Source organism: Zingiber officinale, chromosome 1B (assembly GCF_018446385.1).
Source record: "Zingiber officinale cultivar Zhangliang chromosome 1B, Zo_v1.1, whole genome shotgun sequence".
In the NCBI taxonomy this organism is placed as follows: Eukaryota; Viridiplantae; Streptophyta; class Magnoliopsida; order Zingiberales; family Zingiberaceae; genus Zingiber; species Zingiber officinale.
In genome coordinates this window covers 77,438,625-77,510,713 of record NC_055986.1, presented here as the reverse complement: position 1 = coordinate 77,510,713, position 72,089 = coordinate 77,438,625, and the positions used below count along the sequence as shown (strand labels likewise).

General features: G+C 37.3%; 1 protein-coding gene across 1 annotated transcript; it reads right to left on the bottom strand.

Annotated features, from left to right (window-relative positions):
• Positions 1-32,856: 32,856 nt before the first annotated feature.
• LOC121968039 (protein SUPPRESSOR OF GENE SILENCING 3 homolog) lies at positions 32,857-67,871 on the bottom strand. The gene is made up of 6 exons (XM_042518563.1): positions 67,525-67,871; positions 63,612-64,676; positions 46,943-47,240; positions 33,864-34,108; positions 33,530-33,687; positions 32,857-33,222 (listed from the first exon to the last, which is right to left on the bottom strand). Exons 2-6 carry the CDS (start codon positions 64,668-64,670, stop codon positions 32,997-32,999), a joined length of 1,986 nt encoding a protein of 661 aa, XP_042374497.1. The 5' UTR covers positions 64,671-64,676; positions 67,525-67,871; the 3' UTR covers positions 32,857-32,996.
• Between the last annotated feature and the right edge of the window lie 4,218 nt (positions 67,872-72,089).

Below are 72,089 nucleotides of genomic sequence, written 5' to 3'. Positions count from 1 at the left end.
AGAAGCCTATCTGATCCAGTGGCAGAGAGTCAAGCCCGAGAACTTCTCAGGCACCAGTGAACCATGGGATGCTCAAGCCTGGTTCAAAACACTGGAGAGTACGATGGAGCTTCTGGACTGGCCAGAGCATGAAAAGGTGAAGTGCGCCTCCTTCTGCTTGACAGGAGATGCACGTATGTGGTGGGAGAGAATTAGAGTGAAGCGCCCAGTGAACCAGATGACATGGGCTGACTTCGAGAAAGAATTCTTCGAAGAGTTCTTTCACATGCGGGTCACAAACTGCCACTACGACGAGTTCACTGAGTTTCGTCAGGGCAACCTATCAGTTGAGGAATCCGTGAAGAAATTCAATAGACTGGCTCGTCTATGCCCCAAACTAGTCAGCACAGAAAAGGAACGAGTCCGATTGATGCTCAAGATGCTGAGGCCAGAAATAGCAATGAACGTGGCTGGCGGCGTTCATAGGCCGCAAACCACTAAAGAACTAGTCAGCAGTGCTCTGACCACCGAGCACTACCAGAACCATATCAAGCAGCAGAAGCAAGTTCTCCCAGAGTCCAAAGGGCAAGGAGGCTCAGGTACTCAGAAACAACAGGGTCACAAGCGCAAACCAGGGAGTTACCCAAAGGGAGGACCAGCCAGCAAACAGCCTAGTTATCCCAAATGTGCTACTTGTGGGAAATTTCACCCAGGAGCTTATCGCAAGGGCACACGAGGATGCTTTGAATGTGGACAGGAAGGGAATATGGCTAAGCAATGCCCGAACAAGACAAGTCTTCCTCAACCACAGCCAATACAGTATGGAGGACAGCCAGCACAACTACATCAGATGCAGGCCGTGTTAGATGGTCCACACATCAGCCAGGGCAGACTAGAAGCCCCTCCATCTATGACGAATGCAAGGATCTACTCCTTAACCAAAGAAGACGTAGCGAATGCCTCGACAGTTGTTACAGGTCAGATTAGTATTTTACAGCAAAGTACAACTGTCTTATTCGATACTGGGGCAACCCATTCTTATGTATCTAGGGCATTTTCTAAAAAGCTAGCAATACCTCCAAAGGTATTCAGTGGTCAGTTTTTAACCACCCTACCTTCAGGAGAAATTATGGCATCCATGCACTGGCTCAGAGCAGTGCCAGACATCATAGCAGACAGAGAACTCTTTTGTGATCTGATAGTGCTAGATATGACTGATTATGATGTCATCCTTGGAATGAACTACCTGATCAGATACGGTGCCTCTATAGAGTGTCGTAAACAGAAAGTCGTATTCCAACCTGAAACAGAAGGGCAATTCGAGTACATCGGAGAACCAAAGAGAAAAGCGAAGAAATTTCTCTCAGCTTTGAAGGCACAGAAATTGTTAGATTCAGGATGTACGGGATTTTTAGCGCATGTAGTCAATGCCAATCAGGACAAGGACAAACAGCTAGTAGAGGTCCGAGTCGTATGTGACTACCCAGCAGTCTTTCCTGAAGAGTTACTAGGCCTAGCACCAGACAGGGAGATTGAATTCGAGATAGAGCTCATTCCCGGTACAAATCCTATCTCCAAAGCACCTTATCGCATGGCTCCAGCAGAACTGAAGGAACTTCAGGAGCAATTATAGGAGCTGCTTGACAAAGGTTTCATACGCCCTAGTCACTCACCATGGGGAGCGCCTGTATTGTTCGTGAAGAAGAAGGATGGGAGCATGCGCCTGTGCATAGACTACCGGACACTGAACCAAGTCACCATCAAGAACAGGTATCCTCTTCCCAGAATAGATGACCTATTCGATCAGCTAAAGGGAGCAGCAGTGTTCTCTAAGATAGACCTCAGATCAGGTTATCATCAGGTGAAAGTTAAAGAAGGGGATATACCCAAGACAGCATTCAGGACTAGATACGGACACTACGAGTTCGTAGTCATGCCCTTTGGCGTGACAAATGCTCCAGCTACTTTCATGGACCTCATGAACAGAGTATTCAGGGACTACCTAGATAGATTCGTTATCGTGTTTATCGATGACATTCTTATCTATTCAGGAACTCAGGAAGAACACGCAGAACACTTGAGAATAGTATTGCAGACCCTTCAGCGGAACCAGCTGTACGCCAAGTTCACGAAATGTGAATTTTGGTTAGATCAGGTGTCCTTCCTGGGTCACATCATCTCAAAGGATGGTATCATGGTATACCCCAGTAAAATAAAAGCTGTGAGTAACTGGAAAAGACCCAAGAATGTCAGTGAGATCAGGAGCTTTTTGGGACTAGCAGGTTATTACAGAAAGTTTGTAGAGGACTTCTCCAGAATAGCCTCCCCACTGACAGCTCTTACCAGAAAGAACAGAAAATTTCAGTGGACAGAGGACTGTGAGAATAGCTTCAGCGAGTTAAAGAGGAGATTGATCAGTGCTCCCATTTTGACTCTACCAGCCAACACTGACAGCTTTGATATCTATAGTGACGCCTCTAAGTTGGGACTAGGAGCAGTACTGATGCAAGAAGGTAAGGTGATCGCCTATGCCTCCAAACAACTCAAGAAATATGAGAAGAATTACCCTACTCATGACCTTGAGCTTGCAGCAGTAGTGTTCGCTCTCAAAATTTGGAGACATTACTTGTATGGAGCTCAGTGCAGAGTGTATACAGATCATCAGAGTCTGAAGTATTTCTTCACTCAGAAGGATCTGAATATGCGACAGCGTAGATGGCTAGAGTTGGTCAAAGACTACGACATAGACATCCTCTAGCACCCAGGAAAAGCCAATAAGGTGGCAGACGCACTTAGCAGAAAGTCCGATACTACCTTACTATCCCTAGCAGCCATGTCACCGCCCCTATAGAAAGAGATCACAGATTTTGGTCTCGAACTTATAGTGGGACAGCTCTCTACTATGACATTAGCATCTAACCTGCTTGGTGACATTCAGACAGCTCAGGAACAGGATCCTGAAATTCAGAAAACCAAGCAAGGGTTAGCAGAATCAGAAAGTAGAGAATTCAGAGTGTCTGATAGTGGGGTATTATACTTCGGTGACAGACTCTGTGTTCCCGATCAGGAGGAACTAAAGAGGAAGATTTTAGATGAGGCTCACAGGACTCCTTATGCAATGCATCCAGGTTCCACCAAGATGTACCAAGATCTAAAGAAACGTTTTTGGTGGCCCGGGATGAAAAGAGACATCGCTGGATATGTTAGCACCTGTCTGACCTGTCTGACCTGTCAGAGGGTCAAGGCAGAACATCAGAGACCAGGAGGAGTTTTGCAGCCTATCCAGATTCCAGAATGGAAGTGGGAAGACATTTCTATGGATTTTATAGTGGGACTACCCAGAACCACGAATGGTTTTGATACCATCTGGGTAATAGTTGACAGGTTAACTAAATCAGCCCACTTCTTAGCTATCAGGATATCCTACTCCATGGAGCAGCTAGCTCAGTTGTATCTCAAGGAGATCGTTAGACTGCATGGAGTCCCACGAACCATCATTTCAGACAGAGATAGTAGGTTCACCTCTCACTTCTGGGAGTGTGTACAGTCAGCATTGGGCACTAAGTTGAAATTTAGCACAGCTTTCCATCCTCAGACAGATGGTCAGACGGAGCGAGTAAATCAGGTACTCGAAGATATGCTCCGCGCATGTGCCCTAGACTTCAAGGGAAGTTGGTGCAAATATCTGAGTTTAGCAGAATTTGCATACAACAATAGCTATCAGGCCACCATCAGCATGGCACCTTACGAGGCTCTCTATGGGCAGAGGTGTAGATCTCCAATCTGCTGGTATGAGAGTGGTGAATAGAAAGAACTAGAACTTCAGACAGATCTAGTAGCAGATACCACAGCAGCTATACAGCAGATCCGCCAGAGGATAGAGACAGCTCAGAGCCGCCAAAAAAGCTATGCTGATACACGGCGCAGACCATTAGAGTTTTCAGTTGGGGATTCAGTATTCCTCAGAGTGGCTCCCATGAAGGGAGTAATGCATTTTGGGAAGAAGGGCAAACTAAGTCCCAGATATATGGGACCATACCTTATCACTAGAAGAGTTGGCAAAGTAGCATATGAGCTAGAGCTACCACAGGAGATGTCAGCCATCCATAATGTATTTCATGTCTCTATGCTGAAGAAGTATATCCCAGATGCCACCCAGGTGATTGAGCCCCAGTCGGTACCAGTCCGCGAAGACCTCATCTATGATAGTCGGCCTATTCAGATAATAGACCAAGCAGTTAAGAAATTACGGAACAAGGAGGTACCATTAGTAAAAGTTATTTGGCAAAATCACACCACAGAAGAGGCAACGTGGGAGACAGAAGCTAGTATGAGACAGAAGTACCCAGAATTATTCTAAGTTTGAGGACAAACTTTTTATAAGGTATGGGGGATTGTAACACCCGAAAATTCTCAAAATAATTATTAGAAATATCCTAGTATTTTTTTGGAATTTTAGGATATTTTTACAGAATTTTTAGAGTAGCAGAAGTAGAAAAAAATAAATAGAATCGTAGAATAGCCTACGCGGGAATCGAACCCGAGACCTAGGAGGCCCTATGTCTTATAGATAGCTTTAGTAACCAATTGAACCCAGCAGGGCCGTGCTGAAAAGAAAGGGAATCAGTTATATTTATATTTGAGTTGGACCGGAATTACCCACTTAATATAAATAGGGAATTAAGGGAGGAGTTTTAATTTTATCGTGCCTTACCTCTTCTCCTCACCCTTACACGCCGCCCCCTTCTCCTCTCCTTTCTCTCGGCGCACCAAGCCCTAAGGGCTAGGGTTCCGTCCCAAGGGTTCCAAGAGCACCTTCCGGCGACAACTCCGGCACGAGGACGCGCCCCTCCGCGAGAAGACCACGTAGACGCGAGGAGATCGACGAAGGGATCTTTTCCACCGGAAATCTAACGATCAGATCGTAAGGAAATCTAGCGCAGGATGTGAGAAACCCCTCACCTGCAGTATAAGTAGCTTTCGTATGATTTTGTGTTTTAGTTTAGTAGTATATGGATTTTTGGGCACATAGGATGAGCAATAGCGCACACCAAGTGCTCGATAGTAGGTGCAGCTCATTTAAAATGCAACTTAGGCATTGTAATAGCTCAGTAAATGCAATAGAAGTATTTTTTATAGCATGTCCAGTTTTATTACAGTTTTTATGGGACTACGGTCCAATGGGTGGGCTCCCATAGTCGCCTCTAGGTTCAGATAACCTAGCTCTAGGTTCAGATAACCTAGAAATAGCAATATAAGAAGAACTCAGCTATAATCAGTATTTTATTTTAGCAGTGGCACTGTACTGGATTAGATATCCATTGGGTTGGGCTCCCACAGTCGTCCCTAGGTTTAGATAACCTAGTAAACCCTACTAAATTCGGGACTTGCAAACCCGAGTCTAGTTAGGGATGTGCGCATAGCACGTACAGTTGCCGGGCCCATCAGCAGCATGATTACTACTTTAATCTACTTATGAATATAGTTTTCAAAACTTCACAACATAGTTATGTGAACTCAGTACAGCTTTAGCATCAGTTTAGTATTAGCTTAGCTCAGCTTTTGTATCAGGTTAGTTTCTATTGATACAACATGATATTTTATGATTAGCACTTATTGCCATGATCAGTTTCTCATTTCTATGTTTTGTCTGTCATGCCATGCTTTAGCATATTCAGCATATATTTCCAATCGCATGTTTTAAAAGCATAAATTGCATCGCATGCATGTTTTGTGAGGTAGATGGTTTCTTACTAAGCGAAAGCTTACAGATACTTCTTTTCCTTATACTGCAGATAAAGGTAAAGGAAAGATGGATTAGCGGAGGCTGGAGGTTAATGCGATGAAGATGTGTGTGGAAGGAACCTGGAATAAAGATCGTGGAGAAATTAGCAAACTAAGACTTTAGTTTTTATAATGTTATTTTCCGCATTTCTAGTTATTTTAATGCCTTGAATCATGAAAGACTTGCTTAGATTGTTAGTACTTATGCTCATAATCCTAGTTATGTGTTATTAGTATGTTTCCAGCTGTTATAGAACTCTTGTAGTTGAGTTTGGCACGAAACAGTGCTGAAATCAGAGTTTTGCTGCGAAATCAGAAACCCCAATCGATGAGTGGATCGATTGGGGACCCTCAATCGATCAGCGGATCGATTGGGAGTCTGGTTCCGCGAACAGTAAGCTTCTGGATCGATCAGTCGATCAATCCAATCGCATTCTGTCGCAAACAAAAAGTTCAGGGATCGATCGTTCGATCGATTGGGAAATCGCTCCCGCGAACAGAGAGCGTTGGAATCGATCACTGGATCGATTGGCCAGTCTGGATCGATCAGCCGATCGATCCAGAGTATTACCGGAGCACAGTAGCGATCTGAATTGATCCATGGATCGATCCAACGGCTTGCAATCGATCGAGTTCAATCTGGATCGATTGGGGAAGTTGGGTTTCGACCAAGAGACCTAGTAATTCAGCTTCCTGACCATAGGGGATGTAGGATATGCCATGTATACCTTAGATTGCATCCCTTAGCACATGTAGGACCAAGAACCTGTATTAGCTTAGCAAGGTTTTAAATTGGTATAGTTTTTCCGCACCTAGACTTAGTAATGGTCATGGATATAGCTTAGCATAGCATAATGTGACGGTCCGGCCTTATAGCCTAGTCAGTAGAAGGCGGGTCGTTACAGTGCCTTATCGTATTGGGAGGGTTGTCAAGCAACCTAAAAGATTCATGTTTTGGGAGAGTCTTTGGACTTGATCCCAAATGAACATGAGCCTGATCCCGAACATATGATAAAGCAATCCAAGATAAAGATGCAGCATCTTGGCAAAGAGCAATGAATACAGAATTAGAATATATGTATTCTAATAAAATCTGGAAGCTTGTAGAACCATTAGATGGTGTAAAAGCCATTAGGTGTAAAAAGGTCTACAATAGGAAAAGAAGGATAGACAGGAAGGTGTGAACTTCCAAAGCAAGGCTTGTTGAAAAGGGTAACCTTTTACCGGTAGTCATGTTTTAGTCTATCCGGATTCTTTTATCTATTGCTGCTCATATGGACTATGAGATTTGGCAAATGGATGACAAGACAGCTTTCCTTAATGGAAGTCTTGAAGGAAACATCCATATAAAGCAACCAGAGGGATTCATTGTAAAGGCCAAAAGAGCATTTTGTTTGTAAGCTCAATTAGTCTATGGACTGAAGCAAGCTTCAAGGTCTTGGAACATCTGGTTGTAATCCAGTCTTATGGATTTAATTATTGGATAAGTCTTGTGAATACAAGAAGTGTGATGGAAACGTGGTGGTATTTCTTGTACTATACATAGATTACATTTTTGATAGTTGGAATCAATATCAAGGTGTTATCGGAAGTAAGGGTATGGTTGTCCAAGCAATTCGTTATAAAGAACTTAGGAGAATGAGCACATATTCTTGGGAACAAGGTTCGCAAGAAAAGAATGTTGTGCTTATCCTAAGCTTTATATAACGAGCTCATTTTAGCATGCAAGACTCCAAGAAAGGTTTTCTACCTTTTAAGCATGGAGTGTCTTTATCTAAAGAGATGTCTCCGATGACATCAAAGGAGATTGAGAACATGTAGGCAGTTCTTTATGCTTCGACAGTTGGACAGCCTAATGTATGTTATGCACGAGATCGTATATCTGTTTTGCCTAGTGAATAGTTAAGCAGATATCAAAGTAACCCTAAACAAGAACATTGGACTGCAGTAAAGCATATATTGAAGTACCTTAGAGGCACTTGAGATTATATGCTAGTCTATAAGGCAGTTAATTTGGTCCCTGTGGGTTGCACGGATTTTGACTTCCAATCGAATAGGGACAATAGTAAGTTGACCTCAGGGTTTTGTGTTTACTTTAGGAGGTGAAGTCATAACTATGGAAGAGTGATAAGCAAAGGTGCTTTTTCGGACTCTACCATAAGAAGATGAGTAAGTGACAGTCTCTGAGGCAGTCATAGAAGCTGTATGGCTCAGATACTTCAAGATAGACTTAGATATGATTTCTAGTTTTTCCAAAGATTATTACAATTTATTGTAATAATAATGGTGCAGTAGCAAACTCGAAGAAACCATAAGTCCATAAGGCAAGTAAACATAAAAGAGCACAAGTACCACCCAATACGAGACATCGTATAAACGAGGAGAAATTGTTGCCGCCTAGATTACATCAAGTGATGACCTGTAGATCCTTTCACTAAGGTCCTTAAGGCAAGAGCTTTTGATGGACATGTTGAAGGGATGGGAATCAGATGTATGGTAGCATTTATGGCAGCATAGTCTTTTAGTATAAGTGGGAGATTATTAGAGTGTATACTAAAAGCCTAGCTTTTGTATAAACTTTTATAAGAATCACATTGGTCAAGTGTTTACATTTATATATACCAAATGTAGATGTTCAATTAATTTATATTGTAGATAACATAGTGTGTGGCGTCACACACAGAAGATCGTGTTATCGGTTCTTTATAAATTATAAACAGTAGCTCACGACTAAGATGGAAAGGAACAAACCATTGAAGTGGTCGTAGTGTAATTAGGTATTAGTTTATCTTGACTAATAGATTACACTAGTACACTCTAAGTATATTGAGTAGGACCATTTAAGGTAAGTTCTTTTTATACTGATTTAATAAAAGAACTAGACCTTAGTTATTATGGAAGTGTGTGCTCTTAATCCTAATATAATAACAAGCACATGTATTTAATATTTATTTCTTTGACTTATCAAAGGGTGAGATTTAGTTCGATAAATCAAAATGCCCTATAAGTTGGGAAATGGTGTTACTTATAGTGTGTGTTGTTCATTATAGAAGGAATCTGTGTCCTAGTTATCTAGGTTGAGAATGTCCCCAAGAGGAGCTCATAAGGATTGTCATGTTAAACCCTGCAGGTAGACTTAGTCCGACATGACGATAAGGTTGAGTGGTACTACTCTTGGACTAAGATATTAATTAAATGAGTTGTCAGTAACTCACTTAATTAGTGGACATTTGACGTCTTAAACACAGGGAGACTAACACACTCATAATAAGAATGAGCCCAAAATGTAATTTGGGATTGGTGCGGTAGTTCAATAATAGTTCTTTAGTGGAATGAATTATTATTGATGGAATTAAGTTGTGTGTTCAGGGCGAACACAGGAAGCTTAATTTCATCGGGAGACCAAAACCAATTCCTCCTCTCAGTCCCTATCGTAGCCTCTTGTATATAGAGATTTATACCCACCACATATCCACCTTCTTACCCAACCTATAGGGGCCGGCCAAGCCAAGCTTGAAGCTCAAGCTTAGGGTCAGCCAAGCCTAAAGGTTGAGCCTTAAGGTGGCCGGCCAATAGCTTGGAGCCCAAGCTTAGGTGGCCGGCCACATCATATTAAAAAGGTTTTTTATTAAAATTATTTCTTATGTGGATATCATGGTTTTAAAAGAGAGTTTGAAATTTAAATCTTTCCTTTTATAGCTTTCTACAAAAGATTAAAAAAAGATTTGAAATCTTTCCTTATTTGTAGATTGAAAGGAGATTTGAATTTTGAGAAAATATTCCTTTTTTAACCATGTTCATAATTTAAAAGAGAGTTTAAAAATTAAATATCTCTTTTATAAGTTTCTACAAAAGATTAAGAAAAGATTTGATATCTTTCCTTATTTGTAGATTGAAATGAGATTTTAATTTTTAGAGATAACTTTCCTTTTGAAAATTATCCACATGTTTAAAAGAAAGATTTTAATTTATAAAATTTCCTTTTTATAATCCACCATGAAGGGAAAATTTATTGGAGAAATTTTTATAAATTTTCGGAAGCAAATAAGGAAGTTTTAATTTGTGTTTAAAATTTTATTTGCTTGGAGATTTTAATGTGAATGGCCATTGAAATTGAGAAAAGAAATTTGATTTTAATTAATTAAATTTTTCCTTTTCATGGCAAAAGAATTAAGGAAGTTATTATTTAAATTTCCTTATTTGCCAAGATCAAAGATTATAAAAGAGGGGGTAGAGGTGCCTTCATGGCTAACGACTCTATTCTTTTCTTCCTCTCTTTTCTTCCTTGGTGTGGCCGGCCCTAGGGTCTCCTCTTCTCCTTCTTTTCTATTCCTCCTTTGTGCCCTGCGACATCAACTTAAGGGAAGTCCATGGTGGCCGGTTCTAGCTAGGAGAAGAAGGAGAGAAAGAAAGCTTCGTTTCTAGCATCCCTTGGAGCTTGGTGGTGGCCGAATATCTTCATCCTTGGAGGAGCTTTTGGTGGCCAAATATCTTCATCCTTGGAGGAGCTTTTGGTGGCCAAATATCTTCATCCTTGGAGGAGCTTTTGGTGGCCGAAACTAGGAAGGAAGAAGAAGGGCTTGGGTGGTTCTCATCTCGGTAGATCGTTGCCCACACAACGTCCGAGGTTAGAAGAGGAATACGGTAGAAGATCAAGAGGTCATTAAAGTTTACAAAGGAAGGTATAATTAGTAATTATTTTCCGCATCATACTAGTTGTATTTCTTTTGTATGAATTCCAAACACAAGAGGCATTAGATCTAGCTTTTCGAATTAGTTTTTTGAGTTTGTGTTTTCTTCTTTTTCGAATTTGTGATTCGATTGTTCTTTTTGGTTAACCTAGAGTTATTTAAGGAAATTAAATATTAGCTTTCCTTAAAAGGCTTTGTCTAGGCGGTGGTGGTTGCTCCCATATCTAAGAAGGCCATGTGCCTCGCCATGCAGTCCTGGAAGCCAATTTTGGAAATTAATATTTAATGAAATTAATAACATAGGTGGATTTGAATCAATAGTATTAAGTTCCGCTTGCGATTCAAATCTAAACCATTAAGAACATATAAGTTAAATTTAGAATCAATGATGTTAAGTTCCGTCTGCGATTCCTAATTTAACTTCTAAAGAACACAATAGGTTATTTAAGGAAAGGTTCGACACTTGTACAAAAATTTTTGTACAGTGGAACCGGTACGTTTTCCTAGGACTAACCAAAAGAATGAAGTTCATGGAAATTGAATTTAAGAATGTCACGATTAACTCGAGGGACATCCCTTGAAACTTTAGCTGATAGGGCTCTAGAGTGTTGATTTGCTAGGATTAAACGCCAAATTTCCTTAATGCGAACGCTAGTTAAATCAGGATTTGGCATTTGTAAAGGGAAATTATTTTTAACAAGAAGGCTATATCCATGTTCCTCATGTCTTAACATCCGTATTGCTAAACATGAATCCAAATCTAATCCATAAGTTTCCTCAACCATCTTTAATCCATCTAGATCACACCCTAGCACTAGAGCCATTTGAGTTAGGAACTCACCTAAGATAATAGATGTGGTAGATTCTGCCTTTCCTAATTTCACTAAGTGCTCAAGGTAGAAATAATCAGAATTTATTGAAACATTTTCAACCATTGCCCATAGACAATATAAATCAGTAAGTCTTACTATTCCTTCCTTATCCTCTCGTCCAAATATAGTGTTTTTCATAACTAAATGAATGTATCTAAAGATGGGATTAATGATACTAGAGGCTTTGGATGTGTGAGGTTTAAAGTGAGATTGCCTAGAAATTAATTGTCAAAAGTGTGAATTTTCAAATTCAGGTAGAATTGTACATGAACCATCCTTAGGCAAATCATAACAAGTAGTGAAATCACTTAATGTCCATTCATAATCACCATTCAATAATCAGAATTTGAGTTTCCCCCCACCTTGTACATTGTCAACCGTGATAGAACTTAAAATTTCTAAAACAATTCTAGGATAAGTTGGATATTTCATGTTCATCAATTTATCCCAACCTATTCTTTCAAGAGCCAATCAATATCACCTATAAAACCTAGAGTATCCAAGGTTGCATAATCTATAAACTTAGTGCTCAAGATGAGACGTTTACATAAGGATAAATAATAATGTTTTTGTTCATCACTAGAAAAAATGATGCCAAAGTTTTTAGAAATACCTTTGAAACATGAATTTCTTCCTTTGGAAGCAAGCATATTCTCTTTTCCTCTTCTTGTTGATGTAGTTTCCTTGATTAGATTTGACATTGCAGGAGCTAGAGAGGTTGAACTTAAAAGGGACATAGGTGAAGAAATTGGAAGGGAGTGATTTAGGGCCTTTGGGAAGAAGAAGAGATGGGAAAGAAGAGAGAAGAAGAAAGCATGCGGCGGGCATGACCGTGTGGTTCTCACACCCCCGTGCCTTAACTTTTAAAAGTTGGGATGGGTTGTGTGAGTTGCAATACGGCCATGTTCCTTCTTCCTTCACATGATCGTGTCTAAGACACGGCCTGTTCCTTTTCCTTCTCGGGTTTTTCTACACGGTCGTGTCAATTGGCACAGGCAGTGTCGCCTCCTTCTCGGCTAAGCTCACATGGTTGTGTGTGTCACATGGCCTCTTTCCTCTTCTTCTCTGGAATTTTCACATGGTCGTGTGAAATCACACGGCCTTGACCCTCTTCTTCTCAGGTGAGCTCACACGGCTAGTGTGAGTCACACGGCCGAGTGCTTCTCCTTCTCTGTAAGTGTCACACGGCCGTGTATGGTACACAGTCGAGCCCTGTTAGGTCTAGTATTGCTGAATTTCCTCCTTTCTGATTTCTACAATGCCTCCATGCCCATAAAATAATCATGGCATGAGCTATGTACAACCTGAAAACAAAAACAACAACAATTTTAAAACATTAACTAATGAAAAAGAAAGCTAAAATTGAATCTAACTAAAAGAACCTTTGGGTTGCTTCCCAAGAATCGCTTGTTTAAGGTCATTAGCTCTATGGTGTGAGATCATTCTGGGGGGTGAGGTTCAGAGAAGTATAACTTTTGTTTCTCTTCCAACTGTATACCATGGACATATCCTTTTAAACATTGAACATTCACCTTAATAACCTCGAGCTCTTCATTCCAAATGTCCACTGCTCTGAAGGGATAAACCTTTTTAACTTTGAACAGACCTGTCCATCATAATTTTAGCTTTCCTTTTAACTTTGAATTAAATAATAAGACTAGGTCTCCTTCTTTGAAATCTCTGTGTAGTATATGTTGATCATGTCATTTCTTTGTCCTTTCCTTATAAGATTTGACATTTTCGTAAGCATCCATCCTTAATTCATCAAGTTCATTTAACTGGAGCTTTCATTTTTCTCCTGCTGCCCTGAGATCCATATTAAGTTTTGTAATTGACCAGTAAACTTTATGTTCCAATTCAACCGGAAGATAGCATGACTTTCCATTGACTAGCCAAAATTGGGTTATACCAATGGGAGTTTAGTAAGTTGTATGGTATACCCATAAGGCATCATCTAGCTTCAATGACCAGTCGTTTCGTGAGATAGAAACCATTTTCTCTAGTATGGCCTTAATTTCTCGATTAGCGATCTCAACTTGCCATTAGTTTGTGGATGGTATAGTGTGATTTACTCCATATTTCTTGAGTAAATTTTCAAATTGTTTTTCTATAAAATGCGACCCTCCATCACTAATAACTGCTTTAGGTATGCCAAATCATGGAAAAAATATTTTTTAAACAATTTGATGACCGTCTTTGCATCACTTGTAGGAGAAGTTATGGCCTCCACCCATTTTGACACATAGTCCACTGCCACCAAAATAAACTTATTTCCACACGAGAAAGGAAATGGTCTCATAAAATATAACCCCTATACATCAAATAACTCAACTTCAAGGATGTAGTTTAGTGACATTTCATTTCTCTTAGTGATACTTCCAGTCCTTTAGCATTGATCATAGGATTGCACAAATTCTTGTGTATCTTTAAATAAATTTGGCCAATAAAATTCTGCCTATAAGATTTTTGTAGTTGTTTTCAAATATCCCAGATGCCCACCGTAAGATGAAGAATGTCAATGGAACAAAATGTGCTTAACTTCTTCCTCGGGTACACATCTTCGATAGATTACATCACTGCATTTCTTGTAAAGAAGTGGTTCATCCTAAATATAGTTCTTGACGTCTGAAAGAAATTTTTTCTTTTGTTGTTTAGAGAAATTTGTTGGCGCAGCGGCAGGGCCGGTGAGAGGGTGCAGCGTCTGAAAACAAAAAATAAAACCTTTCCATTCTTTCCAACCAAGATTAGTAGCAATATCACAATTAAAATAAACTAAAATGAACAACTAATTAAAAGGAAAAGAGACAAATGGATTTGACTTGGTTACAACCTAGGTGGTTGTTAATCCAAGGCGGTTGCAAAGCTCTACTAGAATTTCTAATTTTGTACATTACAAAATCTAAAGAAACTCGAGTTACATTCAAGTGTAATCTAATTACAACAAGAATAAAAGAGATGAAGGCACGACACGCAGGCTGTATTATGAATTACAACATTACACACATCCAATCACATTAGGGGTTAAAGGGTCATAACCATGCACCATGTCATATCTATTCACAACATTCTTATGACATAAATTTACTATGATTTTAGCAAATAAATTATGAGCCGCAACGCCACGGCGGTCCCGCTAGCCGGTTAGCGGGCGGGGTCAAGGGGCAGCACCTCTTGCGGGGTTTTCAGGGGGCAGCACCCCCGAAGCAAAATTAATTTTGCATACTCGTTTAGGAGTTGCTGCTATGCCCGAGATCCTACAACCCTCAAGACCAACTACGTTTTGTTCTAAACAAAACATCTATGGTCGAGACCTTGTTGGTCACACACCAACTTCATTTTGTTCCCAACAAAACACTCATATCGGTCAAGACTCAAGTTTGGCTGAGACTCGGAATCTGGCCAAGACTCACAGTCTGGCCGAGATCCATAATCTAGCTGAAAGTCTTGTGTGGCCGAAACTTATAAGTTTTGCAAATCACAGTAAACCCTATCATGCAATTTCTATATCATATATAAAAATTCTAATACTTAACATAGCCCTTTCGCAACTTTGCTCTGATACCACTGTTGGAATCTAGCGTGCCAAAGACGTGGAAATGCAGCGAAAAAATTACTAGATCCTCTATCCAGCAGATCCATGCGAAGGGAAGAAACAATTTCTATTCATAATCTATACTAAGCTACATGATAGAATTATACCTTTGTTGCGTGCCCTTCGCAATCCCAACAGCAATCTCTTCTTGTTTAGATGCAGATCTCAGCGCGTTCAAGTGCCCGCGCCTCTACGGTATCCACACGAACAAGCCTTGTCTTTGATTGTCTCACAAACAAAGCAAGATGGAGAGGGAAAACACACAAGGTTGTGCTAGCAACCTATATGTGTGTCTCAGACAAGAAAAGGGAAGGAGGAAGAAGAAGATCAAGGGGACTTTTCACCTTCTCAAGCAAAAGAAAAGCTTATGAAAAAATATCATCCAAATGATATTTATAACCATCTCATGGTATACCAAGAGTCTCCACCCTTTCATATTCTAATCACCCTTTCATCTTCTAATCCAATGGCTCAAAATCAACCATTCAATCCAATGGTTGAATTTTGACCATTCAACTTCCTTTGTGAACCCAAGTTCACCCAATGAGTCTAACTCATTAATTCCCATGCAATTGAACTCAATCCAACAATTGGATCCCTTTGAGTCTAACTCAATGAGTCAAATTTGGATTACACTTAATCCATTGATTCATCACATGAATTCATCTCTATATCAACTTGCTCTTTGTGTGTGAAAGGCATCATTACTACCCAAGTGACGAGAAAGTCGAGATTCGACCTAACCTGTCCGTGGCTATCATCATGTATGACTTGGTCCCTCTATCCTTGATATCTAGATTGATCAATGAAGCATAGACTGTGTCATCCTCTTATCAATCTTTGTGTTTCTTGATCTCCAAGTAGACACACTCAAACAAATGAACTCAATATCTCATATTGATTCATTTACGCATGGTCATGCTTTCTTGTGTCCTACTAATCAAGGGGCCCACAGATATCGCTTCCGTGATATGGAAGGGATAGATCCCATCTACATCACTCACATCCCTCCGCATAATTTATTGCATACCCAGTGAACGACTTTATAGTCCACCCTGTTACGGGTGACATTTGACGATACCAAAGTATACAACTCCTTATGTAGGGAACCGTAGTGACTTCAGGTATAAGGACTATTCATACCAATAGTCACATGAGAATGTTTATGACATTTATACGATGATCCATGAAACATTCTCATGGTGAGTCATTCAGTATATATTCTCTAATATATACCCATGTGTCAACCTGATATCTCATATCCATGACTTGTGAGATCAAGTCATCCGTTGACCTGCTAGTCTCAATGCATTAATATTGTCCTCATATATTAATGCTCAACTAGGAATAGTTAAGAGTAGTGTTCTCTACAACATCTTACTATCAATTCAACCAATTGATATATTGTAGACAAGAACCTACTACCCAAGGACATTATTATATTTATTCAATCGGCACTGAACTGTAATAAATATAATAACTAACTTTTGCCTTTTATTAATAATGATATATGATACAATATGAGCCCTTTACAATCATCTCATAATTGGTGCTAGGGATAATACTAACAACTTATAGTTAGCACGCATCATCAACTGATGTTCAATCAATTGTTTGATTATCTATAACAATTGACTAACATCAATGGTAAAAACTATAGAGAAATATTAAACTGACAAAATTAGAAGGCGGTGGTCAAGATACCTACACATATGACCTTGTTAATCTGCATAGAATAGTCCATAATAGGTGAAAATCGTAAGTGCATAATGTCATTAAGTAATAAAATATCGATCCTAAAGATATTGTAAATCGAGTATCAATCAAAATTGTGAAGTAGACTATGTAGAAGAATCAAAATTGCAGGAATTGTGAAAGAAATAAAATGAGTTAAGAAAACACCAGGAGTCTTAAGAGAAAATCAATCTTGGGGAGCAATTCTAGGATTTTAGTTTCACCACAATGACAGTTGATATCCTAAATACTATTCATTTTCTTATCTTAGTGTTGACACACATGAATGTGGTATATCCCGAGATAATCAATATACACTTTTGGAATTTTACCGATGTACATAACCAAACATGATGCCTACTTTCAAGGTAGTGTTACTAAAGTGATCGCTTTCTCAGAGAAGCCCCTGTCACAATGCCCCCACGTTCCTCTAGGTTCTATCCTCTACTTTGTGACGATGAATTGGGTCAAACTCATTAATCTCTATGATAGCCAATGGTACCCTCATGAGGTTTTGAGCTACTTTTGTGAACAACCCCTCAAATCTTAGCCCTTATGGGCCAAAGAGTTGAGTTCACATTTTGATCCTTCCCCATGTCCCATGAGATATGAAGATGCACGATTAGTGTCATAATCATGTATGCATAATAAGGCTGGATTATGGATCAACACATCATGTAATAAAGAAAGACGAATAGGTGTAAAAAAACAACGTCAATAATACATCGGACTACTCTCTCATCCTAAAATTAAGAGTTCTGCTCTATGGAGATGGAGTTACAACCAAAAGATGAGAAAGAACACATTCTACAATTTCATGAGAAAAGGAGAAGATAATGCGTAGTCGTGTATGCGCCAATGTCTTTGGAAGAACTCTATATGATGGACAGAAACTCTGACGGCTCCTTGGAAATGGCTCTCCTAGGGTTCCTTGTCACGGAAAAACACCTCCTCCTCCAACAAGAGCCTCTTAGGGCCTTTTATAGCCCTCCAAACATGACCAGATCCTTTTAAAAATATTGGGGTACCGCCATGAGCCACGACCATGCTGGAGGCATGACTTAGCCTTGTTTCTCCAAGTCGGCAAAAAGAGGGGTCAAACATGGCCGTGCTGGGTGGCAAGGCTAGATTGTTTTCAACTCTGAGTCAATGAACATGGTCTTGCTTGTGGACACGATCAGGATGTGTCAGAGGCTGAGCAAAACTAATTTTCGACAGGAAGGGGCACAACCGTGCTTATGGGCTTGGCCAACCTGTGTTAAACTTTATAAACTCCGTAGCTACTTCATTTCACGTCTAACTTCGACTAGAGGAACACGCCCATGTCATGGGATATGGTCAAAGCGTATTCCTTGCAATGGACTATTTTTCTAAGGCCTTTTTACTCTAATTAAATTCTGGCTTCATGTTCTGTCAATCAAAAAGCCCAAAGACTAGTTCTCTGAACTAAATGGGTGAAAACAATGCTAGAAAGGTGAATGCATGCAAAATATGTTTATATGATGAAACAAAATGCATGCAAAATAATACCAAAAATATATATGAAACACACATAAGTCGACTAATCGACAAAAAGACTGATTTGAAGATGGAGATTTTGACTATATGTAATCGCTTGTGGAGGCTTAGGAAAGATAGAGGGAATCCCTTAAACTTCAAGTCTTGTGCTCAAAGGTTGAAACTTCTTGCTCTCGATTGGGATTTTATTGTTGTACTCTTCTTGTGCTTAAATTTCCTTCATTATAAGAAGACATTATAAGAGATTTCTCAACCTCTAGTTGTTGGCTTAGAAGGAGAAAAGTTAATGATGGTTTCAAGGGATAAATCCACTTAAAGGATCATAGGCCGTGAAATAAGAGTTAGGAAGTTACCAAATCATGTTAAATACTTGAGTAGGTTTTTATTTCTTTGCATTTTTTTTTGCTTGTTTTGTGTTGTGTGAAAATTTTCCAATGTATAACAAACCTTGTCTAAATTAGTGCAATTTTAAACGAAGGCTATTCACTCCCACTCCTCTAGCCTCTCTTGATTCAACAAAAAACACTATAAAACCCCCCTCTATGCAAGGTCAGTTGATTGATTTGGTAAATCACTCCTCAAAATACCACAAAAAATTTTCATTTACAAGAGACAAAAGAAGCCTTATATAGGTAGCTACTTCTTAATACAAGGTGAATAATGTAAGCTTAAAAAAAATATCAACACTTCTATTTTCTCTACAGATGATATAATTAGCACTAGAGAAAACTAAAAGCAAAGCAAAATTGAAAACCTTACAAGATATTAGGCCTAGCTGATTTTGAGCTACTGAGGCATTGAAAATACTCGGAAACAAACAAAATGAGAGAATTTTTACAATAATTGATTTTCTATTTCAAGGTGCCCTCGTACTCCTATTTATATATGACAACAAGCATAAATGGATATTTATACTTGACTTCAGTTGACTCAAATCATTTTTAGTTGATAAACATATATATGAAACCTTATCAACCAACAACTAGTTCCCAGATAACTTGAGCACTAGTTTTGTTCAACTGTTCCAACATTTAGTTGCCTAAAACTACGTTTTGTGGACTCAAATGGCTAAGACAATGCGTTTATTCACCAACAACTAGTTTGCAAGTTAGTTGAGAACCTCTTTAGATAACTGCCCAAACATACAATCGACAAACTATTTTTAGTTGATTCAAATGGCTATGATACCAAGTTTATCTTTCAACAAATAGTTTTCCAATCGACTAAATACCTCTTTAATTAACTTAAGCCCAATATAAAACTTCTTGTTTTGAATAGTCAACTACTTAATCGACTCAATAGCTTCAATTGTTTGAGTCCTCCCTCCAATCGGTTGGAGTCAAAATAGAATCTTTTTATTGCTTAGTATAACATTGACTGTGACTCCTAAGTCAACACAACACTTTAGTTGACTAAGAATCGCCACCAATCAATTGAGAATGCCCTCTAGTAAACTAAATATGCTTGAAGATGCTGACTTAACTCGATTTCAAGATCAAACGTCGACTACAATGCAAAGCCCATTGTTTCTCGTCGAACAAAGCACTTGATAGACCACATACCTAGAAGTACAACCCAAGACTATATTCCCTTTAGTCTCTCACAAGTCACATATCTTCAATTCTTCAATGTCATTGATTTTTCTCTCCCTTGAGAGTCCTTTGGATGCACCAGGCACCCTCCGCTCCATGCATCTTTCACATTCATTGAGCCAACAACCAACTTGACTACGTAAGCAAAACTAAACACCTTTGAGTCACAATTTTCATGCTCCATGAGCAACCTGCGAAGCTCGTGGTCGAACTTGACCTCTTGGGTCCAACTATGATCCAACTCAATCCTGTCAAGTTAAGCTCTATGTGTAATTTATCAAGATCTTTACGCATATATTGAAAACATAAAATAAACCTAAAACTCATTGTCAAGTAAATTAAAATATGATCGAACTTGACCACTTAAGATATGATTGTAGCAATAAATGAGTCTAAAATAGTGACAAACTTAAGGTTAGGGCCCTAGCACATTCATGTTACATAGATAGATGATATGATGAGCATCATTTGATCCCTAGGATTTACAATAATTTGTTGAATCCATTTAACCTTAATTTTACCCCTAGAAAACAAAACGCTATGGTGGCCAAAAAGGGGTAAAAATCATCCGCTATGAGTGCCTTGTCATCCCTTGGCTAAACATAAATATGTTGAGGCCCTACAACCTCAATGTTTTCCTCTTAGAAAATCATCATTCATTATTATGATGTTTTGGTCAAAGTCATTATGATGTTTTGGTCAAAATATATTGATGACCCAAAAGGGATCAAAATATCACTTGGACGATCATTAAGATGTTTTAGTTAAAGCACATTCATTGCCTATGATGAAAAGTCTCGATAGAGTTAAGTGAACAAATTTACTATTTAATACCTCCCATTAAGTCTAAGCTATTTCAAAAAAAAAAAAAAAAATTACATCCATGTCCTCAAATGTAGAGCTATCAAACGGATCGATCCATAATATGTCAGATCGACCATTTGATGAGACGAGATGCGCCGACTCATCATCTTGACGGATTAGAAAATTCTCAATCCAACCCAACTTAAGGCGAGTTGCTGGCTCAACGGGCCAACCCACAAGCACATCAAAAAATAAAATATATATATATATATATAGAAAATATTAAAATATTTAAATTTGGATTACAGATTAAGCGGATCAAACTCACAAGCTAATTTTCCACTTTAGTTTTAAGTTTGAGAGAAAATTTATTTTTTTCTCAAGCCACAAGCCAACCCAGGTCCGCCGCGGGCCTACCCATGCAAGTCGCGAGTCCAGGCCGGTCGGCCCATCTCGACCCGGCTTTAAATGGGTTGATAACATTTTAACTCAACTCACTTAAATTATTTAACAGAATGGGTCAATATAACAGATCTAATTCAATACTCAAATGGTCAATTTAAACAGTTTACCGTCATCAATGCCTTTTGACACATTGATGACTAGAATCTATCAAATTTGTCTATCTAAAGTTTCTCATTGGATCAAGCATGCTCCATGAAATTCATTTATTACCTAAATGACAAACATCTTGATGGCAAAAATTTGCTAAATTTAGCCATCTAAAACCCTCAACTTTGTTTAGGATTATCCAAAAAATTTCATTCATGAGATTAGATGGTTAAATTAGATAATTTTATTATCATCAAGGCTATTGTCATTAAAGTGCTTTTGTCAAAACACCTTGACAGCAAAAAATTGGTCAATTTGACTATTTGAAGTCTCTATCATTGAGTTCGAAATACTCTTAAAAATGTATTCGTGGCTTTATAAAATTCAAAGTGTTTTAACTAAAATATTTTGATAAACTAAAATAGTCTAATTTGACAAAAATGAAGCCTCCTATTGAATCCAAGGTCTTTGAATGTTTAAAAGGATCCATCCATGCCCTCATATGTCGAATTTTAACTTTTATAGCTATAAGGTGTTTTGATAATTCGAAGAGAGAGCAATGAAGTAGAAGGATATTTGTATCTTTCACTTTGACAAAAAAAAATAATCATAAATTTCAAAAAAAAAAAATGGAAATTTATCAAAGAGTGCAGGGAGAGTTTTAAATTTACCAAAAAATATACGCTACTTTAGTATTTACCAAAGAACACATCTTTTTAAGTACATTTCCTATTTTATCCTTCTGACAAATCTGACTTTTTTTTTCACCGTTGTTTCTCACTCTCTCTTTTATTTATTTTCTTCTATGCATATAACTAATCTAATTTTTCCTCTCCGCTCTTCTCTTTCCTCTCTTTTTTTTTCAATGCGTGCATGCATAACATAGGCTTGATATATAAATCAAATCAGACCCACAACCTAAATCTCTCTTTCTTTTTTTTCCTTTTTTTTTTGTTATTAGGCTTGATATCTCCCATATCAGGCCCACGTTGAGCCTGATATGGGAAGATATCAGGCCCAATGTGGGCCTAATATGAAGAGATATCTGGCCCAACGTGGGCCTAATATCTCTTCATATCAAGCCTAATAACAAAAAAAGAGAAAAGAGAAAAAAAAAATTTAGGTTTTGCAAAACCTCTGGTCTACCACTAGGAATGTCGAAAATAATAATGAAGAGCATATTTGGACTCCTTACAATTTTAGAAATCCACAAGAACTGAAATGGGTGCAATCGGAGCTCTCTAAGTCCATTAGTGGGTTTCGGTCAAAAATCCACTGATGAACCTAGAGAGCTCCGATTGCACCCATTCCAGTTTCTGTGGATTTCTAATATTGTAAGGAGTTCAAATATACTCTCTATTGTTATTTTTGGCATTCCTAATGGTGGACCAGAGGTTTTGAAAACCCTAAAACGTATGGGGAATGTTTTGCTAATTCTTTCATATTATATTTTAACATCTTTTAGAAGTTAAAATAAATAATATATAGCATATTTTAACTCCTTGCAACATTAGAATTCCACAGAAACTGAAATGGGTACAATCGAACCTCTCTAGGTCCATCAGTGGATTTTGATCGAAACCCACTAATCAACCTAGAGACCTCAAATTGCAGTCATTTCAGGTCTTATAGATTTCTAAAATTGAAAGGAGTCCAAATATGCTCTCCATTGTTATTTTTAACATTCCTAGTGGTGAACCAAAGGTTTTGAAAAACCTAAATCTCTCTTTCTTCATATCAGGCCTAATAACAAAAAAAAAGGACAGATTTAGACCTAGAGAGTTTCGATTATATTTATTTCAGTTTCTGTGGATTTCTAATGTTGCAAGAAGTTCAAATATGCTCTCCATTGTTATTTTTGGCATTTCTAGTGGTAGACCAAAGGTTTTGAAAAATCTAAAACGTATGAGGAATGTTTTGTTGATTCTTTCTTATTATATTTTAACATCTTTTAGAAATTAAAATAAATAATAGATGGCATATTTTAACTCCTTGCAACATTAGAATTCCACATAAACTAAAATGGGTACAATCGGAGTTCTCTAGATACATCAGTGGATTTTGATCGAAACTCACTGATCGACCTAAAGACCTCAGATTGCAGCCATTTCAGGTCCTATGAATTTCTAAAATTAAAAGGAGTCCAAATATGCTCTCCATTGTTATTTTTGGCATTCCTAGTGGTGGACCAGAGATTTTGAAAAACCTAAATATCTCTTTCTTTCTTTTTTTATTTTTTTTCCTTTTTTTTTTGTTATTATGCCTGATATCTCCCATATCATGTCCACGTTGGGCCTGATATGGGGAGATATCAGGCCCACATTGGGCCTGATATGAAGAGATATCAGGCCCAACGTGGACCTGATATCTCTTTGTTAGGATCCTTTGTACGGCTAGAGAGGGGGGTGTGAATAGCCGACCCCAATTCGTTCTCGATTCTTTCTACAATGTCGAGTTAGCGCAGCAGAAATAAAACAATAGAAGCGACAAAGAAAGAAATCAAACCTCAAACTCGATGGATGTAACGAGGTTCGGAGATTAGGGCTCCTACTCCTCGGCGTGTCCGTAAGGTGGACGAGTCCGGTCAATCCGTCGGTGGATGAGTCCCCGGAGAACCGGCTAATATAAACTCCTTATGGGTGGAGAAACCTCGCCACACTCTTTTGCAACAGCAAACAAAGGAGTACAACAATGGAGAAAACAAACAAGAACAATAGAAATTGTAATACACTTGCTTGCCTCTTGTCGACTGGAACCTTGATGAAGCAGCAGCTTCTCGGATCCAGCAGCTAGAACACCAGCAGGAAACTCACGCAGAGCTTCAGCACCCAACGAGCTCAACAAAGCTCAGCAGGAAGAAGAAGCAAAAGCTTCAGGCAGAAGAGTACTTCCAGAAAGAAGAAGAAGAAGCCCTGTAGAAGCCCTCAGCCCCTTTATACCTGCGAAGAAGAAACAGCGAAGAAATTAGCCGTTGCATCGCAGCTTAGAACACCGATCGTGCTGGGGCACGGCCGCAAGCCTAAGCGTGAAGCTTCGTTGTCACCGATCGGTCCCGGACCGATCGGTGTCGCGATCAAGCCCTGATCGGTGCGTGGACCGATCGAGGAACCTCTGATCGGTCCATAGACCGATCGGTCTCCTCTGCCACTGTATCTTCCTGGATCGGTCCGCCGACCGATCAGTGAGCGGCTGGAGACCGATCCACGGTTTTCTTCTCGCAAGGTTGCGTTGCCTCTGATCGGTCTCCGGATCGATCAGATTGCATGAGCCATCGATCTAATTCGATCGGTCACTGCACGATCGAGGCAAACGCAGATCACCGATCGGTCACGGACCGATCCAACTCCTCGGTTTAGAGTGCCCTCTCTAACCTAGTTCGGAGAACGAGCTACCGAGCCCTCTCCGACTCCATATGCCAAGCTTCACTCACTTGGACTTCTCAACACCAGATGTCCGATCACCCTTGATCCATCTGGATTTTCCCTTGCCAGGCTTTCCACACCGGCTTCACTCACCAGGATTTCCAACTGCCTAACATCCCGTTAGGACTTTCTCATTCACCTAGCTTCACTCACTAGGATTTTCACCTGGCACCAGGGTTTCCAATCTGCCTGGCTTCACTCACCAGGACTTTTCCGTCTGCCTGGCTTCACTCACCAGGACTTTCCCTTGCCTGGCTTCACTCACCAGGACTTCCCAACTGCCTAACATCCCAGTTAGGACTTTCCACTGCCTGGCTTCACTCACCAGGACTTCCCAACTGCCTAACATCCCAGTTAGGACTTTCCACTGCCTGGCTTCACTCACCAGGACTTTCCAACGCCTAACATCCAGTTAGGACTTTCCCAGTCACTCAGGACTTCTCCAACGCCTAACATCCAGTTAGGACTTTCCACCGCCCGGCTTCACTCACGAGGACTTCTCCTTGCCAAGTCTTCATACTTGGACTTTTCCGTGCCAAGTCTCCATACTTGGACTTTTCCGTGCCAAGCTCCCGCTTGGACTTTTCCGATGCAAGTCTCCATACTTGGACTTTTCATGAGCTCCCTGGTTGCTTTCCTGCAAGTCTCCATACTTGGACTTTTCCATGCCAAGCTCCCTGCGGACTTTTCCGTTGCCAAGTCTCCATACTTGGACTTTTTCCGAATCAGTCAACCAGGTCAACCTTGACCTACGGTTGCACCAATAATCTCCCAAACATCTAATCTTGTCCCATATCAAGAATAGAACTCTCTCACGAGTGTCAAACATCAACATGCAACACAACTAGGTCAACCTTGACCTGGGTTGCACCGACAATCTTCCCAAGTCAAACATCAAAATACAACTCGAGTCAAGTCAACTCGAGCTTGGTCAACCAGGTCAACCTTGACCTAAGGTTGCACCAACAATCTCCCCTTTTGATGTTTGACAAAACCATAATCAAGTTAGGTTAACCCGATAACCTAACTTAGGTTTTCAACCATCTTCCAATGTCCATGTTCTTTCCTTGAACATTCTCTAGACATTCTCCCTTAGGTTAACCCGATAACCTAACTTGGGTTCTCTAATAATTCTCCCCCTTTTTGACACACATCAAAAAGAATTCCAATGTTCTTCCTCGAACATTCCTTGACAATCTTCCCCTAGCTTAGGTTAAACCGATAACCTAACTTGGGTTCTCCAATAATTCTCCAATGAACACTCTCCCCTTTTTGACACACATCAAAAAGAATAAGGAGGGTATCAAGGTCAAGAGTTTCTTCCTAATGAAAGTCCCATACCTTTCATTGAAACTCTTATTTTCCCCTTGATACTAAGCTCAACAGTCCACTTAGTGATAATCCCATATCACTAATCCTCAAGGAGTAAAAACTCCCCCTAAAAGTCAACTCCCCTTGACTAATAGTTAAAACTCCCCTAAAGGCCAACTCCCCCTTGACCATTGCACCAACAATGTCTTGGAGAGTTTCAAACCTTTAGAAATCTAAAAACCAACTTTCAGCTGAAATTTCAGACATGCAGTCGAATTTCAGCACATTGGCACACTATCAGACCTCACTGGATCGGTCACCAGACCGATCCACAGCACTCTGGATCGATCCAGTGACCGATCCAGCCCTCCCTGGATCGGTCCAGCGACCGATCCAGACACTGATCACAGGGATTTCTGATTTTTCCTCTCCCGAAATTCAGAAACCCCTAATAAATTCCAGAAAATTCGAAAAATTATGAAATTTTGAGGATACATTCCTCATATCATACACTACCATGGAAAAATAATTTTCTATGAAAATAGTTTCCATTTTCAAATCTTGATACAAAGTTCAAAAACTTTGAAATAGTTCAAGTTTTAACTCAACTTTGTATCATAATGTTCAATGATGAATGCTATCACTAGGAAAGCTTCATCAAGGTTTTTCAAATCAATTTTAAAATGCTTTTAAAACCATTTGAATTTAGGACCATAATCTTAGGGCTAAATGTACATGACTTGTACATAAGCTTTCCCTATGATCCTCCATTTCTTGAATTAGGGTCATCTAGGTACAAGAACTATGCACCTTGATCCTAACTCATGATCCTAATATCTCACACACATCTAAAGTGTATCAAACCACATTCAAGTCAATTTGATGTGAGATATGGGTTAAGGTCAACTTAGGCTAAGTTCTCATGCATTTTCTAAACTACACTTTGATCTCAATATCAAAATGTGTTTTTCATCCTTAAACCAATTCAATTGATTATTAATGCAAGAGATGATGACATGGCATATAATGATATCATAAGTAAAAACATGTGCCAATGTCATGATGTCATGGCATAAAGTTTGAAAACTTAAATAAAGCATGACATATAAACTAGCCTAGCACTATCATGACATTTCAAATGATGATAAAACTAAACATGATGTCATGACATGTCATATGGCAAACAACCATGGTAAGTTAACACAAATAAAATACCTAGATTACCTATCTAAGTATCCTTAATCTCTTAGTTAACTTAAAATCTAACCCTAGATTGCCCATATATCCCTAAGAGAAACCAAAATCCCAATTATGGTATTTCTCTAGGTTTTCCTCAAATTGTGCCACTTAAGATTAAAATGATATTTCCACCATTAGGCACATTTAGCTCTTCAAGGAGTAAATGATAATTCCATTTCATTTTCAAAAGTTCTTAAAACCTTGAAAATGCTCCTTGAGTGTCAATTTCCTCAAAGTTGGGTTAACTACCCTTCTTATTGGAGTTGACACTCTCTAACCCATCTATGGGGTAGAGAAGATGCTCCTAGGAACCCAATACCTATTTGAGCTCATTGGGTTCACTAAATATTCACTAGGGATAACTTCCCTAGCAACCCTCCTAATGACCCTCTTAGGCTTTAAAGCCTTGGTCATTTGGGTCTCATCAAGGTCAACTATAGGGGTGACTCCCCTTGTGACCTTGGTAATGGTCTTCCTAGCCCTAGGTTTTGTTCCATAATCAAATGGAACATTGTGGTAAGTGGGCTTGACCATTTGGGACTTAGGTTTGTGACTCAAACCTTTCTTGTCCTTGGACTTGGGTTTTTGACTCTTAAACCCTAGAGATGACTTCTCCATGTTTTTAAGAGCCTTTTCCAAAGTATCAAGTCTTGACCTCAAGACTTGATTCTCCTTCTCTAATACCTCAATTTTTGATTTGTCATTTTTCTTTGAGGCATTCCTAGGCATGTGTCTAGTTGATTTGGGATTCCTACCTAGGTTCTCCTTAACCTTAGATGAGGTAATTCTAGGGTTGGCTTTCCTAGTGTTATCCTTATCTAGGCTCACATGTTTGGCACCTAAGCATGTGTATCGATTCCTAAGGTTATCATGCTTGTTATTATCGACAAGTGCAATAAAATTCCTAGCATGCATTTTATTAGAGTTGCAAAAATGAACCTTAGAGGTTACCTTAGGGTTTGCCTTAGCTCCCCCTATCGATGTGCCCGGTCTCTTGCCCTTGTGAGGTTGCCTCCCCCTCGGACAATGGCTCCTATAGTGTCCCCTTTGCTTGCATTGGAAGCACACGATGTGCTCCTTGCCCTTGCGTTTCGGGACTCCGGCTTCCTTGACCTTTGGCGCCGGTGGAGTCTTTCTTACCCTCTTTGGACACTTACTCTTGTAGTGCCCAAATTCCCTACACTCAAAACACATTATATGCAATTTACTTGAACTTAAAGTGTTTGAGTTACCTAGGATTGAGGATGAATGGATGTTCTCTTCTTCATCCCTCCCGGAGGTAGAAGCTTCTTCTTCGTGCTCCGATCTTGAAGAAGAACTCACTTCCTCTTCTTCCTTGGATGTTGAGTAGCCCTCAACTCCCAACTCGCTCCCTCCATGATGTGAGCTACTTGGCTCACTAGGCTCCTCTTCATGGCTTGAAGTGGAACTCTCCTCATGGTACTTGGCCAAGTTATCCCACAACTCCTTGGCATTGTTGTATTCACCTATCTTACGCAAAATATTAGTAGGTAATGAAAATTCAATTGTTTTAGTTACCTCATTGTTGATCGTTGATTGATGGACTTGTTCCTTTGTCCACTTGTTCTTCTCTAGAGGCTCTCCTTCTTTATCCATTGGAGGAGTAAACCCTTCTTGTACACAAAACCAATTCCACATATTAGTCCTAAGAAAATACATCATCCTTACCTTCCAATATGCGAAGTTGTCGTTGTAGAAGGGTGGAATGGTGATGTCTTCTCCGAATTGATCCATCTCTAGCGCTTGTGCTCCCACGGGTGTTGATCCGATGAAGAGCGAACCTTTGCTCTGATACCACTTGTTAGGATCCTTTGTACGGCTAGAGAGGGGGGTGTGAATAGCCGACCCCAATTCGTTCTCGATTCTTTCTACAATGTCGAGTTAGCGCAGCAGAAATAAAACAATAGAAGCGACAAAGAAAGAAATCAAACCTCAAACTCGATGGATGTAACGAGGTTCGGAGATTAGGGCTCCTACTCCTCGGCGTGTCCGTAAGGTGGACGAGTCCGGTCAATCCGTCGGTGGATGAGTCCCCGGAGAACCGGCTAATATAAACTCCTTATGGGTGGAGAAACCTCGCCACACTCTTTTGCAACAGCAAACAAAGGAGTACAACAATGGAGAAAACAAACAAGAACAATAGAAATTGTAATACACTTGCTTGCCTCTTGTTGTCGACTGGAACCTTGATGAAGCAGCAGCTTCTCGGATCCACACAACAGAAAACTCACGCAGAGCTTCAGCACCCAACGAGCTCAACAAAGCTCGCAGGAAGAAGAAGCAAAGCTTCAGCAAGTTCGAAAGAAGAAGAAGAAGCCCCGAGAAGCCCTCGGCCCTTTATACCGCGAAGAAGAAGCGGTGAAGAAATTAGCGTTGCATCGCAACGCTAGAACATGATCGGTGCGGACCGATCGCTAGCGCGTGAAGCTTCATTTGTCACCGATCGGTCCCGGATCGATCGTGTCGCGATCAAGCCCGATCGGTGCCTGCGGACCGATCGAGAACCTCTGATCGGTCCATGGGCCGATCGATCTTCGCCCTCTGCGCCATCGATCTTCGATCGGTCCGCCGACCGATCGGGTGGATCGGTCGCAGACCGATCCACGGTTTCTTCTCGCAGGTTGCGTTGCCTCTGATCGGTCTCGGACCGATCGATTCTGTCGATGAGCCATCGATCTAATTCGATCGGTCACCGGACCGTCGAGGCAACGCAGATCACCGGATCGGCCACGGACCGATCCAACTCCTGATTTAGAGTGCCCTCTCTAACCTAGTTTGAGAACGAGCTACCGAGCCCTCTCCGACTCCATATGCCAAGCTTCACTCACTTGACTTCTCAACACCGGATGTCCGATCACCTTGATCCATCTGGATTTTCCTCCCGGCTTCACTCACGGGACTTTCCACGGCTTCACTCACGAGATTTCACACCGCCTAACATCCGATTAGGACTTTCTCATTCACCTAGCTTCACTCACTAGATTTTTCACTTCACTCACCAGGATTTCCAATCTGCCTGGCTTCACTCACTAGGACTTTTAATCCGCTGGCTTCACTCACCGGACTTTCCCTTGCAGGCTTCACTCACCAGACTTCCCAACCGCCTAACATCCAGTTAGGACTTTCCACTGCCCGGCTTCACTCACGGGACTTTCCAACCGCCTAACATCCAGTTAGGACTTTCCAAGTCATCACAGGACTTTCCAACCGCCTAACATCCAGTTAGGACTTTCCACTGCCTAGCTTCACTCACCAGGACTTCTCCAACCGCCTAACATCCCGTTAGGACTTTCCCCCGCTTCACTCACCAGGACTTCTCCGTGCCAAGTCTTCATACTTGGACTTTTCCCGTGCCAAGTCTCCATACTTGGACTTTTCCCGTGCCAAGCTCCCTGCTTGGACTTTTCCAGTGCCAAGTCTCCATACTTGGACTTTTCGCGTGCCAAGCTCCCTGCTTGGACTTTTCCAGTGCCAAGTCTCCATACTTGGACTTTTCCAGTGCCAAGCTCCCTGCTTGGACTTTTCCGTTGCCAAGTCTCCATACTTGGACTTTTTCCCGAATCAGGTCAACCAGGTCAACCTTGACCTACGGTTGCACCAATAATCTCCCAAACATCTAATCTTGTCCCATATCAAGAATAGAACTCTCTCACGAGTGTCAAACATCAACATGCAACACAACTAGGTCAACCTTGACCTAAGGTTGCACCGACAATCTTCCCAAGTCAAACATCAAAATACAACTCGAGTCAAGTCAACTCGAGTCGGGTCAACCAGGTCAACCTTGACCTAAGGTTGCACCAACAATCATATCAAGCCTAATAACAAAAAAAAAAAAGAGAGATTTAGACCTAGAGAGTTCCGATTGCACCCATTTTAATTTCTGTGGATTTCTAATGTTGCAAGGAGTTCAAATATGCTCTCCATTATTATTTTTGGCATTCTTAGTGGTGGACCAGAGGTTTTGAAAACCCTAAAATGTATAGGGATTGTTTTGCTAATTCTTTCTTATTATATTTTAACATCTTTTAGAAGTTGAAATAAATAATAGATAGCATATTTTAACTCCTTGCAATATTAGAAATCCATAGAAACTGAAATGGGTGCAATCGGAGCTCTCTAGGTCCATAAGTGGATTTTGATCGAAACCCACTGATGGACGTAGAGAGTTCCGATTGCACCCATTTCAGTTCTTGTGGATTTCTAAAATTGCAAGGAGCAAATATGCTCTTTATATTATTTTCAACATTCCTAGTGGTGGACCAAAGGTTTTAAAAAACCTAAATCTCTCTTTCTTTCTTTCTTTATTTTTTTCTCTTTTTTTTGTTATTATGCCTGATATCTCCCATATCAGGCCCACGTTGGGCTTGATATGGGGAGATATCAAGCCCACATTGGGCCTGATATGAAGAGATATCAGGCACAACTCTTCATATCAGGCCTAATAATAAAAAAAAAAAAAAAAAAAAAAGAGATTTGAATTTTTCAAAATCTCTGGTTCACCACTAGGAATGTCAAAAATAATAATGGAGAGTATATTTTGACTCCTTGCAATTTTAGAAATCCATAGGAACTGAAATTGGTGCAATCGGAGCTCTCTAGGTCTATCAGTGAGTTTCGGTCAAAACCCACTAATCGACTTAGAGACCTCAGATTGCAATCATTTCAGGTCTTGTAAATTTCTAAAATTACAAGGAGTCTAAATATGTTCTCCATTGTTATTTTCGATATTTCTAATAGTGGACCAGAGGTGTTGAAAAATTTAAATCTCTCTTTCTTTTTTTTCTTTTTTTTTCTTTTTTGTTTTTTCCCTGTTGTTAAACCTGATATCTCTTCATTTCAAGTCTATATTGGGCCTGATATGAAGAGATATCAGGTTGTTGTTAGGCCTGATATCTCTTCATTTCAGGTCCATATTGGGTCTAATATGGAGAGATATCAGGTCCAACGTGGGTTTGATCTCTTATAACATATTTGAGAAAAAAATTTAAAAAAAAAAAAAAGAAAAATAAAATGAAAATAAAAAAGAAGAAAGAAAGAGAAGATACATTGCATGCATAGTAAAAAAAATGACGAAGAAAAAAAAAAGAAATCAATTAAATTTGTCAGAAGGATAAAATAAAAATAATCATTTGATAAATACTAAAGCAGTATGTATCTTTTGATAAATTTAAAAATCTAAATACGCTTTTGATAAATTACCGGAAAAAAAATAAACATAAATAATGGATTCAAATGGTAGACATAAAATAGTAAACTGATAGTGCCCACAGAGGTCGAAAGAACTTTAAGAATCCATTATTAAGTAAGAGGCATTTTAAAAAAATAAAAGGGCATTTTAAAATAAAATGCCCTTTTATTTTTTTCCAATAAATTCAAATTCTTTTTTTCCAATAAAAGGGCATTTTATTGCTTTGCCTTTTTTAAAGAAATATTTATATAATCTAAGCCTCCTTTAAAAACAAATTAGGAAACATCACAAATTGCTAGAAGAATGAGATTATAACAATACATAAATAGAGAGCCGAAACATGGAGATGCACAATTGAACAAAGAGACGTACGTAAGAAACTAGCTTGATTCTTCAGAAATTCATGGAAACTCACCTCTTAAACCATGAGGATATTGCAAGTGCTGCAAAAGATCACACATTCAATCAAGGCAAGATTGAACCGATATAAAAGTAGAAAGAGAATGGTTAAGTACTAGTTAAATTGTCAGATCAAATCTCTTCCTCTATTCTTAGAACTGTTTGTTAAGTTTGAAAGTCATCTGAGCAGTAGTTGTTAACAGCTAAAGGATTTCTTTTGGTTTCTACATTGTCAAAATTATGAAAATTCCATTAATACTTCAGTATCCTTCTGCTTCAACCTTTTTTTTCCCCCCTAAGAACTGCTTCCCGAAGCCTGGAAGGTAGCAGGGGAATACTTCTCCATCAGTTTGGTTAGAGCACCATCAAACTCCTTCTCCATCTTAACTTCCTCCTCCAGGTATTGACACCGAAGTTCAACCTTCTTCTCCTCATGGGCCTTAATCAGTTTCTCTCTCTCAGCCACAAATTCTTCAACTCCTTTTGCTTGGTTGTCAATGAACCTAGCAATCTCTTCCTGCCTGCAAGCAAAACATCAAATAGATCTCAGGTAAAACTAAAGTTCTAAAGTTATTAAAATAACAAAAAGAGTTGCATCAAAAAATATTTAAAAAATTAATTGAAACAATAGAGAACATGTGATCAGGAAAGAATAAGCGTATTATAAACAGCATTAGTCACCGAGCATCTTTTATCACAAAATTGAAAAGACAAGAGAACAACTAAACAGTATAGCATATAAAACTTCAACTTTTACTAGAGATTTCTTAGCTTTATCAGAAAATTGTGGTTGTTGAAGCTGCTGATATTTTCCAAATGAAGTAATACCTAAGCTTTTTCTCTTCAGTGGTTCCAGAATTTAAATCAGAATGCTTTGCCTTTGCACGCTCCTCCTGCTGCGACTTCTCAAACAATTGCTCTTTCTCTTCAGTAACCTTGTGAATCTTGTCCATCTGTTCCTTGAAAAAGTGCTCTTGGTAATCCATCTGAAAATCATCGAAACAATAAGGGCATCTTAAGTTCCTAAGCACGCAGAAAAGTAACAAGAATTTTGCTGCCTTACAATATTATGCCTCACGCATAAACTCTTACAATCTTTAAACAAAAATTTTGGGCACCACAAAAATGTAATACTTGTGCAATAATAAAATAAAGAAACTACCTCTTCTTTGTTCTCTTGATGTTGGATCTTGGTCCTATGTCTTACAATCCTGTTTTCTTCCATGGTCTCCCGCAACTTTTGGGTTACCACACCAAATGTTTCTTCAAGAGCCTTGGATCGTCTCTCTTGCTTAATGACTTTGTTCTTCAGCCAAACTAGTTCCTGATTGTCCTCATTCATTTGTTTCATGGGGATCACAACCATTTCTTGATATGATTTCAATTCATATTTAAGTCGAGATTTCCCTGCAATCATTTTTGAAAATATTATTAATCCACAAAAGAAGAAGGGCAGGTCAACAAATAAGGCGGCCATTGTTCATTTATCTGGTGGTCAAAAGCAAGCCATATGTTTAAGAAGTTAGATTCAAGTAGTTTATCAAAAATGAAACTTGCTTTAAATGTCAACTGAATAGAAGCAAACCATATGTTGTTGGTATGAAGGCATGATTTCTTTTGGCAAGCCAAGAAAGCAAGTACATGAACACTGAAGAGAAACCCTAAACCCTAAGCGTGCAAGTACATGACCCAGAATCTGAAGCCTTAAGGCTCTCTTGCAAGATAACCCAATAATTTTGTAACCAAAATCTAGGCGCTTAACATGATCGTTGAATTTTTATTTAGCAATCAATATTGTCCTGATAACACAAACTATCTTAAAGGTGAGAACAAGAATTAAAATTTCAAGCATGTTATAGTTTCGATCTTTGTCCGGAACCATATGACCGTATCACATTTTGTTGATTCAATTTCAGCAATTTAATTTAATTGTTAATAATAATAATCAACTATTTATTGTATTAATTGTTAATAATTATTAGATTGCTAATACATATTTGTTCTTGAATTTCCACAGGACTATGGTGTCGCGGTAATACATCCAAGTTGTCACCCAGGCACCCACGGTTCGATCCCCAATTATGACGTATTTGTAGGAATTTTTCCTCCAAATGGGAGTCGCAATCAAAGAATGCTGGGCTCTTGGGCTGCCTGCTGCGCACGCTTTCTGATATACCCTGGTGGCTAGTGGGAACTTCTGTGGGGTCGGACCGGTCACCCCAAAGATAGTCAATGAGGCTAATTGGGATTATCATTTTTTTTTTTTTTGAATTTGTATTTGTACATTAAATCAACTCAATTTTCATGGCAGCAAATCAAGTTATACACTTTTAGTTTAGACGACTATAGACTTTATGATTCTTTCATTTCATAATAATTTACATTTATAATTTATTCAACTTTTGTTGATAGAACACATGAACGAGCAATGAGAAAATAAGGCCTTTTTGTTCCTTTGGGGCATATTTTGCTTTTGAATTTGCAACATTAGAGCAAATTTGGATTTAAAGGTCAACGGGGTTTCATTGTTAAGGATGTAACTTGCTTTAAGTGGATGTATGTTTTTATGGTATTTTTTAATTGTGTTTGAAATTTATTTCATTAACATTTGAAAGAAAAAAATGAGCATTTTTAATATTACTTTGTTACTAATATTTTGTTTGATAAAAAGTGAAATAATTTAACCTTCTATCATTTAGTTTAATTTGGTTATGTTTCTTTCACATAACTACAATTACTAGAGTGGATGAAAAATAGTGAGATGTAAAATTTTTATACTACAACAACAACTAAGTTTTATCCCACTAAGTGGGGTCAGTTATATGGATCCTTTTACGTCATTCGGCTCTATCCCCTACTATATCATCATCTATGCTTAAATAAAATTTCTATAAAAAATGAAAATAATTGGGCTATAATTCAATTTATTAAATTTAAAAAATTTAGATTCAAGATTTTTCAATAAAATCAAAATTGAAATTTAAAAATTTTAGATTCAAGATTTTTTTGATAAAATAAATTTTAAATTTTTTGTGAAGTCCATTGAGTACATGGTGAGTAGGATCTATGAGAAATCATAATTTTGTAATTGTATATAGGCTAAAAATATTCCATAAATTATTAGATATGATAGCATAATTAGTTTTCACTAAAAACTATTTACCTTTTTTTTAGATAAGTCCCTTGAGAAAAGTCTTAGAGTTTTAGGGTTTTTGTTAAAATAGTGAAGTCATATTATCAATCTATAAAAAGGGGTATTGGTTAGGATCCCATTTATTAGACAAACTTTCAATTAACATAATTTTCAACATGGTAAAAGAGCTGAAATTTGATAATTTGGTGTTAGTATTAGTTATCCTTTAATTCATCTTCATTCTCAAACTTCAACACCACCCTCATCCATGAATTATTCACACTTTGATATCAAATTTAGTTCTCACCTTATTCTTTCCTTACAAATAGGGGTGTAAATGAACCAAGCCCATGAGCTATTCGAAGCTCGATTCGATAAAAGTTCATTTGAGCTCGTTTAACGAGGCTTGTTAAGATAAACAAATCAAGCTCAAGCTTCATAATATTCAGTTCGTTAGCTCGTGAACATGTTCGTTAAACTCATGAATCAACTTTTAAATAAAAAAATAATAATTTTGATATTGAATTTATAGATTTTACACTCTACTTATAAAACATATAGACAAATATATTAAATTTATTTATTAGAATAAAATTATAAATTTTAATAAAAATATTATAATTTTCTCTAAATCTATAATTTAGTTTTTAATGAATATTTAAATTTATAATTTATTTAAATTATAATTTATATTAAATTTAGTTTTTTTTATTTATTTAAATTTATAATTTATATTTATTAAGCTCGTTTAGGCTCGATAAAAGCTCGAATAAACTTGTGAATCATGAATATATTCGTTAAATAAAGCTCGAATTCAGCTCGATTATAAACGAGTCAAACTCAAGCATTCAAGAGTTCAACTTGGCTCGGCTCGACTCGATTACACCCCTACTTACAAACAAGAAGTATTTTTTCTCTCTTTCGTATTCTATAATTTTATTCCTAAGTTATCTTCTATCTTCGTGTCCTCTTAATCTTATTTTCCTTTACTCTAATCCTTCTATTTTGTTTTTGCTCATATCTTTCTATTATCATTCCCTTGTCTTATTTGTCCTCTTTCTCGTTTTGTTGTCACCTCTTAACCCTAAAAATATATGTATGTATATATTATTTGTAATTTGTGCATAAAAAAATAAAAAAAAAATACAAAAGATGCTTGAAATTTCATCACCATCCTCGACTAGAGAAATACCCCTACTACACAAATCTCTTCCTTACCAACAAGCGATATCTTTTCTACCCATCAAGCTTAGCAATAACAACTATTTGATTTGGAAATGCAGTTACTCTCATTGCTTCATGGCCAAAATAACTTCTTTTAATTTTTATTTCTTCTTTATGCTTCTTTTTCTTCTTTATCTTGTCCTTTTTATCATTACTCTTTTTCTTCTTTAACTCATTTTTTATTTTTGATTTTCCTATTATTAGTATTATCTTTATATTCTCTCTCCACCACTTTCATCTTTTAAAATCTCTTTTCTTTTATTCTCGACAATTATAGGTTTCATCTTTTTCCTCTTCTTCTATTCTATTTTTTTTTCTTTTCCTACTGACACTTCAATTAAAACCCTAATCCAGCAATCTCATAATCGACCTTTGTTTCTCTTCTCCTTCTCTCCTTATCATCACACATTATTTTCACCACAACATCCTCTGCACATGTATCGTCCTCTCCACCTTTCACCATTTTATTCCACCGCCATTCATGGGTGCATTTTTCCCTTTTGCTCAACCATTACTAGTTTTTTTCTTTTACGCTAGATTTATTTTATTCACCTTCACAGTTTGATATTTCCCTTTTGCTTAGCCTTCATAGCCAATTTCCTTTTTTACTAGCCTTCGTAGTTGGATTTCTTTTACCATCCTTCAAAGCTTAATTTTTCCCTTTTGTTCGGCCTTCATTATGGTTTTTTTATTATTCATAGCTGGATTCCTTTTACTAGCCCTGATAGCTGGATTTTACTCTTTTGCTAGCCTTTAAGGCTAGATTCCTTTTACCAAACTTCATAGCTCATTTTCCCCTTTTTCTTAACCTTCATTTCATTTTTCCTTTTGCTTAATTTTCATTTGCTGATTTTTTCTTTTGTCTGCTTTCATAACTAAATTCCTTTTACTGACCTTCATAGCTGAATTTCCCCCTTTTACTTAGCCTTTATTGTCGATTTTTTTTCTTTTACCAACCTTCAGAGTTTAATTTCTTTACCACCATTTCTAGCCCGATTTTTCGCTTTTTCTCGGCCTTCATTGCTATTTTTTCCTTTTACTAGCTCACATAGCTGGATTTTTTCAGCCTTTGTAGTTGGATTTTTCGTTGTTGCTTGACCTTCATTGTTGATTTTTTTTTCTTTTACTAATCTCAGTAGCTAAATTTTTCACTATCACTCAGCCTTTATTGTCGATCTTTTCCTGTTGTTGGCTTTTATAGTGAGAATTCCTTTATCAACTTTCATATCTAGATTTCTTTTACCAACCTTTTATAACTGGATTTTCCAAGTTACTCGGCCTTCATTGCTAATTTTTTTCAAGTTTTTGACTTATAAAATGTCCGCTACAATACAAGCAGGAGAGGTGGAGATCTCTTTTTGGTAATCTTGGCAAGTAGGTACTTATTCATTGGTGTAATTAGCCATTTATTAAATAAATCATTTGCCTTCCAAAATTTTAGAGTCCAAGAGTCCAATTGAAATACTTTCAACATTATATTCAAATATACACACTACAATCTTGTCACCGAAATGTTTGGGTTATTCCTCAACTCAAAAAGGGTACAAGTGTTAGTAATCACAATGGGCCTGATAGAAAAATCAGATATAGACGAAGCCAATAATATAATAATGACAGAAATGATGTGCCTCACTATAAGTAAAACATATTTATCTCCCAACAAAGCATGTTACAAATCTCCTAAAAAAACAAGACAACATGCAACCCAACAAGTACTCAAATAGACCCAAATCTCAGACTTGGAATGGTAGAGAAAGATGGCACAGTAGATAAAGAAATGTATCAATGACTCTTCATCAAGTACTATAGTATCTCAAAGAAACACCAGAAAAAATTATTCTATTTAAAGACATGGAGAGGAAGAAACTACATGTAGTAGCATAGTCTAGTGCACAAACATAATTTTGAGTAATCGCTCAAGTGCTCAAGGTGTATGCAAACTACATTCGTTAAAAGTGATCTTAGAAGAATTAAAAATCAAGAGGGATGGCCTAATAAGACTTTATTGTGATAATAAGTCTGTGATAGCATAGCTCACAATCAAGTAAACTATGATCATACAAAACGCATTGAAATTGATAGATACTTCATAAAGGAGATTGGAGAGTGGGTTAATTTGCAGATATAGTTACTATAGAGTTAGCTCAATTTTTTAAAATATTATATCTAAGCTGGAATGATAAATATTTATATACCAGCTTGAAGGAGTGTGAAAAAAATATAATTTTGTAATCATATATAGGCGAAAATGTTTTCATAAAAGTCTTTAAATTTTTTTAGAAAAGTTTGTTAGACATTTTATGTTTTTTATTAGAAAAGCTTATTATCTTATGAAGAATAAGTCGTGTTATCAAGCTATGAAAAGGGTTAGAGGTTAAGATCCCATGTATTAGACAAGTTAATGCGATTTCTAATTTTCAACAAAATCAAGGAGGTTCAAATTGACCTTAATTTGGATTTATTTTGGCAAGTTTAAATCTGAACCAAAGTTTATATAAACATAATAGTCAATAGTATTTAATTAGGTTAGTGGTATTTTTAAGAGGGCACAAATTATTTAATTCTCTTCTCTCTCCATGCACTTACCTTTTCCCCTCTCTGGTACTCGTCATTAGCCTCCCACCACCTGGTGCTCCTCTACTTCTCCCCTCTCCTCCCTTCCCTCCCTCTCTGTTTTCCATTGTTGCATTCTTCTCCTTCCTTCTCCCTTCTCCCTTCTCCCTTCTCCCTTCTCACCCTCTTTATTTATGTCTTATTTCCCAATGGTAATCGCTTAATGATATTCATTGATATTTGACCTTAATTTTTAAAATTGTTTTAGGTTTTTTCAATGAGAGTTTTCATTTAATAATATTTATAATATTTTAATGATATTAATGGTGTAATTCAATATAAACTAATTTAATTTAAAATTTTCAATGTGAGGCTATTTCATGTTTCTATTGAAGCCAATTTTCAACCTATTTACCTTAAATTTTATAATGTGGGATATGCTACGTTTAACTTATTAAATTTATTAATCTCATTTAGTACTCTTAATAGGTTACTTGTAGCATTAAAAAAAAATATTTCACTTAAACAAACCAAGATTTATGCTATGCTTTAATACTAAAGGGTTTAAATAATTAATGTATTAAAAGGTTAACGAATCCGACTTGATTTGCTAGCAACCAAACCCAACTTACCCTTTTAAATACAAGTTTTATTTTTCCCCTCCCCTCACCCTTGAAGCCATCAGCCTCCCCACATCCCCATCCAAACCCTAGTGACTTTGGAAGAGATAGAGGAAGAACCTCGTCGAAACGCTTAAGGTCGCCTTTCCCTACGTCTCACGGGTGATCTCCCATACGTAAAACACCAAGGCAAGTTCTCTTTTGTTGATTTTGAATTTACTGCACCCTATGGATTTTAGTATGATATTTTGATGAATATTGCATGTTTTTTAACATGGTTTTCCGATGTATACGAGTCATAGTAAAGAGGTCTTTGTGATTGTTGTGGGATATGTGGATAGGGGGTTTAATATCGGATTATCTATGTGAAGATGTGGCAGTTTTTTTTTCTCTGATTTCTAGGTTGATTTCGATGTTGTTGGGTGAGGAAGAAGGTCCATTTTGGGAGCTTTCAAGGCTGGTTTGGTGAGTAAGTGAGGTCCGGCTGGGAAGGGAATCTCATGGCTGTTTGGGTGAGGGAGAAGGTCCTGTGTCGGGAGTTTTTCCGGCTGTTTTGGTGAGTAAGGAGGTCCGGTTGGGAAGATGATCACATGGTTGTTTGGGTGAGGGAGAAGGTTCTGTTAGGGGAGTTTTACTGGGTTGTTTTGGTGAGTGAGGATGTCCAGTTTGGGACATGTCATGGCTGTTCGGGTGAAGGAGAAGGTCCTGTTTGGGGGTTTTTGTTTCCAGCGGTTTTGGTGGTAGGGAGGTCCGGCTGGGAATTTTGTTCGGGGCTCGTCGAGTAAAGGTAGGAAGGGGTCGGATTCCTAACACACCAATCCTAAGCTATTATTTACTTCCTACATGTATTAGTACCCTGAACTCTATTACCGTAACTGTTAGTAGAATGTGAATGCATGCAAGCTAACGATTGTTTTGGTATGCAAAGTGAACCAATAACTTATATAGCAATGTTTGATTGGCATGAAAAGTAATAATACTTTGTTTAATAATGTGATCCAAATATGACATTGTAACGGTAGGGAATCCGGCTTAAGAAGGGTCCGGTGAACCAATAACTTATATAGCAATGTTTGATTGGCATGAAAAGTAATAATACTTTGTTTAATAATGTGATCCAAATATGACATTGTAACGGTAGGGAATCCGGCTTAAGAAGGGTCCGGTGAACCTTACCAAAGTAGAGGGGTTTAGGAATCCGTCTTAAAGAAGGTCCGGTGAACCTTACTAAAGCAGAGGAGCTTGGGAATTTGACTTAAGAAGGGTCCGGTGAACTTTACCAAAAACCAAAGGGATTTGGTAATCCGACTTAAGAAAGGTCCGGTGAACCTTACCAACCTAGTACTAGAATAAACGTTTAGCCAAACGATAGAGGTTAAGGTATAAAGTAGCTCCACTTGATGATCTGAATTCTTGTAATTTACGAATCTTACAAGTAAAATAAAAGATAACAAAAGTTAAAAATTGAATGTTAATTTAGGGTAGTTTGGAGGTTCATGAAACTAAAGTCCAGAGGTTAATCTCTGTTGATATTTAACATAGTAATTTATCAAAATATTTCTCTTAAATGTGAATAGATGTTATTTATATAAAGGTTGAACTTGTTGTGTCTTTAGACTCACTAGATCTATATGGTAAATGTAATGAGAAGACGGAAGAACTTGACGGATGATCCTTCTTATACCTGGCAGCACACCATAAGGTTTATTTTATTAGTCTACTTTTCTACTTGCATTAGGATGTTGGGTCCTCTAATCGGAGTTGAGTTATCTATTTTGATAGTCGGTTGAGTTCATTTCACTAGTTAGTTGCACTCTCTGTTCTTTTGAAGATTTTATTCACTATTATGATGTTCAAACTCAAATTTGTTTTAGTTTCAAGTTGAACCAGTTTGTAATACATTATCATTTGTTTTATTTAATTTGAGTCTCTTTAATGTTAGTATTGCAAGGTTCGTGAAATATATATATATATATATATATACAGAACTGCTATGCTGCGGACAAAGGCGTGCGGACCGCTGCGGACCGCACTTCCTGATCGGTCTCTGGACCGATCAGGAAACCTCCTGATCGGTCTCCAGACCGATCAGGGAACCGATCATCCCCTGATCGGTCTCTGGACCGATCAGGGAACCTCCTGATCGGTCTGGAGACCGATCAGGAGGTTCCCTAATCGGTCCAGAGACCGATCAGGAAGTGCGGTCCGCAGCGGTCCGCACGCCTTTGTCCGCAGCATAGCAGTTCTGTATATATATATATATATATATATATATATATAGGTCTAGGATGTTTCATTACTCATTGATCTTATTTTATCTCTTTATCCATTTAACATTGAGTTTACAAAGACTATTTGACTTGTATGATATATTCAATAATTTTTCCAAAGGATATAATTTGTTCAACAATAAAATTATATGTATAGTGAAGATAGTTATCGAACATAAAAAATTTATCAAAAAATATAAAGTATGTGATATATACGTCACATCGCACTAAAATATAATAATGTTAATGTTAGATCAAAAAACAAAGAAACTAATGTTGAGTTTACTAAATATAAATCATTAGTATTAAAAAAACAAAATGATTTAGGGTTTAGTATAATATTTTTCTCAATTTACTTTGGTTTTGACTCTTTGGAAAATCAAGTAGCTACTTGATGATTGGATGAAAGTTGCAAAAAGAATAAAAGGAATGCAACTTTCAAGAGACGAAATAGAAGATTTTGATACCAAAGGAACTAACGAACTACATGAGCTTTAATTCTTTTATACCCTAAGTGGATACATAGACAAGTTAAATAAGTTCACGCCTTTTATAAATTTTTCCACATTTATAAAAAAAATTTAAAATAAAATATAAATAATAATCTTGAGCTATTGTAAACCGAATCGTAATAGGCAATTCCAAACCATGAACCATAACTGTCTTTAATGGTTAGAGATCAAAATTTTCTGAACCATCGAACTAGCTGTTCCAAACCATGGTCGGGTCTACCATAAATTCCACCCTTGTCAATTGACATGGTTGGCCACTTCGATACTTGGATGAGAAAGTTGCTTATTTAAATTATTGTAATCTAGAATTACATTCATAGACAAATATTTATTGAACAAAACAATCAGTTTTTCATTCCCTTTTAACCATCGATTATTTGTTTTACACACTAGCCTTAAGTGACATTGATTAATATTAGGGCACCCCATTTTTTTTCCTGAATCATCAAAGGACGCCCCACTTTGCTTTTTAATCAAAAGGGCTCCTCTTGTCACTGTTGAGTCATGTACATTTAATCTCCAGTACTCTCATTATTATCTATGTGTTGTAGCTATTACATATGTTATAGCAACTACGGTTTCGTAGGTGCTACCACACATACTTAACCTGTTCACATTGTAACAGCTACGGTTTCATAGTTACTGCAACAAAGCTCAACCTTGTTCACCTACCATTCACGTTGTTGTAGCAACTACAAACATTTTATTTAAAATAGTCTTACACTACATTATTCTAAATGTACTAAACCCTACACAACAATACAAAAGAACCAAACAAATAAAAGTACAATCGGCCTTAACCCAATTATTTGCAATTAATTGCTCAAATTTTACCCTAACATTGATTTGAACCTAAGGCTGCATTGCTACTAATAAATATATCTTTCAAATCACTTTTATCATGCTAAGAAAAATTATATAACCTCTCTCTACTCCTTACAACTTCAATGACGGAAGAAATTGTTTCAACTGCCCTATTGCTTTCTCCCTTGCAACAACAAAATATGCCTTTTTTCCTTCCTCGCCAGCATGAGCAAAAGGATGGAACTCATACTGCCTCCTATAGGTCATAATTGTTGCTTCTGTAGTCCAATTTTGTTATTGCTTCAATGGCATGATAATGTGGTTGTTATTCATTAGGTTGTTTTTTGAATCCTGCAATTAAGGGGTTGATTGAGTAGCTATGTTTTAGGAAGTTGCTTTGGATCAAGTTAGACTCTTTATCCCTTGTTTCTTTAGTGTAGGGAGGTTCTGTGATGATTGAGTGTTAAGAGGTGCAAATGTGATTGATGATGTAGAAGAGTGACAATTTGATTGTGATGGCATTAAATTAAGGTTAATTAAAACATAAGGAAGATATTAGTTTGTCTTCTACTAGGTAGGTGACTGAGATTTTAAATGTAATTAGAGATAATTGAGGTATGATTTTGGTTGAAATTGGAGTAATTATTAGAAAGAAGGGACCAATATAAAATATTGTAAGTGTTCTTTATAGTATAAAATTATGATAGTGTGTGGATATTGATTCCTAAGGAAGATTGTTTTAATGATTGACTATTATGAAAATACGCTACAAACTAGAGAATTAATTGTAATAGGTATCTGTTTAACTTAGGTGGTGCTTGAAACAGTTTGATTTAATAAATATTTGAATGATAAAATGAGATTTAAATTGTCTTAATTGATAGATGGGAAAGATGTGTCACTTGCTGATATATTGGAGCGGGGGTCATGAGTACTTGAACAAATCATGTTGTTTTAGAGGTTGCTCTTGACATGGATCATACAGACTATTTACCTTGTTATATCTACTTGGGTTGTTCTTTGCCCTTGTATTCTTATTAGTTTCATTGTGGATAGTATTATTGATTTTCGTGATTTGCATACATATGAAATCTGATTACATATATTTATGCAAGTATATAGTAGTAAAATGTTGTACCTTACATCATACTAGAGTTTGTTTAGGTAGCTTTTCATGCACACTTTTATTCAGTGTATATATATTATGCCTATGGTATTTATGTAGGCCTTATCTTGCAGTATATTTTTCTTGTCAATTGATATAGAGTGGAATGTTGCCATAGCTTAGAACATAGTGAAACTATGGAATATCATCATAGTTGGATGATTTACTTATGGATGCAAATTATATACCAACAAAAAGGAAGTGCATGCCCTTCATTAATTGGATGAGTCCAAACACGCTTATTGATTGGTGGATGCAATTAGGAAATGTGGAGCTCTTGAATAAGTCATTGCATTGTTTATTTTCATTGTGATTTGTGTTGCAATTACCATTTAATATTCATGGTAAATGACCTGCAGGTTTACATACTTTAAGATCAACATATGGTGGCAAAAGGCGAATACGCTCGCCCTCAGCGCCCCCGCCAACCCGTCCCAAAGCCAACACGGAGGAGATAAATCACGGACGGCTACTAGCCTTTGGAATAGTGACTAGCACATAAGGGATCGAATTAAAAAGGAAAAATTACTTTAAGATCAACCAGTGTTCTAAAAAGCGCCCTAGGCGGCCGCCTAAGCGCCGCCTAGGCGCTGCCTAGGCGCTCGGCGGTTGGCAACTGCACTGGAAAGGTGCTGGGCGGCCAACCTAGGCGGCTGGGCCGCCTAGGCGGCGCTCGGCGTCGATGGTAGTCGTTGGGCGCCGCATCACGGGACACGGGACGCGCCCGCCACTGCCGGACGCGTTCCCGAACGCGTCTGTTGCAGCCAGACCCGTCGCCGGAAGCTTCCAGCGGCACTGGAAGCTTCGCCCGAGGCTTCCTGTGGTACCAGGGTCGCGTCCAGCGTAGGTACGGGACGCGACGTTGAAGCTTCCGGTGCTGCCGGAAGCCTCCGGCGAAGCTTCCGGTGCCTCCGGAAGCCTCCGGCGAAGCTTCCGGTGCTGCCGGAAGCCTCCGGCGAAGCTTCCGGTGCCGCCGGAAGCCTCCGGCGACAGGTCCAGCGGCGCGCGACAGCAGACGCGTCCCGCGCGTCGTTTACTGAGTTCGCGTTTTTTCTTTTTTTCTTTTTTCCTTTTTTAAAATTTTTTTTAATTATTTATTTAATTAAACAATTTCTCACTTAAATAGGGTAATTTCAATAGGCTTTTATACCCCTAATTAAATTATCCCAACAAACTAAATAAAAAATATATTTAAAATTTAAATCTTTTTTATAAATTTTATTAATTATTTATACTCTAATAATATTATATTTAAAATTTAAAAATTAGGATTAACTATTATTAATTAATTTATAATATTTTAGGTATAAATTAAAAAATTCTAATAAATCTTATTAATCCATATAAATCATATTTATATTCATAATTTTATATTTAAAATTTTAAAAAAATCTTAATAAAATTTATTAATTTATTTATATTCTAATAATATTATATTTAAAATTTAAAAATTCTAATAACTATTATTAATTAATTTATATTTTGATATTTTATATTTAAAATTAATAAATCTAATAAATCTTATTAATCCGAGGAATCCGCCTAGCGGCGCCTAATTCCCGCCTAGGCGCTAGGCGCTGGTCTAGCGCCCGATTAGCGCCTAGCGAATTTTAGAACCTTGAGATCAACATATAAATGAATGTTTGGTGCTACATTATTTTATGAGCCATTAGTTATTATTAAGCCTTAAGTTTCTACTCTCAAGTACATAATTTAATAAAGATATTCTAGTTCCAACCTCCACTGCTTATCTCATCAATTGTTAAAATAACTTATCACTACTGTCCAAGATAGAATAACAAAATCGAGAATGTAAAGCACAATCAATACCTCATTGAACCATATAACGAAAGAAAGAATATTCACAAAGGAACCATGGTCTTTCAAAACTACCTTTCCCTCAAATAATATCTGATGTCATCTGTAATACACAGCAATAAAATGGATAAGAAAGACATACCTTGACAGTGGTAGTTGAAGGTATCCAGATCTTCTTTTCGTGCTAGGTAACCATATAGTTGACGTTTGCCACCAGCACAGAATAGATTTTTCCGAGGATGTTCCCACGCATCTCTACTGGTTCCTTGCTCTGCAAAGTGCTTATGCAGCCGCTCAGCTTCCAAATAGCCCATTGCAGTAGCTTCAAAAACCAAAACACTCATTCCTCGATGCCCATTAGGTCCATAGGAATGGCGGGACTTCACTGGTGCATACGTACTGAAATAATCAAGTAGCTCTTGGTTTCCCATACCTAACCACTGTAGCATTGAACATAATGAGACAAAATACCAAGCAAATAATCATACACAGTGGATGGAAGAAAGAAGAAACTGGAGCACTTTGTTTGCAAGATGCTAATACTCAAATCTATTGTCATAAGTGTGATGTAGATTTGGTTGATTTGTAATATCAGAAAAGTGAACTCAATGGATAAAATGCTGTATAAATCAAGGACACAAGAATACAAAACTGCTTATCTTATGGACATGTAAATGAGGATTTAGTTCCACAAACTCTCAGAAGAGATTAAGAATGTAGGAATACAAATGAAACAATAAATAAAATCGATCAAAGATGCCAATTTTTTGATGCAACAATTGCAATACTTTGACAAAAAACCATTCAAATTAGTGAAAGTAGGATAAGATTTGCTAATGAAACTTCACTTCAAAATTATGAAAAAATCACAGGCTACAAAAATTCATAACATGCTCACTCTCAAGCATTCTTCAAAGTCCTCGTCCAAAAACACTAGTTAATTTCTTTGCTGCATAATTCCAATTACAGACTTTCATTAAGAATTCCAAATCAACAAGTTGTTCACAAGATTGTGTGAAAGAAAAGAAACTGGATATAATACATCCTAACACCACCAATATAAGGAAAGATTCATAACAGAGAACTTTTAGCTGAAAGACTATCTGCAAATAACAAAGGGAAGAATTTGATATATAATGAATAACAGCTACGCCTACCTATCATGAGAACCCAAAATGTTTCTCAAAAACGGTTATAAACTTGGGTAAATTGTTCCAGGCTCAGCACCTAGGAAGAGTTGAATAAGAATGCTGAATGAGAATGTGACAGATGTTTGCCCACAGTTAGCATGATAGGAAAAGCAATCTCCTATTTCTATGACCACCAAAATCACTATCTTGGTTTGACCCAGGTGCAACCCCCACCTCGGACATTAAAGACACCATTAAGACTTCAGTTGATGCCTGCTCCTTAACTTCCATATTTCTACATAAAAGCCTTGAACTCCAATATTGACTACCTGGACAACCCCCAAACCTCCAAAATCGTGGCAATGAGGCTGTGGTTGGGTGGAATTTCACTTCAAAATTTAGCACCACTGCTCAGCTTCTACAAACTATTCTTACCTCAGTCAAACTGATCAACAAGTATGAAACTAATTCTGTAACGACCCGGCCCCTCGGCCCCTCGGCCCCTCGGCCCCTTGGGCGGCCACACTAGCGGCCCAATCTGGCGGCCCCTTGGTGGTCCCTTGGGCGGCCACAATGGCGGCCCAACTGGCGACCCCTTATGTCGTCAACCGACGACCTTCGGCCGTGTCGTTACTCACAATGAGTTAGGATTCATAAACTCTAGTACTTATCTTGGAGGTCAAGAGTTCGAATCCTGGGGAAGGCAAAAATCCACTGGCCAGGGGTGGGAAGACCTTGTGAGTAACGGCACGGCCGAGGGTCGTCGATCGGCGACATAAGGGGTCGCCAATTTGGGCCGCCAGTTGGGCCGCCCAAGGGACCGCCAGTTGGGTCGCCCAAGGGGTCGAGGAGCCGGGTCGTTACAATAAAAATGCACTTTTTTATTGTAACGACCCGACCCCTCGGCCCCTTGGGCGGCCCATTTGGTCCCTTGGGCGGCCCAACTGGCGACCCCTTATGTCGTCGACCGACGACTCTCGACCGTGTCGTTACTCACTAGGTCTTCCCACCCCTGGTCAGTGGATTTTTGCCTTCCCCAGGATTCGAACTCTAGACCTTCAGGCTTAAGTAGTAGAGTTTATGAATCCTGGTAGCCAAGTGAGCGGTCACTCACTTGGCTACAGAATTCATAAACTCTAGTACTTATCCTGGAGGTCTAGAGTTCGAATCCTGGGGAAGGCAAAAATCCACTGGCTAGGGGTGAGAAGACCTTGTGAGTAACGGCACGGTCGAGGGTCGTCGGTCGGCGACATAAGAGGTTGCCAATTTGGGCCACCAGTTGGGCCGCCCAAGGGACCACCAAGGGGCCGCCAAATGGGCCGCCAGTTGGACCGCCCAAGGGGTCGAGGGGCCGGGTCGTTACAAATTCACTTTTGGTTCTCACTCCCATCCTTCCACATTTACCTTTATGTCCTATATTACTACAAAACGTGGATGAGAGAAAGGATAGATTGCATGAGAATTGAAACTAATTCCTCTGTTTACCTATTAAAAAAAATAATAGACAGATTCCAAATCAATCTGTGTACTGTTTTTAACCTTTTTTTTGTTTGCCCGAAATCAGACGAACGAACTTTCCATCCTCTCTCAAAAAATTCCGCCAAGAGAACAACGAATTTCAGCTGCAAATCCCAATCCCGAACACTGAAAAATTGGCAGTCACAAGTTCGCAGCGAGGCCACAAGCTCGTGGTGATGCAACAAACTCACGGCGAGCGCGGAGAGGTATGCCACAAAGAGGCAATTAGTTTGTGGCGTCACCGCAAGCTAATGGTCTGGTTGCGCAGCTGCAAGCTCAAGCTCGCCAGGAGGATTCCGTTCCCTCTCCTTTTGCATTTCTTTCTCTTCTTTCTTCTTCCTTTCTTTTCCCTTTCCCTGAAAATATTTTTCCACTGTTGATTTCTTTCCCTCCTTCATCCACGCTTCAAAATCAGAGCATTAGAGTTTTGTGGTTTGAGCTATTTCAATCATGAATTGAACATGCACCTAGCAAGGTAGGCTATAATCGATACAAAAATTGACCAATAAGCTTTGGTGCCATATGTGGAAAAGCTTGAGGAGAGAGTTAGCAACCCAATGAGGACTGCATGAAGTGAATAATCTTGTGGCAGGCCTTTGAGTTGTGTAGGAGATATCTTAAGAAATGTTTTTCTTCTATCACTCTTCTCAGAAGTTGGGATAATCACTTTGTCATGATTGATGAAATTGTTGACCTCAATAGGAATTGTAGGTTCAATTACAGAACTTGTGCCAATATCAAGAGATGTGAGACGAGCTATGAAGCATTAACTCCAAATTATGTTGGTGACAATGTCTACCATATGAGCTCAATGATGGGCTTTGGAAAAAAAAATAGATTCAGGTGTAGGAACCCAAAACCAATAACATTAGGTTTAGCAAGGACTTTGAAGAGGCAAGCAGATAGAAAAGTAGGAAGACAACAATGCCAGAACAGATAGAATCTGATGGCAACAGGAAAAAACGAACTCCAAATGGAGCAAACGTCAGTCGCAGAAACTCAATTTGATTTAGGCATTCAGGAGGAATTTGAACAACGAGCTTTTAGATGCCACAAATGAACCCACAACAAAATCTTTGATTGGCAAAGCATGTGACAGCATTTAGGGCTCATACGTCCTCTGGAAATATTAGATATACGGAATTACGGATATGTTGGAATTCTATATTCTCAAAAGGATTGGCACTTTGATAGTTTATCAAATTTCCAATGAGCAGATTCAGAAACTTTGAGCAGTAAACTTAATAGTTAGAAGCTAACATAAGAAATTGGAAGAGGAGTGCAGATTTGATGTTAATAAGACAGCAAGGAAAAGTAACTCCCAAAATTTATTAATAGATTAATAGAGAAGCTGCTTTGTCAGGATTCTACACCCTTCAGAGGTTTGGCACTTTGATAGTTTGCCAAATTTCCTGTGAGTAAACTCAGTAACTTTGTGCAATTAATAGAAAGGTTGTAAGCACTCAATATAAGTAATTGGAATATGAGAAGTGCAGAAGGAAGAAGTAATTAAAATATTTATTAATAGGTTTGTAGAGGAGGCTCTCCTGGCAGATGACTCAGTCTGGCCACAATGTCAATATAAAAACGCTTTCAAGTCTAACCAAGTTCTCTTAGTTGCTTACAAGAAATACAGGAGACGACCATCAAGTTCACAACTGTAAAAGAGTAAAACAGAACCCCAACTCTAACACAGTGGCATACTAAGTACCACTAGCTCAAGACATCACAACCAAAGTAGAAGGAAAAATAATTGAAGATATTGAAAAATTGTGGACTCTATTGCAATGACTCTTGAACTACTACTTCATTCTCAGACAACTTCTTACGCATGGCTCTTAGAATAAAGCTAACTCTTAGAAGTGAAATGACTCTTAATTGTAAAGATACAATAAATTGCAAAAGAATATAGACACTAAACCATAAGAAATGTCCTACAAAATTCACCTCAAACAATCAACTAGAAAGAATTTTTGGGGAGGCCACTTGAAGATAGAATATTCCATTGATGAGAGATGGGAGGACTAAGGCTTAATTAAGTCCATTGATGAACCTCATACAAAAGTATTAGTGGAAATCAAATAAGAATGTATTTCCAACGTTAATGGCCATCAAAATCTTATTGAACAATGAAAGAAAAAAAAACTTGGTAATTTAGATAATTGCTTTCCCTAGTTTGGACAAACATGCTTCTGCCCAATTTGGGCATAAAAAGTATTATTCACATGCAATGTCAGATTAATCCAACCCAAACAGAATTATTTTTAAAATCTATTTTTGATTTGTTTTTAGCAAATAAATTTTTTAAATTTAAATTTTCCTCCCTTGTTCCTCCCCTCAAAGGAATAATAAGGAGACAATTAGGAAACACTAATACTCAGTTAGTGTAATTAGCTTACAGAGTTTCAATGTTTGACAATATACCTATATCTAGTCAAGTTTGTCCAAAGATTGACAAGACCTAATGTTCAGAAGTGAGCTAAGTCTAGTAAAGTCAAAGGTTGATTGGATGACTAGTAAAGGTGGATAACTAACAAGGAAAAGTTCAAGCAAGTCAAGGATGACCGGATGCTTGCCACGGGAAAGTCCTAGTAGGTTAAGTGAGAAACGAATGTTAAGCAAGGCAAAGCTTAGGCACGTTAAGGATGACCGGATGTCTGACAAGCCTTGATCCTAAGGGAGTGAACCTTAGGTGGTGAGATACTAGGGGAGCAAATCTTAAGATGGTGAAAGTCTTGGAGGAACTCCAAGCAAAAGTCTAGTATGTCAAATAGGCTTACTAGATTAGGCTTGATCCTAAGGGAGTGACCCTTAGGTGGTAAAGTTCTGGAGGAGTGAACTCCAAAAAAGAGGTAAGTCTAGAAGGTGATATAGACTTCATGATTAGGCTTGGTTGTTTGCTTGTTGGTATGGATGACGAAGGCAACCAAATGCAATCGAACCAAGTCCAGGTGAACCAGACTTGACTCAGATAGAACCAGACCCAAGCCGGTTCAGTCGACCAATCCCAAGGATCGATTTACCGATTGGGTTCAATTGATTGGGTTCGAGTCCGGAATCGAGTTGGTGATGTGGCATGGTTCGGTAGACCGAAAAAGCTTTTCGGTAAACCGATCAACGACAAAATCCAGACCACGATAAACTTGATTGTCGGGATCAGATTTGACCAGGATCGATAGACCGATCAAGGATGATTGGATAGACCAAAAAAGTCCTATAAAAAGAACCCAAGCACAACGTTCAAGACATCAATCTCTACATTCTACTCAGTGTACTTGCTCGTGAAAAGATCTTTGACACGTTGCTCGTACAACGGGGAAAGTGCCCGGAGGAGTGCATGGCACTCAGGGGATTCTGGATTGGATCAACAAGTTTGTTTGTATTTATTTAAGTATCTGTGCTTAATTTCCATATTTGTGTTTGTACTTAAATTGTAAGAAATTTTTCTGCCTCGGAAAAGTTATGAAAAGGAGATACGGGCGTCTCTCATACTTAGGCATTGGATGTACTAACTCTAAAGGTTAGAAACCAATTTGTTATTTATTAATTCCGCTGCAAGTTCCTTTCTAATAGAAACGAACACATGATGAAAAAGAAGCGAATGATAGATATTCACCCTGTATCAATCCCACCGGTCCTACATACTCTTCTTTCTAGGAAATCATTTTCCTATCCTTTCATATGAACTCCTTAACCCTGCCAAAGCTAGTCCCAAGCCAGTTGAAAAAGGGCGAGGGTTGCACATTAGGTTACCAGCCAACATGGACTTTCAGGCAAATGTTCAATAAATGGATCGATCAAACTATTATGTTAATGTTAGGATGTTCCCAGAAGGAACGCATTGTAAGATCCGACTGTGACATCTTAGCAAGAACTGCTACATCTCCATGGGAACTCAGGTGTAGTGTCAAATATGCAAAAGTTCTCATTGCAGGTCGATTGTAACGTATCTACAAGTACTGTTAGATCTCTATGAAAACTTGAGTGTAATGTTAAATATGCAAGAATTTTCACACTATAGGTTGGATAAGAACAAATATTATAGAAAAACTGTGGTAGTCGATACGATGATTAGGAGAAGAAATAATATTTTGTGTTTAAGAGTCAAAATGAGCAAGGGAGAAGGCAAAGATGATAGAAAATTCGGATTTTAAGTTATAGTACACAAGGAGTAAAATAAGAAATGAAGTAGGTATTTATTTCAATAGTTCGTTAAAGGACGAAATAATAGTAGTAGTTAAGAAAGGGAAATAGTATAATACCTCTCAAAATAATAGCGGTGAAAGAAACTATTAATATAATTAGCATATATATATACCTCAAATAGGATTAGATAAACATACCAAATCTAGATTTCAAGACGATATAGATGAAGCATTACATGAGGCATGTAGGAGTAAAAAATGAGGAATATGATAGGATACATGAGGTTATGGTTTTAGAACAAGAAATAAAAAAGAGAAAACTATATTGGATTTTGCGATACTTTATATTAGTTAATATGTTTTTTTAAAAAAAAAAAGAAGAGCACTTGATCATGTTCAAAAGGAAAAATAATAGAAAGATTTGTAACGATTGCAAGGTCATTTCTAGAAAAAAATTTAACTATTCAACATGCGTTAGTAGTGTTGGATATACATCTTAAGCATAATATAATAGAAGGAAAATATGCATGACTCTTAAAATTAAATGATGGAAGTTAAAGGATGGGAAACAAAATATATTCTAGGACAAGGTAGGAGTACAAATATTAAGAGAAATATACGGCAACTCAAATACGACATGAGATAAAATGGTATCAAAGTTGAAAATGGTAGTCAAAAGTATACTCGATAAGTCAAAAGGACGAGCACCACCAAATAAAGAATTTTGGTGGTGGAATGAGAAAGTATAGAAGAAAGTAAAGGAAAACGAATAGCATATAAGGAATTATATACTTTTAATAAGGAGAAAAACTTAAACAAATATACAATAGTCAAGAAATTGGCCAAGAAAGCAATGGATGAAGTTAAGAATGAAACTTTTGAACACTTATATCGAAAATTGGATACAAAAGAAGGGGAAAGGACATTTATATAATAGCTAAAGCGAGAGAAAGGAAGACAAGAGATTTTATCTAAATAAAATGTATTAAAGATGAATACAATGGGGCAAGGTTTAAAATTTCGATCCGTGCCGAGTTTCGGTCTCAAACCAAAATGATACGATTTCGGTATCGTATTGTGCCGAGCTGATACAATTTCGGTATTTTTTATTTATCTATAGTAATTATAAGATAAATATGTTTATTGTGTATATAAAAAAAAGTTGTATATTGATTTATTATAATTTCTCAATTATTGAATAATTTAATATTGTTAGAAAAAATAATTAAAAATAATTTTATTTAAATAGAATTGATATATTAATAATTCAAATTAAAATGGAAGTATCTATAATAACAAGTACAAGTATATAAATTAATACAAGATATTACTTTATATTAATAATAATTATATAAATTAACTATTTATTCATTTAATAATTATTAATTAAATAATATATATTTTAAATAGTAAAAAAAATCAAGTAAAAATTTTTTTAAAAAATAAAAAAGAATATCAGAATATAAATATAATTTATTAGAATTTTTTTAAATTTTTTAAAAAATTTAAATGAAATTTAAAATAATAAAAAATATATTAGAATATAAATAAGAATTATTATATATTTTTTAAAAATTTTTAAATGAAATTTAAATATTATTTTTTCAGAATATTAATTAATAAAATTTATTTTATTTATTTTAATTTTAAATATATTTTTTATATATTTTATTAGGATAATTTAATTAGGGTTTATAAAAGCCTCTTCGAAATATCACACATCCTCCTTGGGAATTCTTTAAATTAATTAAATAAAATAAATAATTATTAAAAATAGAAAGAAAAAAAAAATCGCAGCAGTACGCAAGACGCGCCGCGATGATCGCGGGCGATCCCGCGAGGGGTGTCCGGCGTCACCGGACGCCTCCGGCAACGCCGGAAGCGTCCGACGACCCTGACGGACTCTTCTGGCGCCGCAGAAGCCATCGCACACGACGCCTTCGGTGCCGAAGGCGTCGCGGGACGCCGCCAGAGGCGTCCCACGTCTCCTCCGACGCCGACGGAGGCGTCCCGCATCTCCTCCGACGCCGCCGAGACGGGGGCGCCTCCCGTGCTGGTTTCGGCCGCCCGGCGGAACGGTAAAAACCGTCCGTGCTGGGCGGCATGAAACGGCATTTCAAACATTGCAATGGGGGTACTAGTAAATGATAAGGAAATAAAAGAGCGGTGATTAACTTTTTAATGAAGGTTTAGATGGCCAACTTAATTTAGGTTATTTGAGTAGGTCAAATGAGTATAGAAATTTAAAGAATTCAAACTGTAGAAGTAGCACAAGCTTTAAATGGGATGCAAAATAGAATAACAGTTGGACCATATAATATTCCGATAGAAGTATGAAAATACCTTGGAAAACAAAGGATTGAATGAATCACAAAGTTATTCAACCTAATATTGAAAACTAAAAATAATAAGGGTAAATACTCAAGTTCCCTTATATAAGAATAAATGAGATCATACAAAATTATGCAAACTATAGGGGTATTAAACTAATGAGTCATACCATGAAACTTACACATGGTATTCGTCGACCTATAACAAGCTTATGATAGAGTTACATGGAGAATACTAGAAATGAAAAATATTAGAATAACGTATATTGAACAAATTAAAGATATGTATAAGGATGTAATGACAACAAGAAAGGCCGGATTAATCGAAATTTTTTCGGTTACTTCAAGGATCAACTCTAAATCTTTATCTTTTTACACTAATCAGGGATGAACTCACTCCAAGATACAGTACCGCGATACATGTTTGTAGATAAAATTATTTCGGTAGATGAGATATGTGAAAGAGTGAATCTTAAACTCGAATCTTAGCGAGTGAAATGTTTTAGACTTAATAGGTAACTAAGAAAATATTTAGGATCATTTTTCAAAAGGATGGAGGGATTGAGAGATATCTTACATAGAATACAAGCGGGATGGTTGAAATGAAGAGCGCATCAGGTATTCCTTGTGATCGTAAAGTACCTCTAAGACTTAAAGGAAAGTTTTACAAAGTGGCAATTAGACCAGCTATGTTATATGGAGTTAAATGTTGAGCACGTGAGCACATGAGCAGAAGATGAGTTGCAGATATGAGAATATTAAGGTGGATGTGCGAACATAAAAAAAATAGACAAGATAAAAAATGAAAATATTAAAGAGAAAATCGAAGTTACACTTATTGAGGGAAAACCAAATGAGACATGTTTAAGATAGTACGAACTAGTTAGGCGATGTGAAACTATGACATATGTTCGTAACAAACTAGGTAGAGGAAGATCAAAAAAGATTTATTTAGCAACAATAAAACAAGATAAAATTTATTTAAATATAAATGATAATATAGTAGGAGATAGAGCTCAATGGCATAGAAGGATTCTATATAGTCAATCCCACCTAATAGGATAAGGTTTGGTGGTTATTGTTCGTATGAATTCATTCTCCTACCATCTCTTTCCTAGCTATTTCCTTATATCATAGGAGATATGGCCTTAAGATTTCAGGTGAATGAGAGATTATTTGAAATTCTTAACATCCTTTAAAGTCATATTAGGATGAAAATCCTATTGTTTTCAAAAAAAAAAGCAAATAAGACCTCTCCTTATAGGCAGATGATGTTAAGAAAGAATATAATTTCCTTTACAATTTGAGAAAGGCAGGACAACATGGTTCTACTACACGAATATTGACTGTGACTACCAATGGATCCACTAGGGGATAGTTGAGGCATTAGATTGGGTTTCTATCAAGAATAATAAAATTGGTGATAACCCAATAGATTAAAAAGACATCATTGGCCAATTAGAGAAACTTTTCGAGTAGATCATTATTCATGTGGCAAAGGAGATGCCTACTTTTTCCTAATCAATCTTCTTTTGAGAGTGCAAATGTAAACATCTACAATCTCAAGTGATATTGTATTCCCTTTTCCATGTTAGCTTGTATCACAGTTAAAATTTTGACCCATATTAAAATTTTAATTAATGACCAATACAGTTTCGATACCATATTGTGTCGTGCCGATATAACTTCAATATTTTTAAATATAAAATATATTAATTAAAAGTAAAAAAATTAATCTAAATAAAAAAGAATAAAAAATAAAATAAAATATTTTTTAAAATAAAAAAGAAAAAAAATGTAGGATCGTGAAGGCACTGCGATCCCGCGGTGCCGATGTTGAGCAACAAATGGAACAGTAAATTCTGCCTAGTACGAAATTTTAAACCATGGCTTGGATATCTTTTGGAGATTATCAACTCAGTGATAACCTAATGGGCTTAAGAAATCCTTGGTCATTTATAGAAACTTTTCAAGTAAAACATTAATCATGTGGCAAAGAAGGTATCTACTCTTTCCTAGTCAATCTTATTATGCAGGACTGCAAAGGTAAACATTTACCGTATCAAATTTAGTTCAACAAGAATATATATTCCTAGTGAAGTAGATTGATGATTGACAAAGAGTATTAGGAATAATTGCAATAACCCACCAAGTTAAGGTCATGATAAAACCAAGCCCTATCTTTTGAAGACGCGCAAAGGTAAACATCTATAGTAAAAAAATAAGCTCTTCAAATTAAATCATTTTTAGATCACCTAATAGTTCAATTTGATTAGCTATATCCGCGTGTTGGTGCAATAATGTCTAAGCATGTAGTTTTGATATTTGAAAAAAAAAACTTTTAGGGAAATTGTTGATCTTACGTGTGTCAAGTGTGCAAGAGTAGAAAAGATGACAACTGTTACAGATGTAATAACAAAAGTCTATATAGGTCAATGAGCATTTGATACTTGGCAAGTTGAACTTCAAGTAGTTAGCGCATGGAAACCCAAGAAGTCGAGGACGGATTCTTGGGAGCATTTATATTTTATAGATCAAGATGACTAGATGTTAGGCATTTGATGAAGTCTTGAAGTCTTGGAGGCATCAAAGCCTTTAGGCATGGAAGACTTGAAAGTAAGAAGGCTTCTTGGCATGACGGAGTCTCGAAGGCAACGGAGAGTATGTTCACATAAAAGTAAGGTCCTGTGAGGAGACTCAAGTACATATGTACTTGAGATACATAGACTTAGGTGCGAACTTAACTTTAAAAATGACCGTAGTCAGGATATCAATTGGCTTGTACTTGAGTTAACTAGGCAGTTGACTCAAGGTTAGACAAAAACAAGTAGAAGATTTTTGTGCAAGCAACAACTGAAGTTGATTGATACTTTACTTGGTCGACTACTCAAACCAAAAAAACTCGAACAACAACAAACTAGATGTGATATTCTGATTGACTAGATAGTTAACTCGTGATGGACTTTGTCTACTTATATCTTGGTTTTAATACCTTGAATTAGTCAACTCAACATCAAATATAAACAAAAAAAGGTTTGTTTAGGTATCAGTCGAGTGATCAATTGACTGAAGTCAATCTTGCCGACTAGATGGCTCATCAATGGACTATTAAACAACGAAAAAAAACCTGAGATTAGATATGACATCAGAAAGTCTACAATGGTTGTATACTTGGCTATTGTACAGGCAGTCAACTAATGAAGAATCATAGTTGATTGTTGGCGACATGGAAAAGCAGAATGTAACAAGAAAGTTGTTAAAGGACTAAAGCTATAAAGGGGGACCTTGGGAACTCATAACAACTACTAAAAGTGATCATATTTTTACTTCCAAGCTCCTCTCTCTTGTTCTTTAAAGATCTTAATTCCTTTCTTCTTCCTTGTGTTATATTCTGTTCTTGTACAGAAGAAGTATACAGGGTTTCTCCTCTAGATTCATGCTGTGAAGGAGAAAAAATAGTAGAAAAAAGAGGAGTGATCCACTGATCACAAGTCGAATGGGAGTTGAGGGTTACCTAACCACGTTAAATTGATTGTTTGGTTTGTAATTTTTTGTTCTTGCTTTAAATTGTATCACTTGCATTTGTCTAATGTGTTAACTCCTTACAATGACAAATTGTTTTAAAGTGAAAGTATATTTAATCCCCCAACCTCTGATGGATGGCTTATCAAATTGAACCAAATCGGAAGCAATATATTCTTGGGATGCTTCTAAGTGTAATAATTCTCTCCAATCTTGGTTCCACACCCTATTTAGTATGTTGTGAGTTTTTAAAACAAATTTAGCCTTATGTAGTTTTAGAACATACTGGTGCACTTAGGTTTATCATACTCACTCAACAACCACACTTTTGTATTCCTAGGACTCTTGTGATTTTGACAATGTTCAAAAAATTTTGAATCTGGACCCAATACAACTATTAGTAGTTTTGACCAAAACTTATTAATGGAGTTAGGCTTATCATATCCAACCCAAATCAACACCAATGTATTCATGAACTCTCCTAAGTGTAACCATGCCCTCCCATCTTGGTTCCACATCCTATTCAACCTACTATGAGTTTTTGAAAAATTCAATTTTGTGTAATTTTATCATAGTCATTAATACACTTAGGCTTATCATATTCACTCAATAATAGCACTTATGTATTCTTGGGACCCTCGTGACTCTAACGATGTTCAAATTGTTTTAAATCTGGACCCTATACAACCATCAGTAAATTTGGATTAAATTCACTATGAACTTAGGCTTATTAGATACAAAATCCAAATCGGGACCAAGCATACTTGGGACTTTCTTGAGTGTAACAATGTCCTCCAATCTTGGTTTCACACCCTATTTAGGTTGTGTGCTTTTAAAAAAAAAATAGCCTCATTTTGAAGGAGAAAAACAACGGTTATAAAACCCAACCCATTTTTCGAGATTTCAAATGTGCTTCGGTAGTTCAAGCTGGTTAGATGAGCATGTGGACAAACAAAGAGGTATTTTGGGAAAGAGATGTGATTTGGTAAATTTAAAAGTGTGGTGCAGGGATTTAATTCAGCTAAAGTGAAATCCATCATCCAGACTCAATAGGTCAAAGGGACTGGATGCTAGGTATTTGACGAAGTACTAGAGCCTCTAGACATGGAAGACCCAAAAGCAAGAAGGCTTCTTGCATAACGAAATCTCGAGGATGACATGAAAGTAAGCTTCTATTAGGAGAGTTGAGTGCACATGTAATTGGGATACACATGGACCTAGACTTAGAAGCGGACTTAACTTCAGAAATGATCACAGTCATGATATCATTCAACTGGCAATGCCTTTCAATCGACTAGAACTTGAGTCAACTAGGTAGTCAACTCAAGGTTAAACAGAAATGAGCAATAAGGTTTTCATTCAACTAGCAGTCGACAAATACTTTACTCAGTCAACTTCTCAAACACAAACTACGTATGATATTTTTCTTTGCAGTCAGTCAGTTATGGCCAATCTACAAATGGACTCAGACGACTATTGGTACCTTAAATCAGTCAACTCAACATCAAACGAAAATGAACAAAAATTTCAGCTCAAGAAGTCAATTGGTCAGTCAATGCAATCAATCGAGTCGACTAGGTGGCCCAATCAATTGGTCAACTATTAAAAAACCAAAGAGTTTAATTAATTGATTGATGGTATGATGCCAAGAAATTTGCAATAACTAGATAGTAGATACAGACAACTAGTGTGTAGGCTCGATAGATGAATAAGACTGCTAGGAATCTGAAAAAGCATAACGTGACTAGAAAGTTGTAAAGGGCTAAAGCAATAAAAGTGGACCTTAGGGGCTCGGAACAACTACTAAAGTGCTTATATTTTTGCTACCAAGCTCATCTCTCTTGTTCTTAAAGATCTCAATTACTTTTTCTTCCTTGTGTTAAATCCCATTCTTATAAAAAAAAATGCAAGAGATTTCTCTACCTCTGGATTCATGTCGAGAAGGAGAAACATAGTGGAATTTCAAGTAGTCATCCACCGACGAATCATAGATCATGGAGCAGGAAGTCTGGACCGGTGAACCACGTAAATTAATTTTTTTTTTATAATTGCTTGTTCTTGCTTTGAATTATTTTAATTGTATTTTTTTTATGCGCTAATTTCTTGTAGTGACAAATTGATTTGAAACAAGAGTCTATTCACCCCCCACCCCACCCCGGCCTCTTGGTCCCAACACAACGAACCACCATTTATCATGGCTATCATCCAATGAAAAGGATATAGCCACAATCTCTTAACGACTTCACTTTAATGAACATGGATTCTCACTTCAATTAACTCAGATAACAGAAGCTAATCCATTTCATATTCTCAGGCTACAATTCCACACTTAAACATTAGTCAATTATCTCTCCTCAATAGGATTACTACAACCAACTACCGCACATGAGGTTCCACAAGTTACATCTTTTGGGTAGAATAGCTAAATATCTTAATTCAATTTGACCTATGTATGAACTTGCCAAATTTAAAAAATGCTTCAACATCTGAAATCTCATTATCAAGCAAATAGCGATAAAGATCAACCAACGTGAATCGATAAACAAATGCTTGAGCACAGTGAACCACCATCTATCATGGTTCTCATCCAAAGATAAGGAATAGCCAGAGTCTCTTAGCAACCTCAATTTAGCAAACTTGGAAGCTCACTGTAATTAACTCAATCAAAGAAGCTAATCCACTTCAGATTCTCAGACTGCCATTCCACAGTTAACTCAAAGCTTAGTCAATCATTTATCAATTTCTTAATACAGACCTACTACAACCAAGTACCACACTTGAGCATCCACAAATTTCATCTTTGTGGAATAACTAAATATCTAGATTCAATTTGACCTGATCATGATCTTGCCAAATTTAACAATGCTTCAACATCTGAAATTATTTCATTAAACACTTTACTCAGGTTGTTTATCATTGTCAGGCAAATAGCAACAAAGATCCACCAACTTGAATTGGTATTAGCAAATGTTAATCTGGTCTTTATCAGAAAATTGGGCAACTCATGAAGATCAATGGAAAAGTTCAAAAATAAGCTATAGAGTTGAAGAAATTAATTGGAAAATTATTATATTTCACTATTAAATGGACAAAATCAGCTTAAATTTAATGAACCAAGGTCAAATTCGGAATACTCAACCAATATAGTTCATATTTCACTGATCACAAACTGAATCCTAATAGTATTTAATAGCACTATGATATAATGAAAATATAATATCATTAATTTAATTTTATTATTCCAAACACACTTATTTGATAAAAACAATAAAACAAAGTCATTGGAATCGTTTCCATTATTTATATTATAAATTGTTAATAAATTGTTATTTATCCATAAACGTTTGGCAACATTGACACCAAGCAGCAATGTCACTGCACCATCAGCATGTAAATGTAGCATCTCCAGGGTTTACTATATTGTCACAAAAAAATCTGCCACATTGAACTACTTATGGCATTTATTGTTAGAACTTTATTCTGGATAAAGAAGTCAAGCTTAACATTTGCATGGAACATAATCAGTTAAAATCCTAAATCAAGCTACTATGAGTATACATTCCTAATGGAACTATGAAAATTTATAATTAGAACTTCCTAAAAAATAAATCAAGTCCCACGTTTGCATAGAACATAAACAGTTAAAATCAGGTACCTGAGCTATTATGGATGTAGCTTACTAGTGGAGTTCATATAAAAACACTACCCACAAAATCAAGAATTGAAATTCTAAAGTGGTCAGATACTATGTATTGGTAAAGCCAAGCTTGAAAGATTATAAGGGGTAAGAAAGTTACAGAAAAAAAAAAGTTTAGCCAATATCTTGAGCACACTCAACCATAGTGAATAAGACAAGCATATTAATTGAATGAACATCAACACACAAGATGAGCAATCAATGATATATCTAGTCGATTTATTCAATTTTGTTAATCTCATTAGACAAACTTCAATGAAGAAAGATCAGGATACAGAAGAACTCAAATAACAAAGATCATAATTGAATTATTTAACTTCAGTCAATTCCTTAGAAAAAATGGCTTTTTATACTAAACTAATACAAGAACAAAAAGTTATATCTGAGTCACAAAGCCTACAGCAGGCACTGCCAAAATAAGTTTAATGATTAAGAAAGATAAAACATAGGTATAAATGTGTTTATGTACCTTGTCATTATCATCTTGTTCAAGTTTAGTATTCATGATAATCACCATCGGAGGCCAGATTATTTCATGGTCAGTTGTTGACTCCTTCAGACCCTTCCATTTACCAAATACTTCACCAGCAGGTACAACAGTAGTTCCCTTTCGATGAAGCTCCTCTTCTAAAAGTAAAGCAAGCTCTCGATGAAGTTTTACCCTTGTCTTACCCTTAGTCTTTGCATGGGTCATTAAAGGTTGTAGGCCTTTATACCAGTCAATAGCACCTGGAGCATTCTGACATGCAGGACAATGCCATTGCCTATTTGGTTCATTGATTTCTTCAACAGTCAGTTTGTCCAGCTCCCCAAAGAAACCATTGAACCATTTGCTTTTCTTTCTAGTCTCATGGCTCTTTTGACTAGTATCAGAATCATAATCATCGCTGAGATCATCATCACTATCATCCACCAAATCATCATTGTCATCATAATCTGAGTCACGATCTTGTTGTTTAGTTACATCATCAACAGAGTCATAATATCCACCAAAGGAACCATCCTGACGTTGATTTTTAGAAATAGCTTCCTCAGTTTTCAGTTGAGAACCAGATGATCCACCTCTCGCAGCCCATTGCCAGCCATGTTGCAGTGGTGGCGCTACACCAGGACCAGCGGGTGGGGCCATGTACTGTGACTCCCAGTCCTTAGTAGGATGTTGCTGCTTACCAATTCCTCTGCCACCAGGACTACGATACTCACTGGCTTGAGCCCAGCTATTCCCAGAGGTTCTACCAACTCCTACATTTGTACCCCATCCTTGTCTAGGGATCCCTTCTGCATGACCCAAAGATTTAGAAGAATTTGAAGAATCCCAAGGTTTTGATGAAACTCCACCAGTTCTATTCTTAGATTTTTTTGCATACAACTCCCACCCACCCTCCTGAGAATCTAGGCCCAAACCAGACATGTTCTTGTTCAACAGATTAGTGCCAGAATCAGGATCTTCAACACCTTTACCTCGTGATGAATTGGCCCCTATAGCTGGAGAAGCAGAAACCTTTCCTGTACCTTTCTTGGAGTTCATTGTGTTCTGTTTTTCAGTAAGTCAAGTACATCACTACCCACTTTGAAAATTCTAAATGTAATATGAAAGAGGAAAATCAATTTAATCTAGGGAATTTGAAATAAAAATTCCCCAAGTGGTTGATATACAACCCATTAGTGCCATAAAATTTTCCAAAATTTCTTTATATTAACAGTGTACAACAATATTTGTGCTGTGTGAAAAATCTAGAGGTAAACTTGGAAAATAATTTTTCAGGTGCCTTTATAGGGAATTTTTCACAAGTAGGGGGCATGTCAGGTGTAAATCAACTAGGTGTCCTTTTAGATAATTTTCCATTAGTTTAGAAAACATAGTTAAGGTTGTTGTTAGTTTTAGATGCCAAACTATAGATGAATAATTTATTGCATGCTCCATTCTGTGAATTAAGAAAGCTTTAGGTCAGGTTATTCCTATTTTATGCCAGAGTAGGGTGGGTTTCCTGCAGGGAAGGAAAACATAAAGAAAATAAAGTGATACAAAGATTTTTCCAACTGCATTTTCTCCTTGTTTTCTTTGGTGAAAAAAAAAAAGTCGAGGAAAGAAAAGGTTGTGATAATCTTTCCTTAGTTTTCATCTATATTGCTTCCATCTGATTTGAGCGGAAGCTTCATTATCATGTGCAATGAAGTTCATATTGAAGCTTAAAAAATTTCAACAAGAAAATTTTCTTTTCAATTATATTATATATTTTTGTTTTTCTTTTTTTTATCTTTGACAAAACTATAAAATATTTTTTTTCAATTCTCTTTTCTTCTATCGAAGGAAATGATCAGATAAAAAATATTTCACAATCTTTTTCTTTTGAATTCTTTCCCTACCCACTTTCATTCCCAAATTGTTTCCCTCCTGATGTAGTTAGTGTATTAATTATCCATTAGAGTTTTTTTAGATGTTTTTAATTAGCCATTAGAGTTTTTTAAAGTGTTTTAATAAGCATTAGAGGTTTTTGGGCTATAGTAAGTCATTCAAGCTTCGATGACTAATTCAATTATTTAAAATTCTTAATTTTAATTTTAAAAGAGTTTTAGATTTGTTAGAGTTGTTTAGTAAGTCATTCAGGTTGTTACAAAAGGCATAATCATAATCCCAATTTAGAAAAGAGATTAGATCTGTTGTATTGATTTATATTTCAGTTTAAAAAAAAAAATCACTTCATACATCAAGAGTTTGTGATTGGTAGCATTTGGTTGTGTTGCATTAAGTGCTATCAGATCCAAAATTCCAATTTAGTATGTCTCCCTTCGTGACTTGATCCTCCTCTTCCCTACATGTATTTCATCTTCTACTCTTTTGTTCACTGAAATTTTCTCGCTTCTCTTCTAGATTCCAAAGGAAATGCCAAGGAGGAGTGTGAGTCCATCTTCCCCAACCTATGTCTTCTTCCATGTCATCGATTTCCTACTACCATTACTCTATTGGCTCCACCCTCTCCGTGCAGCTACACTGACTATGATGCCACACCTCTACCTCCACCTTCCACTATTCATGTTCCTCCCTCATTATCCAACCACACCCTCATATTGTTGTCGTCATCCCATGACACAACCAAGCATCATCTAAGGTCATGATTCCAACTAGATGCCAATTGAGCAGGCAACAACACCTCATGTGTATTTAAGCCACGAGTTCCACATTCTAAAACCGCCTCCAGTGGAATTGTTTCAAAAGAAAAGCCAAGTTCTCACAACTTTCCATATCACAATCCCAATTAGGAATCTGAACTATTTAAAAAAAACAATTTTGCAATTAGTCTAGAAAATCTAAAGAAGTATAAACTATCCACTTTGAGGAAGACACCATCCTCCATCATTGAGACACTTGTATGGCAAACTTTGAAAACAAAATAGGCTTGCATTACCCCAATAAAATCCTTCATTGAAAATTACCTTTATTTAATTTAGTTGATTATCAATTTTTTGAATTTAACTATATTTTCTCATACGCCCTAGTTTGTTGAGCCTTCATTGCTTGTCATACTTTGTAGTTTAATATATCATCAATCATATCCCTTTATTTGTACCCTTAGTTTATTAGTGTAACAAAGTTTTATAAATTTCATTATATGTCAACTCTGAATCCCATTGTGAAAAATGTAGACAGATGACTTGAAAGATGAGGCTAAGACCATTAAAACTTGCGTGGGCGGCCTAGAAAAATTTAAATAAAAAGTTATTAGAAAACTAGAATGATATAGGTAAATAATAAATTCTGAGTTATTGGATGATTCAGAAGGCACGCATCCACGCACTTGGCCTAGCCATAGTTTGCATCATGATTCTCAATACACAACAAGAGTTCAGGATGATTATTTCTTTCAACACAACCATAGGCATAGGACTAGGAAAGAGGAGAGAGACATATGAAAGTTTAGGCCTGAGTGCATTCCTATGCAGTTGGCTGTGGTTATGATTATTTTGATGGGTATAAATTGAACCATGTTGAACAAGCTCAATCTGTCAAAATGAAGTTCAATGGAGCTGATAAAAAAAATTATCTAAGACCAACAAGGACTAGAATCTATCAAAAGTTGGGATGACATGAAAATTTGCCATGTGCTTAGTCCATGTGACAAATCTACAACAAATTAAATTATGAAATATCTATTCGTTCCCAAACAACCAAGTGCTCAGTCCATGTGACAAATTAAACAATATCAAAGAATTTTATATTCAAAAAATTAACATCAACAACAAATTAAACACCTAAATTATCATTTACAAAATTTAACAAATTATCACTAACAACAAATTAAACACCTAAAAATTATCATGAACAAAATTTAATAACTAAGCTATGAAATTTTATATATCAAGAAACGTGCCCAATCACGTACGAGCACGCACGAACGATGGAGAGGCCGGAGAGGGATGAGAGTGTGGAGAAGGGCAGCAGTGCGAGACGGCAACAACGGTAGCAGCGGAGGCACCGGCTCCGCGGATGAGTGAAAAGCAGGAAGAAGGGGAGTGTTGGCGACGGAGGAAAGCGGACTAGGGGGGCGGAGGAGAAGCCGGAGGTGGCTGTTAGTGAAGAGGAGGAAGCAGCGGAGGGGCGGCGGCCTCACTAGCGAGGGTTTGAGTGAAAGAAGGAAAGCGAGGGTGTTAATGCGAGGGCATTGGATCGGAGAGCGAGGGGATCGGAGACCAGTGAGATCCCGGGCGTCGTTATGTGAACCCCATAATTACTTACTTTATATTTAGAGGTTTTGAAATTATTTTGGCGAAGTAAACTTAGTAGGCAAGCAAAGAAGGTGGGATGCCACATTAAAGCAAATTTAAAGAGCTTAGTGCACATAAAATACTAAAAAATAAATAAATAAATAAATAGATTCAATATAGCACATAAAATTCTAAAGGTTTGAGATAAGATCTATTTTTTTTTAATACTCTTGGCCAGATGGATTGTAGATGGACTCCATAACAAGTAAAGAAGAAGATACATATTAGAGCAAGTCTAGAGATCTTGGTGCATCCAAGGGATTAAGGGTCTAGCATGGGGTAAGTCAATGGCAATAAAGAGCATTGAAAATGTTGAAGACCCCGACGCAAGAAAGTTATGAGTATTGAAAATGTGAATGAATAAAATGGTGGAGATGGAAAAATTATTATGCATGAATTGTTAGTTTTATATTAGAAATATCTTGATTTTATTGTTGGTTTAAATATGGCACATGTATTGATGTTGTAAATATAGACATGGGGAGAGACTCTCTCACATGTGAGTGAACAGGGGTGGGTGTAAATCCAGGGTCCAGATTATACTAAACTAAGATTGACTCGTGTGCGAGCACGACCTGCACACGCCGAATGTCGGACCGGTTGAGGTAAGATTTGCCTAAGTGAATAAACCAACGTTTTGCTACCAAATCTCTTTTTGTTATCTGCTCAATAGGATAACGGAAGCATTAATATGAAATTAATGGTGATTCCATAACGTCTCGACATTAATGATGACATTAAACTTATTAATGGTGATTTTATAACGTTTCAATATTAATGGCAATATTAAACTCATTAATAATAATTTCATAACGTCTCGATATTAATGAGCACATTAAACTCATTAATGGTGACATTAAACCCAGCATTAAATGACTATAATTTTATTATTCATTACAGGCAAGGTGAGAGCTTCTACATACGGAGGTTGGATCTTGAGCAAAGGATATAAAGTAGCATAAGATAAGTGAAAGAGGAAGCGAGAGGAAGAGCAGGAAGCGAACCTCTGTCCACCTGTGTTCTCCCACAAAACTCTCTCAGTTGTGCATCCGTTCGACTAAACTACTCACGATAACACTCAAGTGCATTCTCAGTTCGCCACAAACAACCACTGCTTGGTTGCGTGTGTGGTTTTACCATTGTATTCTGGGAAACAGACGACCTAGAGAACCTCGAAGCACAACTGGAGGTGGGACGAATCTGTTTCAAGAAAATCGCGTTGAACGCAAGCCTCGATATCTTAGTCAGTGAATTTTCTTCCCAATTCAACTATCGACTCCCAATTCTGCTACGCACCGCATCAACTCTGCAACTTGGACCACTGGAAGTTTAGCAGAACTAGCCCTACTGGCAGCCTGAGATTATCCACTCAGATCATCTCAACAGATCAGTTAGAATTGATTTTATGTAATTTTAATTATATAATTTTTCCAATATCTCCGGCAATAGATTGTCCAACAATCTTGAAACATATTTGAGTTCTATTAAGATGGTCATAAAACAAAGTATTGAGGTGCAACAAACTCAACACCTTAAGGCCCACTACGCCTCAATTGGAACTGTGTCAATCAACCATAGAGAAAGGCCAGAGAGGTTCACTGGAGTGAACTTCAAGATGTGACAGCAGAAGATGCTCTTTTACTTGACCACGCTCAATCTAACTCAATTCTTGACCGAGGACCTTGCTAAGCGTGCTGAGGATGCTGATGCACAGACCATAAGTGTAGTGGAGGCATGGACTCATTCTGAGTTCCTTTGCTGAAACTACATCCTTAATTGTCTTACCGACTTGTTGTACACTGTGTATAGCATGAAAAGAATGGCTAAGGAGTTGTGGGAGTCCCTGGACAAGAAGTGCAAGACCAAGGATACAGGAGCCAAGAAGTTTATCATGGATTGATTCTTAGACTACAAGATGGTTAACTCTAAGACGGCGATCAGCTAAGTCTAGGAGTTTCAAGTGATCTTGCATGAGATCCACTCAGAAGGGATGGTTCTAAGTGAAACCTTCCAAGTGACTACTATTATTAAAAAATTTCCTCTAAGCTGGAAGGACATCAAGAACTACTTGAAGCATAAGCGGAAGAAGATGAATGTAGAAGAACTTATTGTTAGACTTCTCATCGAAGAAGACAACAAGAGTTCAAAGAGAAAGCTATTGTCTCAAGCTATTGTAAAAGTCAACGTGATCAAGCACTGTCAAAACTCGAACTGGAAGAATCCAAAGACTTCTAAGATGGGACCCAGAGGAGGCATTAAAAAATTATCTAGAAAGTGCTTCAACTGTGGTCGAGCTGGTCACAAATATTTGGAATGTAAAAAGTCGAAGAAGAAGCAGGAGGCTAACCTGAACGAGGGATCAAAAATAGACGACCTCTGTACTGTAGTCTCTAAACTAAACCTGGTCAATTCAAACCCATGACAATGGTGGATCGATACTGGAGCCACCAGACATGTCTGCTGCAATAAGGAGCTGCTCCACAACTTTAAAGAAATCAATGGAGACAAGTTGTTCATGGGGAACTTAGCAACCTCGGACATCATGGGACAAGGAAAAGTGGTGCGTGTTAATGATGACCTCAGGCAAGGACCTTACTCTGAACAATGTGTTGTATGTTCTAGAGATTTATAAGAATCTAGTGTCCGGATCATATTAAGCAAATGTGACTTTCATATTATTTTTGAGTCAAACAGAGTTGTACTGTCAAATAATGGAATATTTGTAGGAAGAGGCTATACATCTGATGGGCTATTCAAACTCAATGTAATGACCATTATGCCTAAAATAAATAAAGATGAAAGCTCTTCCACTTATATGCTTGAGTGTTCATGTTTGTGGTATAGTAGATTAGGACATGTTAACTACGATGTGTTACGTAGATTAATAAATATGAGAAGCATACCTACATTCCACCTTAACCCAAAATACAAGTGTGAGATTTGTGTTGAAGCAAAAATGGCAAGGTCATCCTTTCAACATGTTAAGAGAAGCAACGAACCACTTGAGCTAATTCACACCGACGTGTGTGACCTCAAAGGTACACCAACACGTGGTGAAAACAAATATTTCATCGCTTTTATAAATGATAACACAAAATATTGTTATGTGTATCTTCTCAAAAGTAAGGATAAAGCTATAGAGAAATTTACTCTATATAAGAATGAGGTTGAAAACCAACTTAATAAGAAGACTAAGGTGGTTCGAAGTGACCGAGGCGGTGAATATGTATCACCATTCGTTGAGTTGTGTGTTAAACATGGGATCAGACACGAAATAACAGCTCCTTACACTCCTCAGTAAAATAGAGTTACTGAGCAGAAGAATTAAACTCTAAAGGAGATAATGAATGCTCTTCTATTGAGCTTTGGACTGCCAAAGTTTATGTGGGGGAAGCTGTGTTAACAGCAAATTATCTTTTAAATAAGGTGTCCAAGAAGAAGATAGATAAGAGTCTTTATGAGTTATGGAATAGAAGACAACTGTCTTATAAATATTATGAATATGGGGGTGTCTTGCCAAAGTGTTGGTGCATGATCTGAGCAAGATTAAGATAGAACAAAAGACTATTGATTGAATATTTATTGGACACATAATAGCAGTGCGTATTAATATTTTTTTGTATGAGTCACAAATATTAGATATATACAAGAACTCGATAATAGAATCGAGAAATGTCTTGTTCTTCAAGCATGTGTTTCCGCATAAGGCCCGAGAGGATGCTAGCTCTTCAAAATGGGCATATGAAACACAAGGCAAAGAAGATAATGATGAACCAGTTGAGGTTGAGCTTAGACGGAGCAAAAGAGCTCAGGTGAAAAAATCCTACGGATCAGATTTTATCACTTTCATGTTGGAAAGTGAGCCCTGAAGTTACTCTGAAGCTGTAAGCTCTTCTAACGGACTCACTAGAGAGAGATAATTGCATTTGAGATAGAATCTATCTTGCAAAATCACCTTGCGGATCTTCCTCTAGGAAGTAAACTATTATATTGCAAGTGGATCTTCAAGAAGAAAATGAAGTCGGATGACACAATTGATAAGTATAAGATCATATTAGTAATCAAAGGATATTGACAATGAAAAAACTTTGATTACTTTGATACGTATTCTCCGGTGTCGATAATAACTTTCATAAGAGTATTGTTAGCTATAGTCGCTCTATGGAATCACGAAATACATCAG

Bases quoted from the DNA above. Each gene is read 5' to 3' on its own strand.
- LOC121968039 (XM_042518563.1), bottom strand. From the start codon at position 64,670: ATGAACTCCAAGAAAGGTACAGGAAAGGTTTCTGCTTCTCCAGCTATA. The intron at 34,109-46,942 runs GTATGTCTTTCT...AAATGATTGCAG, and splicing joins CTTCAACTACCACTGTCAAG to GGAAATCTCGACTTAAATAT. The intron at 33,688-33,863 runs GTAGTTTCTTTA...GATGATTTTCAG, and splicing joins ATCAAGAGAACAAAGAAGAG to ATGGATTACCAAGAGCACTT.